This window comes from Impatiens glandulifera, chromosome 4, assembly GCF_907164915.1.
Source record: "Impatiens glandulifera chromosome 4, dImpGla2.1, whole genome shotgun sequence".
Lineage (NCBI taxonomy): Eukaryota > Viridiplantae > Streptophyta > Magnoliopsida > Ericales > Balsaminaceae > Impatiens > Impatiens glandulifera.
This window is the reverse complement of record NC_061865.1, coordinates 41,154,148-41,226,236: the sequence shown is the minus strand read 5'-3', so window position 1 is coordinate 41,226,236 and position 72,089 is coordinate 41,154,148. Positions and strand designations below refer to the sequence as shown.

Below are 72,089 nucleotides of genomic sequence, written 5' to 3'. Positions count from 1 at the left end.
TGACTCTTCCCCAAAAAAACTGAAAATAATTCTAAGTGTTTAGAAGGGGTAATTGCGAAGGTTTTTCAAAAAACCGTCAGTTTTGACTCTTCTCCAAAAAAACTAAAAATAATTCTAAGTGATGGGAAAGACTAATTACGAATGTTTTTAAAAAAAAACCTTAGTTTTGACTCTTTCCCAATAAAACTAAAAATAATTCTAAGTGTTGAGAATGTGGTAATTTTGAAGTTTTTCTAAAACCCTTAGTTTTGACTCTTCTCAAAAAAAATTGAAAATAATTCTAAATGTTGGGAAGGGTAATTGTGAAAGTTTTTCAAAAAACCATCAGTTTTGACTTTTCCCCAAAAAAACTGAAAATAATTCTAAGTGTTGGGAATGAGTAATTGCAAAGGTTTTTCAAAAAAACCCTCGGTTTTGACTCTTCCCCCAAAAAACGAAAATAATTCTAAGTGTTGGGAAAAGGTAATTGCGAAAGTTTTTTTAAAACCCCCCGGTTTTGACTCTTTCCCAAAAAAACTGAAAATAATTATAGTGTTGGGAATGGGTAATTGCGTATGTTTTCAAAAAACCATCAGTTTTGACTCTTCCTCCAAAAAACTGAAAATAATTCTAAGTGTTGGGTAAAGGTATTTGTAAAGGTGTTTTAAAAAAAACCCGGTTTGACTCTTCCCAAAAAAAATTGAAAATAATTTTAAGTATTGGGAAAAGATAATTGTGAAGGTTTTTCAAAAAACCATCGATTTTGACTCTTCCAAAAAAAAAAACTAAAAATAATTCTAAGTGTTGGAATGGGGTAATTGCGAAGGTTTTAAAAAACATCGGTTTTGACTATTCCTAAAAAATTGAAAATAATTTGAAGTGTTGGAAAGCGGTAATTGCGAAAGTTTTAAAAAATCATCGGTTTTGACTATTCCCCCAAAAAACTAAAAATAATTTAAGTGTTGGGAAGGATAATTGCGATGGTTTTTCAAAAAACCCTCGGTTTTGACTCTTCCCCAAAAAAATTAAAAATAATTTTAAGTGTTAGCAATGAGTAATTGCGAAGGTTTTTCAAAAATCCTTGTCTTTGACTCTTTCCCAAAGAAACTGGAAATAATTCTAAGTGTTGGAAAAATGTAATTGCGAAGGTTTTTCAAAATAAACACTGGTTTTGACTCTTCCTCAAAAATACTAAAAATAAATTTAAGTTTTGTGAAGGGTAATTGCGAAGGTTATTCAAAAATTCCTCGGTTTTGACTCTTAAAAAAAACAAAAAATAATTCTAAGTGTTGGGAAGGGTTAATTGCAAATGTTTCTCAAAAAACTCTCGGTTTTGTCTAATCCCCAAAAACACTAAAAATATATCTAAGTGTTGGGAAAGGATAATTGCGAAGGTTTTTCAAAAAACCCTCTGTTTTGACCCTTCCTCAAAAAAACTGAAAATAATTCTAAGTGTTGGGAAGGGTAATTGCAAAGGTTTTTCAAAAAACCCTCGGTTTGAATCTTCTTTAAAAAAACTAAAAATAATTTTAAGTATTGGGAAAGGGTAATTGCGAAGGTTTTTCAAAACCCCTCAATTTTGACTCTTCCCCAAAAAATTTTAAATAATTCTAAATGTTGGGAAATGAGTAAATGCGAAGGTTTTTCAAAAAACCCTCAGTTTTGACTCTTCCCCAAAAAAACTAAAAATAATTTTAACTAATCGGAATAGGTAATTGAGAAGGTTTTTCAAAAAAAACCTCGGTTTTGATACTTCCCTAAAAAAACTGAAAATAATTCTAAGTGTTGAGAAGGGGTAATTGTGAAGTTTTTCAAAACAAACCCTCAATTTTTACTATTCCCCAAAAAAATTTAAAAAATTTTAAGTGTTGGGAAGGGTAATTGCGAAGATTTTTCAAAAAAACCCTCGGTTTTGACTCTTCCCCCCAAAATTGAAAATAATTCTAAGTGTTAGGAAAAGGTAATTTTCGCATTCTGCGGGGGATTTTTTCTGACTACCCGATTGACTTTTTGTTTAGTCACCAATTCTGGTCTTTTACAGCACTAACCGCCATTTGCAAACGATTTTCCACTTCGGGTACCCCCACTTCGAGTACCCCACTTCGGGTATTTTTCATTTATATTTACATCTTCATTTTCTACAGTGGGTGTTCGATCTTTGAAGTATTTGTGCATGGAATCCCTAAAATGCTTATCATTGTCCATGGCTTTGTATAAGATGTGGATCGCGTTGTCATATAATGACGATGTTTCCCAGTTGGCACTTAAATTTTGTGTGGCTTCGTCAATCATCTGTGTACATTTAGAAATGCAAATCAAATTCCGGGTAAAATTCATAAGTGGTGCGTTTAGAGTTGTTGCGTTCAGAGGTGTTGCATTCAGAGGTTCTGCATTATTAGGTGTTATATTCTTACGCGATGCCTTCTTAGGCGCTGCCTTCTTAGGTACCCCGCTATCTTCCACTACTGCCTCATGCTTAGGCACCCCCATCTACATCCTCGTTTTCCCCATCCCTATATTCCTCCTATTTCTCCCCCCATCCCCATTTGTCTCCTTGTTATCCTCGTTTTGAAGAGGTGGAAGTGGAATGCGTCCAACATCGCTTCCACGTCCAAATCCTCCATTTGCCAACTCCGTTTCCAACTTAACCTTCAACTTCATGTCATTCCACATGACAGTATAGAAAATCGGCGTTCATCAACTAGAAGTTCAGGGTTTGTCACTTTATACAAGTAGCATAGCTGAAAACATACATATGTTAAAAACATTTACATTTTCAACCACCAAAATAAATTAGTGATAACTTACCATAAGAAACGTTTGTGGTCCTTAGAAATGTTGTTTTCCATGCGCCTTCTATTTTTCGAATGATTGAACTAATCCTTCAAATACAAATTTGCACCAATTAAACTTTTTGATATTATGAACATCTTAAATAGATTTCATAATTATAAACCTGCAAGTGAAACAGATTTGAGGATTATTAATAATGCATATACCATACCTATATGTAAGTTTTGAGATATACCTGGATAGTTGACCCAGGTGATCACACCAGAGAAAGCAACTGACATTATATAATACGAAGTCTATCTTGAAATTTTTGTCAGTTGTTTTGTTCTCGATGATTTTCTTTGGCATATCGGTCACTATAGGAGCGTCATTAAGTGGGTTACTACATCGAGTCCTAAATGACTTCAACTTTTTATTGGTCTCGTTATCCTCGTATTCTATAATGTCCAGCTCCCCTCTGGGAGACCCAATACGATTTGAATATCATCTTCTTCGATTTTTACTTCCTCGCCACTCTCTAGGATGAATGTAAATTTAGTAGGTTGAAATCTTCTGATGAGATAATGAGAGATCTCGCGGGGGCATTTTGAAAGTGATAGTGTTATAAGAGAGTCAAAGCCTATTGACTTCACAGCCTCTTTTTGTTCATTAGACAGTAGTTGAAGAAGATTGAAAAGGCCAAAAGACAAGGTCCTCGTTAAAAATATGTTGTGGGGGCTGCTTTAGTTTCTTGGGCCGCATTCCTTCTACGTTTATTTGCTCTACAAAAGAAGCAAATGAACAAAAAAAAATTAACCATGTAGCATATAAACATTTAAAAACAATAAAGCAGATAAGCAAATAAATGAACCATGAAGCAGATAAACATTTAAAAATCATGAAGCAGATAAGTAAATAAATGAACCATGAAGTAGATAAGCAAATAAATGAACCATTTCTTGTCCCAAAACCACGACTTCGGGACAAGAAACCATCATATAGTGTCCTAAAACCACCATTTCAAGACAAAAACCATTATTTTCGGGTCCAGAAACCCCCATTTCGGGTCCTGAAACCACCATTTCAGGACGAGAAACCACCATTTTAGGTCCTAAAACCACCATTTCTGGATGAGAAACCATCGTTTCTTCTTTTCAAATGATGGTTTCTCGTCCTGAAATTGTAGTTTCGAGACCTGAAATCATAGTTTCGGGACCTGAAATGGTGGTTTCAAGACACAATATGATGGTTTCTCGTCCTGAAATCGTAGTTTTGGACCCGAAATTGTGGTTTCAGACCCGAAATCGTGGTTTCGGGACAAGAAATGGTGGTTTCGGGACAAGAAATGGTGGTTTCGGGACAAGAAATGGTGGTTTCGGGACAAGAAATTGTAGTTTCGGGACAATATGCAGCTAATAAACCTTTCGGGATAGAATATATGGATATCAAAAACGTTTCTACGCTAAACCCTAATCGTTATATACTTTTCTGTCGTTAAACCCTAAATGGAGCTAAACCCTATCAAATACTAAACAAAATATTGGTATCAAAATCATCTACGTTAAACAGATTCGTTTCTAAAAAGATAAGATTTGTTATTTACCTTGGAGATCTTGGAGTCTTGTCGGGCGATATACCTGGACCTAGGGACGAATCTATGTAGGGCTCGGATGGGCTGAAGCCAACCCCGAAATCTTGGAGTCTTTTCGCTAATATTTTTTTTACGGTAGAAATATGACGTTACCCTTAATTTCATAAAAAAAAATTAATATAATTCATTGTTTTTTTATCTAATTATTAAAAAAATGTTAAAACTTTACTTTTATATACCTGTTTTTTTCAAAATTTTCTCGTTATTATTTTAAGCTTATTCTAAATTTCTTTCAAGCCCACTCCAATTCGAAATCTTGGGTCCGTCCCTGCCTGGACCAACACCAGCCTGAAAAGAAGAGAAATATGAACCTGGACCTACCCTAAATGAAGTGAAGATACACGAAGGAGAGCTTAAAAACTTACCATTTTCGATCGGACGACGATGAAGACAAGAGAAGTCGCGGATGCCGGAAAGCGAAATCACTAGAGAAGAAAGACCGGTCGCCGGAAATGAAAAATGAAAAGAAGAAAGAGAGGGAAGTGAAACGTTTTTTAATATTATTTATATTTTTTAATTTTTTTCTCTCTCCGACACACGTGGCAGGCCACTTAGGATTCGTGGTCTTGCTTTCGCTGATATTTTGTTGAGTTTATCATTTCTCATAAAAAAATCTTTTTGACTTAACCCAATTCTTCGTTTTTGTTTTTGGGAAAAACGACTTAACGTCATTTCATTAAAAATTCCCAAAAATGGGAAAAAAAACCACGAGTTTAAGAGATCATTCTAGATAGGCCTAGAATGATTTTGAAGTCGTAACATTCTGAATAAAAGCTAAAATGTTAAAAACGTAAATGAATTATCTGATTACAATATTTTCAATTCTAGTGAGTTTAAAAAACGGTAAATTCCAATTTCTACAGATATTCCAGTTCTGCTCCGTGCTTGAAATTCTTGTCCACGTTCCCGCAAGGGCGCTGATATCCGATATAATATCTTTCCATACTTCTTCAACGCTCCTGCGGGTTCTGCCATATACCCTTGCATTTTGTTCTTGCCAAATGTTATACACCACTGCTCCAAAGCCACACTTGAACACGCTTGTTGCAAATCTATTTCCCTTGACTTTGAGTAGTGATGCATCTTTGATTTCATTCCATTCGCTCGGGAAACTGATCAGCTTCAGGCTTTTATAGAATCTGTCCCAAAATTCTGAAGCAATACAACAACTCCCGAATAGGTGATCTATGGTTTCTTCATTTCCTCTACATATAAGACAGTTCGTGTCCGGGATACTCATATACTTGTTGATACGATCACGAGTGCTGAGTCTTTCCCAGAAGGCGAGCCATAAGATGAACTGGTGTCTAGGGATAATCTTCGTTGACCATACAAGAGGAGCCCATTCTACTTTCTGTGCTTGAGCCCGTGTTACTTCCCATAATTCTTCGGTTTTAATTTCTTGTAACTTTTTTTTATAATATCCTGTTTTTCAATAAATAAAAAACTATATGCATCAAATAAATAACATGCTAATAATTCTATTCATTTAATAAATGAATGTAAAAGTAAAAACAAAATTAATTGAATATAATAAATATATATATATATATATATATATATATATAATCCAAAAACTAATTAACTTTAATAAATAAAAATTAAAGTATTTCTAATAATTAAAATTAATTTTTCTCTAGTTTTACATTTCTTGTAAGAGCTTGTTTTGATTTTGAATTTCTTTATTTAATAAAAGTAAATTTATTTTAATATAATGAATAATAAAATAAGTAAATAAATAATATTCTTTATTAAATATAATTAAATGGATATAATAAATAAAAGAAACTGAATATAATAAAAAAAAATAAGTTTTATAAAAACTAGTTATAATTTAAATTAAAAATAATAATAAATATAATAAAATATAAAACAAATCAGACCAATTAAAAAAATGCAATGAAAATAAATTTTTTGAATAATAATTTAATATTAAAATATATATTATATAAAATTTAATATTAAAATATAAAGGATATTTTATTAGGAGGATGATTTAAATGATAGTCCAGAAAAATTTATTTTAGGCCGGTTAATAGAATAAAATAATTCATTTTGCTATGTTTAAAGGTCAAAATATATTTTTAGTTACTAACATAAATAATATAATTAAAAATGTCAAACATTCGTGATTACAAAAATAACATTTATTCAATTTATATTAAAGATTGTTTTAAGTTATAGTAGAGAAGGTTGAAAATGAGATATTATATTATTTTTTAAAATCAAAATATTTTAATTATAAATAAAACAAATCTTACAACAATAAAAAGTCTAACTGAAACCATCAATAAAATGCTAAAAGCTATCTGAATGAATAAATATACATGAAATATATTGGAATTATAAATAAATATTAGTTCAACCAATTAACATTACTAGTGTGGCAAAATAGATAAAATTTTCCAAATAAATTTTATCAAGCAATTTACCAACTAGAAAAATTAAGTTACAAATTATGTGGAAATTCTTTACTTCTGTTTTTGTAACAGATTTTAAATAGAATTAAATGTTCATACAACTTACCTATTAATTAATTTAGAAATTAACAATCTAAATTACAAAATTCAAAATTCTTGATAAAATTACAAATATATATTCAAAATTCAGTGTTCTCAATCAAATTTAAATCTTTTTATTATTATTATTATTATAAGACTCTTAACATTTGAATTATATATTTGGAAAAAAATTATTTCTTAAATCTCATTTTGAAGTTTAATTTTTTTATCTAAATTGAAAAACATTAATAAGAGAGTTTAGAGGGACCAAACTCATAACTTATTATCACATAAACTCATGTTCTCAAGATTACTAGTTCATGAGTTTTCATATCCAAAACATTAAAAATAAAAAGTTTCAGAGTGGGAATTCAGAATCATCCCATTGAAGAACTGCAGACCCAATATTTTGCTCCCTCTTCAACTTGTCATTTACAAACCAATCACAAATCCTGCCTGCATTCAGTTCCTCCATTGTGCATTCTTCTTCCTCTGCTATCACTCTCAATAGATTCAAAGATGATATCTGCATTATTATTACAACACAAATATAAATAATAAACAATTGAACAAGAAAGAAATTAAGAATGGTCAGATAGATACAGTTAAGCGGCAGAGGAATCTTTCATGGGTGCTTAGACCAGAGAGTTCAACTAATCCAGCTTCTTCTAAAGTCAAGAAACTTTTCCTCTTATTCTTCTCTTCTTGTTTATCATCATCAATGTAAGCTCTGATAAACATAGTTCGATTACAAACTGTGTTTCTTTCTCTATTAGCAACTGAAACTGTATTGTGTTGTATGAGAAGTGGATGAGGAGAAGAAATATGGAGAAATGGAGATTGATAACAAATGGGCTTGCATAGTTTCAGTGCATTCATTCTAATAATACTAACTAAATAAATCTCTTTTCTCTTAGTTTTGAGGGAAAGGAAAAAACTAAAAGCTTCAAAAGGGTTCCTCTATAACTAGTTTGGCTAAGGTTTCCTTTCATCTTATCATCATTGGCGGGACATGTGGCCCAGAATATGGATGGATAAAAATTCTTTAAGGTGTGAGAATGGGTTGCTTGATTGATTTTTTTTTTAATTAAAAAAAGTAGCAAAATATTATAAAAATAAATGTTTGATTAATAAATTATCTATGTTAGTATGTTATACATACAAACCAATAAATGTAAACGTTTCATCTATGAATGTATATTTTTGTAATTTTATTTTACTTAATTGATAATATTAACTTAGAATTGAGTAGTATATATTTATTTTATTTTGATTTTTAAAAATAATATAGACAAGTAAATGTTACATTCTACTTATAGTTCATGAACTCTAGTTTGACATAAAATGTATGAATGAAGTTACTTAACCCTAATATCTAGTTGAATATTTATTAATTGATTTTGTTGTTACTCTATAAATGGCTAATTTGACAAAATGACCCTATTGATGGAGGTATTTGCCTCTGTGGTCACCGGCTAATTTATATTGCTCTAGTGACCACTTTAATTTTTTTGGACGAAATTATCATTTTCGCGTAACGCGAAGTGGAACAGTGTGAAAAGTCCATAATATCCTTACTATCCTATTTGATAACGAACACTGATGTTCGCTATGCCGATGAGCAGTGCAGATAGACGGATGCTTCTTTAGACGGCTGCTGAAGCAAGGTATCTGCACGCGCTTCTTCATATTGTTGTTGAAGCAAGACATTTTCTCGCGCTTCTTTAGACTGCTGCTGAAGTAAGGCGTCTACTCGCGCTTCTTCAGACTGCTGCTGAAGTAAGGCATCTGATCGCGCTTCTTCAGACCAACACGTTTAATGAAAAGAGACGTATGCTTGTGCTTCTTCAGACCAAGACGTCTGATAAAGAGAGATGTTTGATCGCCCTTCTTCAGCCCAAGACGTCTGATGAAGAGAGATGTCTACTCGCGCTTCTTCAGCCCAAGACGTCTGATGAAGAGAGACGTCTACTCGCGCTTCTTCAGACCAACATGTCTGATGAAGAGAAACGTTTGCTCGCGCTTCTTGAGATGTACCTGCGCATAGACATTTACACAACTTAGTTTTGTTTACGAACACATCATTAAAACTATGTTGTATTGATTAAACTTATTTTTATTCACATAAGTTCATTTTAATCAATTAAATGCATTTTCTTTAATTAATTATTTTTCTTTTAATTAATTTTCTTTTTTTCTTTATTTTACTTAATCTAACCTAATATTTTTCTTCCATTCAACATTTGCTCTTTTTATTTTTAATAAATTAATTTTTACTATCTTTGAATGACATGTTTGTTTGATTATGAAATTAATTGCATATTAGTGAAATTAAAGTATTTTAAAAAATATTCTGTTTTTATCAAAATAAAAAAAATCAACCTAAAATAAAAACGTCCAAATTAATTACAGGGTTTTAATTTTTTTAAATTATGTTCTTGGGTCTTTGGTCTTTGTTCGAGGACAATGGCTCAAGAACATGTGTAATGTTGTATATTAAATGAACTAGCATGGATTCTGTAATGTTGTATATTAAAAGAACTAGCATTGATTTCGTGCGTTTACACGGGTAAAAATATAAATAAAATATTTTAAATAAAAATAATATTATTTAAATATTTGAATTGATTTAAATTTTTAAATTTAATGTTTACTTATATTTTTAAATTTATCGAATATAAAAAGTTTGAAAAACATATAAAAGAAATATATATAACATCTATTAGGTGAGAAGAAAAGTAATTTAAAAAAAATATATCAAACATTAAATTTGAATTAAATTACCAATCAAATTATATAAAATTTACTTAGGTCTAATATTCTTTATTATTATATACTTATTTGAAAAATAAAATATTAAAAATTTATTTAACTATTTTATTTAATATTTTTATATTTATAATAATTTTAATTATTTAATAATCAAATTTAATAAGAATTTGATATTTATAAGAAAAAATAATAATAAATAATTAATATAATAAATAATTAATATAATAAATAATTGGACAAACATACAAAATATTTAAAATTAATTTATATACATATATAAGTAATTTTAAAAAATATGTGATAATAATATAATTATACACATTATCTTTTTTTATAATAATAAATTATTATAATAGATAATTAGATAAATATAAAAAAATTAATAAATAATTAAATAAAAATATGTGTTAATAAAAAAATTATTTATACACTGTCTTAATTTATTTTTTATAATAATAAATTATTAAAAACTATTTAAAATTAATATATAGATATATAAATAATTAAATAAAAAATATATATGTGATAATAAAAAAAATATTCTTTCAATATCTTAATTTGTTTTTTATATAATAAATAAGTGTCAAATCTATTTCTCTAAAATTTAAAACTTAACATATTTAATTAAATATATTTTTTCTTTTTTCATTTAAATAATTTTATTAATATGTTTTACACTTTTTATTTTTATTTTTATCAAACATTTTTTATTTATTTTTTTTATTTCTGTCTTTTTATTTAATAATATATTAAATATATATGTTGATATTTTTCTTTTAAATATTCATTAATTATAAAATATTATTTCAAGTGTATAATGTCTTTTGTTTTTTATAATATTACTAAATTAAAAAATAATTAAATCACTTTAAAAACTTAACTTATATATAACTTATTTAGTTAAATATATTATTAAATTTATTTTCTAATATATATATATTTTTAAAATATACATATAGAAACATTATAAATTAAAATAACAAATATTTATATATATATATATATAATTAATAATTTTAATACTAAAATGAAAAAAAAATATATTAAAATATCTTGCACCTATAACATCTAAATTATCTTTCAATTCTTATCATATTTAAACATTCGACTATGCTTTTTGACTTTGACTCGCCCTTTGTGAAAGAATTTTGTGTTCTTCAAAGGTATACATTTAATTACACTTTCAGTATTATCTTAGGCCTTGAATCATCCTCCGTTGATGAATTCTTAGGTTTTATCATCAATATTTGTTTTACGCAAGACAACATTCCCAACATTCGATTACATTTTTAGGTATAGACCTTAGGCTTTGAATCACCCTGTTCTCTGTAGGAACATATTTAGTTAAATATATTTTTAAATTTCTTTTCTAATTTATATATTTTTTTTAAATATACATGTATAGGGACATTACAAATTAAAATAACAAAAAATTATTATATTGTATGAATTTTTGTATGTATATATAAATAAATAATAATTTTAATGCTAAAAAGAAAAGAAAAATACATTATTAAAATCTCTTGCACCCATATATATTATATAAATTATTTTTCAATGATGCATTATTAACCATAACTATTCTCAATTCTTACCATACTTAAACATTCGACTATGCCTTTTGGCTTTGACTCACCCTCTGTGAAAGAACCTTGCGGTCTTCAAATGTGCGTTCTTAAACATTCGATTACACACCTTTCAGCATGATCTTAGGCCCTGAATCACCCTCCCTTGATAAACCTTTATATTTTCTCACCAATGTTTGCTTAACTCAACCCTCCGTGGACGAACCCATAGGTTTTCCTTACCAATGTTTGTGTTACTCAAATGTTAACACTTTAACCGCTAGACCACTTATGATTGTTAAAATAATTTTATAGTTTTGTGTATATATATATATATTTTGTAAGTTACATTTTAAATAACTATATATATTATATAAATTTTTCATACTCGTACCAAAAAAATATAATAAAATTAATGATATCTCTTATCCTAATATTAAACAAAAATATTTTCGTAAATAATGATATATTTATATATAATATTATATATAACAAAAATAATTAAATTTCTTATCCTAATTTTATTATTAAGTATAAGATATATTTGAATACATATTTTAAAATTATGATAATTTTTTGTTGTTAAATTTATTTTGATTTTGTTATCTTTTTTATGTGTATTCCAAGTGAATTTACCAGTATTTATTATAATGTTTAACTCAAACCGGCATTCTAACATTCAATTATATCTTTCGGTATACATTCTCGCATTCACTTTATCTACCAATGTTCGTGCACCCAAATATAATAATTACTTTTCGAGGTAATCGAACCCTTGTCTTAAATATGAAATGTTAACACTTTAACCGCTGACCACTTATGATTGTTGAAAGAATTTTATAATTTTATGTATGTATACATTTTTATAAGTTACAAATTGAATAACTATATATATTACATAAAAAAAATTATATATGTATATATATTATTATAAATTTCGCACGGTCATTAAATTTGGTGTAAAATTTAAAATATAAAGTCTTATTAGCTTAGTTGGTTAAATATTTTATTTGTTTTGTTAGGTTACAAGTTGAAAACATACATAAAATATGTTTAATTTTATTTTTAACCGTTTCAAGTTTATGAGCGGGTCAACCCACGATCCGACCCAAGTATCAATTTACTCTCACATATATATATATATCTAAATTAATCACAGTTCTCGATCTGACAATTTCAAATTAAACATCAAAATATATATATATATATAACTTATAGTTCCTAAAGACAACGTTTAGATCACAATAAAAAATTTAAAATTGTATTCAAGTGATTTTTATGATCTTCTTTAATTTTAATTAATGATTAATTTTATTTTTAACCGTTTCAAGTTTATGGGCGGGTCAACTCACGATCCGACCCAAGTATCAATTTACTCTCACATATATATCTAAATTAACCACATTTCTCGACCCCTAACAAATTCAAATTAAACATCAATATATAAATATATATATTAGGGGCGGAGCCACACATGGGCTAGGGTGGGCTCCAGCCCCACCTAAATTAAAATCTTAAAATAAAACATTTTATATGTGTGTTTGACATGGGACTTTTAGCCCAGTTGGTTATGTAATTAAACTTTAAATTTGAGGTTAGGTGATCAAACCCTGTCTCATTTTTAATATTATATTTTGAAACTAATATAATTTATCTATAAACTAATTCTTAATTATATTATTTATTTTAAAATTATATTTATATAATAATTATACATTATTTTTATTATTTATATGGGTAAAATATAAAAATTAAAATAATAATAATGTTTTATATATTTCTTAATTTTAAACTATTTTAAAATTTTATAAGAAAAAATAAATTAATATAAATTAACAAGTTAAAATAGTTACATTAGTTTGGTTCGGTATTTAAATAAAGAATTTGATACCCCTGCTTAAGAACCTAACAAATCTCATAGAATTGATGTTGATGTAAGTTTTCTTAAACTTGATACAGCATTACGTATTCCAATATGGAAATATCCTTTTAATCAAAAGGATGAAATTAGACGAGCTTATATCAAGATGGGGTCATATCAACCTATTAAGGATAATTATCCGCCGACCAAATTTGAAAATCAAAATCGACGGTTCCAAAGTCATTGGTTTAAGAAATTTACTTGGTTAGAATACTCTCCTTTGAAAGATGCTGCTTTTTGTTTCCCATGTTTTTTGTTTGAATATAAACAACCCCAAAAACTTACATTTACAATAGATGGATTCAAATATTGAAAGCGAGTTAATGATGGGGATATATGCTCTTTTGTTATGCATATATGATGTAATATTTCACCACATAATAGGGCAGTTGAATATCTTGATAATCTAATGAATATTCTTGTCATATTGACAAAGTACTGAATGCACAGTCTTCAGATGAAAAACAAAATAACAGATTACGGATTACAGCAACTATTGAAAGCACTCGGTGGCTCACTTTGCAAGCGTATGCATTGAGAGGGCATGATGAGTCTCCATCTTCTAATAATCGTGGAAATTTTATTGGGAAAAAAACGGAGCATAAAAAGTTAAATCTGAGATGCAAGTTGGAATCAACCCCAGGTAATTTTTCATCATGGCTCCGCCCATATATATATATATATATATATATATATATATATAATTATATATATATATATAATTGTATTCAAGTGATTTTTATGATCTTCTCTAATTTTAATTAATGATTGGTGTTATAGATGTGGTTTTAATTATGGATTATTTTTACTATAATATAAACTAATGTTTTAATCCAAAAAGTTTGATTTTGAATGCTTTTCTGGGCATTGTGTGTTCTTTGTGTAGTGTGTTTTAGGTATAGGTGGTCTGATCGATCATGGTTTGGTTTTTGACTAATGATTGGAATCTCTAACGTGATTTCCGACTAAGGATTACCCAAGGCCAGAAAACCAACCATCGACCAAGAACTTTGGGTGTGGCCTAGTTTTCGACCGAGAAAACTAACTACGACTTGGTTTCTGACCCACTTTTGTAGCTAGGCAACCATCCAACCAAAAAAAGTAGGTCACGACTGAGAAAAAACAGCCACAACCTAACCATCGACTGATAATATAGACCAACGATCGATAAATTGAACCACCCGACCGAGAAAATTCAGTCAGCCTCGCCTTCAAACGTGTTTTCTACGCTGCGACCGAGGAATCCACGCTTCAAACGAGATTTTAGCCACGTTTGACATCCGATTGCACTCATAGCTTCCAACCGTTTTTCAAGCCATCACCTAGTTTTCGATCGATAGCATCATATACATGGTCAAAAACCAAACCAACGACCGAAAATCGCTTGGCCAATATTCTAGCTTGCCTGAACCCCGGTTTAGACCGATCTGGCTGATCCAGTTTAGCCTTTAGGCCTTGTTTGCTGGCATGCTTTGTATAATTTTGTTTGTTTGGTGTGTTTGCTTGCTTTAATTATTTTCTAAAAATATAAAAAAAATAGAAACACTTGAAAAATATTTTTAACAAAAACATAAAAAAAAAATCGATAATGGCCCGTTTGGTCAAAAACTTAACTTTGTTTCGACTTCACATAGCCATATATTCTAAATCGTTTGTCCAAAATTATGAAATCGATATGTTTACAATCACAAAAATATTTCTAATCTAGATGTTGATTTTCACATTTTTTTGGGCACTTTGATTTTTTCATCTTTTTTTAAAATGACTTTATAAATGTTTTTAGAAATGTTAAGATTTTTATAATGCTGCTTATCTAACACTATTTTTTATTTATTTATTTATTTGTACATGTATAATTTTTTATTTTTTTAATGTTTATCGTAGTTATTTACCTGTATTGTTTGTCACAATCATCATAAGGACCACATAAATGTGGGAAATAATCCTTAGTAGTAATGTAGGAAAATTTAAACAATAAATTAAAAACCCATAAAATGTAAGGTGTAAAAGTATTTTTTTATTTAAATGTAAAAAATATAATAGTAGAGATCATCTAACTAAACAAGCATGTGAGGTATAACGTCGATGCCCTTTTTCACATGTAACTAAGTACGAGCCCACAAAATAGAATCCCTGATTTTTTGTGACTCTTCGTCGTGAAATTTATTCTAAAAATCGAAAAAAACTAAAAGAAAAATATGTCAATATGCTATCTTATATATAAATACATTTTAAGTTTTTTTTAATAAAAAACTCTATTTTCTTAAAATCACCACCAATAATATTTTTAAAACAATCCATAAATCTATATATATATATAATGATGCTTAATTTTTAAAGTGTTCGGATTGTCGGGTCGAGAGTTGTGGTTAATTTGGATATATATGTGAGAGTAAATATTGGATACTTTAGTCGGATTGTGGGTTGACCCACCCATAAACTTAAAAAGGTTAAAAAAATAAATTAAAAATGATATAGGTATGGTTCGAACTTACAACCTAACAAAACAAGTCCAACTCTTTAACCAAATAGATTAATAACACTTTATATTTTAAGTTCAACACCAAATTTGATAAACGCGGGACATTTTAACAATATAAGTTCAACTTTTTAACTAACTAAACTATATATATATAATTATGCTTAATTTTTAAAGTGTCTGGATTGCCGGGTCGAGAGTTGTGGTTAATTTGGATATAAATGTGAGAGTAATATTGGATACTTGAGTCGGATTGTGGGTTGACCCACCCATAAACTTAAAACGGTTAAAAACTTAAATTAAAAATGCTATAGGTATGGTTCGAACTTGCAACCTAACAAAACAAGTTTAACTCTTTAACCAAATAAGCTAATAACACTTTATTTTTTAAATTCAACACCAAATTTGATGAACACGGGACATTTTAACAATATAAGTTTAACTTTTTAACTAACTAATCTATATATATATAATGATTCTTACTTTTTAAAGTGTTCGGATTGTCGGGTCGAGAGTTGTGGTTAATTTGGATATATATGTGAGAGTAAATGGATATTTGGGTCGAATTGTGGGTTGACCCGCCCATAAATTTGAAACGGTTAAAAAATAAAATTAAAAATGATATAGGTATTGTTCGAACTTGCAACCTAACAAAACAAGTTCAACCATTTAATCAACTAGGCTAATAACACTTTATATTTTAAATTCAACACCAAATTTGATAAACGCGGGACATTTTAATAATATAAGTTCAACTTTTTAACTAACTAATCTATATATATATATATATATATATATATATATAATGATGCTTAATTTTTAAAGTGTCTGGATTGCTGGGTCGAGAGATGTGGTTAATTTGCATATATATGTGAGAGTAAATCGATATTTGAGTCGGATTGTGGGTTGACCCGTCCATAAACTTAAAACGGTTAAAAATAAAATTAAAAATGCTATAGGTATGGTTCGAACTTGCAACCTAACAAAATAAGTACAACTTTTTAACCAACTAAACTAATAACACTTTATATTTTAAATTCAACACCAAATTTGATGAACGCGATGGTTCATCAATAGTTTTAAACAATCATAATTCTCTTTTGACTATGTGTTATAGATTTCACTATTATTAGTGAGCAATAATAGAAGAATTACGTCATATTTATAGAGATAGGGGACATAATTCATATGGATATAGTAAGTCTCGCCCGGCTACTTTAATGGTAGTCTTTATATTTTCCCTTTCACTCATAGTATGGGGAAGAAGTGGACTCTAGAGGTCAAACTAATTGAGTTGAGGAATCAAACTGTATCAATTGTTTTAGAGATCGTTCTGCAATGTAAGAGTAAATAGATACTTGAATCTGATTGTGGGTTGACCCGCCCATAAACTTAAAACAGTTAAAAATAAAATTAAAAATGCTATCAAATTTTTACCGTAATATTTTTTCACGACTTTTTATATTATTACTCGTACAAATGCACGGGATATATGCTAATTATTTTAAAAATCCTTCACTATACAAGATATAAAAAGATATAAAATGAATTTTAAATAACAGATAAAAGAAAAAGAAAGAAATATGGGAAATATACATATACATAGGCCTGTAAGCAAACCGACCGGACCATTGGGAACCGACCGAACCGAAGCTAACCGAACCGACTGTCAAACCGAACCGGTCAAACCATTTATGCATATAACTAAGTTGTTTGAACAAAAATTGTTAATGGTTTTGAAATTCAAATGGTTCAACCTTTTATGCCATAACCATTTCGAGTCATTCTTGGCAATCATGCACATAGGATCAGAAGATTCTTTTTGCCAATTCATTTTATATGAATTTCCTACTCTACTACCAGTTAACAGAGTATTTACATCTTGGTCCTTAACCAGACATGCATGAGTTTGTAAATCAACTGACAAACTATTATCACATAACTGATTGATATTAATCAAGTTATAGCACATATTGTCTACAAGTAGCACGTCATTAATGGTTAAGTTACCATGGATAATCTTACCCTTACCCATGGTCTTACCCTTCTTGTTGTCACCAAAGGTAATCTTAGGTCCAGAGCAATCTACTATGTCAGTAAAAAGTTGTCTGTTTCCTGTCATATGCTTGGAACAGACGCTATCAAGATACCATACAGATTCCTCCAGCCCATCGTTTATTTGTACCTACACAAAAGAATATTTACAATCTTTTGGTACCCACTTTTAATTGGGTCCTCGGTCAATCAGTCCCTTATGAATCCATATTTGACATATTCTAATGGATTTCCCATTTTGTACTGTGATTAATGCGTATGATTTTGACTTAGCAGACGACTTTCTGCTAGTCACTGATCCCTTAGCTTTTGAAGACGATTTTCTCTTAAAACTCCTTGACTTTGAGTCAGGTTTTAGATTGCCAGACCTGCTGGCTGCTTCTAACTTATTTTTCAGTCAGCTAACAGTCGGCGGAACATAAGTTATTTCATTTTTGAAAGCTACTTCTTCGTGAATAGGATCAGATTCACTATCAGTCACACTCCCTTTAACAAAACTTATTGGCTTACGCTTGTTATTTGCTGAGTTTGACATTTTGCATGACAGGTTAGGGTCATTGCTGTCAAATCCTAGATCGGATCTAGATCCAGTAGGTTTTAACATACTGATTTGATGTTTGACAACATCTCCGGACCTTGTTCATGAACTGACAACATAGTTTAACCTCTTGTTTTTAGATGAAAGATTTTGAATCTGTTTTTTGAGCATCTCATTCTTAGATGAGATCTATGTTATATTTTCGTCAAAAATATTTGATTCAGAATTTTTGTGAGAAGAGGAGACAGTTGCTTCATATTACACTTTCATTTCGTAAAAAGAATCAGTTAACTTTTTGTACTCAATGGTCATTTCACTGAGTGCATTAGTTAACTCTTCGTTTATAAATTTTGGTGTAGAAGCACCATTTACCTTGGATTGGTCGTCTGCCATCAAGCATGTAATAACTTCAGTCTCTCTTTCAACAGGAGACTCCTCTGAGTCGCTATCAGCCCATTTGGATTTGTTTTCAACACACATGAAAACTTTCTGATCCTTCTTTGCTTGAACGTTTCTACCATAGATTTGAGTAAGTTTATTCCATATTTCTTTAGCAGAACAACATGACTTGATTTCATAGAATACCTTCATGTTGATCGACTGATACAGAATATTCCTGGCCACATTATCCAGGTTGTTAGTCATCTTGTCTTCAGTAGTCCATTCACTTCTTGGCTTCGAAATCTTTATGGGACCATCAGTAATGACGCTCCACATATCACAATCAAGAGTAGCCAAGTGAGCTTGCATTCTCATCATCCAATATTCACAGTTGTCTCTTGACAGAATAGGGATCTCGTTGATGGTAGACATGATTCAGGTTCTGAAAGCTTGAGAATAGAAACAGAGCTCTGATACCAATTGATAGGATCGGCTTTATCAATAGAGACGGGGGTCTAACGATTAATGAAGACTTATGAAAAACGATTTGAAAGAAATCTTGTTAGGGATTTAATTCACTTTCTATTCTACGCAAACCCTTGCAAACACTTGAAATAGAATCAAGTGCGGAAATGTTTACTTAAGTTTGAAGCTTAGAATCAAGAATGAGAAGATGACAGCAAGTAACAACACAGAAGTTTGTTTATGGATGTTCAGAGCAAACTCTCCTACGTCACCCCTTCTTCCAACCACCAGAAGGATTCACTATAATATGTTTTAAATCAAATACAGTTTGCACAAATAACTCATTATTGAACAGAACAGACTTTGTTCAACTTACAATATGATGAAGAATATCACTTAGCTAAAATGATGCTTTGATTCTAACTCTCTCTTGATTAACACACAGTAAAAGCAAGAAAGCAGCTAACAGATTGAATATTCAAAGGCTTGATTTCTCAGTAATTCGGAGATTCTTCTTAAAATGAAAATGGGAAATCCAGAGATTGAGAGCCCAGAGATTGTCTATTGTCCTTTAGATTCTTTAAGTAATGAACGGGTACCAACGATCGAATCTTCATAATGACATGTGGCGAGCTTCCATTGGAACGCCTCCATAGTACACAGCATACTCTGAATACAAGGATCGTGGTCGTACACAACAGGTAGTGCGCCGAATATTCTTCAAAAATGTACCTACAAAAAATATTGTGAATGATATTCGCTTATGTGGCATTAGTTGATTGGTTGCAGCTAACTATCGTACTAATCTTCACTAGAAAGTGGAGCAGGAGTAGCGTACAGCTATAGCACGTGGGTAGGTGGGTGCTAGCTTCAAGCAACTACTTAAGCATGGCATTAGACGTATTTCAATTAGACGACCTCGTCTAATGAAATCAAACGTCCCCGTCTAATAACAGAATCCATTAGACCACCTGGTCTAATGGGATTAGACTTCACGTCTAATTACAATCACTTTAGACTAATCTGAAGGAGTTAGACTGCACGTCAAACTTTCACATTCCATTAGACTACACGTCTAACTCCACGAGTTAGACTGCACGTCTAATTACGGTTCTACTTCAGATTAGTCTTAAGGAGTTAGACTACACGTCTAACCTTCACCAGTTAGACTACACGTCTAACTCTTTTCATTAAATTGCACGTCTAATTACGAATCCTTTCAGACTAATCTGAAGGAGTTAGACTGCACGTCTAACATTCACATTCATTAGACTTGCACGTCTAACTCCACGAGTTAGATTGCATGTCTAATTACGAGTTCATTAGACTGTATGTCTAACTCCACGAGTTAGACTGTACGTCTAATTACAAGTTCATTAGACTGCACGTCTAACTCCACGAGTTAGACTACACGTCTAATTACGAGCTCATTAGACTACACGTCTAACTCCACGAGTTAGACTACACGTCTAACACCGCTTAGTTAGACTACAAGTCTAACTTCACTAGTTAGATTGCACGTCTAACTTTCTCTAGTTAGACTGCACGTCTAACTCCGTGCATCTAAACCCAAATCGGTCTAATGAACCTTATTAGAACCAAGTCTAATAAAGACTGATTTCGATACACCTGCATCAAAATCAATTAGACGCATAGATAATCCATTCATCATCAAAATTACAATAGTCAAACTATTTCAACACTTAGTCAAAATAATTTGACCCAACACATTTATTATTATATTTATAATACTCCCCCTCGGATGTCATTTTCATACTGGCTCATTAAAAACCTTACCAAAAAACCCAGAGAGATAAAACCATGGTGAAGGAAAAAAGAGTGCAGTACGTATGCTTAGTGGGATTATACTCCACCTCTTTGTAACATCACTTTATACTCTTGAACCTTCGCATGCCAATTTTATACACTAGCTTTTCAAAGGTCGTAGTAAGCAATGCCTTTGTAAATAGATCTGCTAGATTATCTAATTAACGAATTTGATGAACATCAATATCACCTTTCTTTTGGAGATCATGAGTGAAAAATAATTTTGGTGATATGTGTTTCATTCTATCGCCTTAAATATATCATTAATTTAATTGTGCAATACAAGCGCATTATCCTCGTATAAAAGTGTTGGAGAATTTTTATTTACTGATAAACCACATGATTCTCGAATGTGATGCATAATTGATCTCAACCATACATATTCTCGACTTGCTTCATGAATAGTTATGATCTTTGAATGATTTGTAGATGTTGCGATAATTGTTTGTTTCATAGATCTCCATGATATAGTTGTACCACCATATGTGAATACATAACCCGTTTGAGACCTACCATTATGAGGATCAGATAAATATCATGAATCTGCGTACCCAATCAATTCAGTTTCACATACATATGGATAATATAATCCCATGTCCATAGTTCCTTTAAGGTACCGAAAAATATGTTTAACTCCATTTCAATATCTCTTTGTCGGTGAAGAACTATATTTCGCTTGTAAATTTACTACAAATGATATATTGGGTCTATTATGACTAGTTAGATACATTAACGCTCCTATAGCACTGAGATATGGTATTTCAGGACCAATTAATTCTTCATCACTCATACGAGGTCGAAATGGATCTTTATTTATATTAAGCGATCTCACAATCATTGTAATACTCAAGGGATGTGCTTTATCCATAAAAAATATTTTTAGTACTTTTGTTGTATAAGCAGATTGATGGACAAAAATTTCATTCTCTAAATGATCAAGTTGCAAACCAATACATAACTTTGTTTTCCCGAGATCTTTCATTTCAAATTCTTTCTTGAGATAATCAATTGTTTTAGATAGTTCATATGTTATTCCACAAATATTCAGATCGTCCACCTAAATTGCATATATTACAAATTATGATCCAGATCTCTTGATAAAAACACATGAACATATTTGATCATTTTGAAATCCATTCTTTAACAAATATTCACTAAGACGTTTATACCACATACGTCCAGATTGTTTCAATCCATATGGAGATCTGCATTATTTAACCGAGTAAAGGTCTCGACGATCTAAACTACATGCTTCAGGCATTTTAAATCCTTCAGAGAGTTTCATGTATATGTTGTTCTCAAGGGAGACATATAAATATGCCGTAACAACATCCATTAATCTTATCTGCAATTTCTCGTGTATTGATAAACTTATCAAATATCTAAATGTTGTTGCATCCACCACAGGAGAATATGTCTCCTCATAATCAATGGCAGGTCTTTATGAGAATCCCCAGGCTACAAGTTGTGTCTTATATCTGACCATTTCTTTTTTCTCATTTCTTTTTCTTATAAATGGATACCCATTTATAACCGATCGGTTTAATACATTCGGGGGTATGTACGACAGGTCCAAAAACTTTATGTTTTGTGAGCGATTTTAATTCAACTTTAATCACATCTTTCCATTTTGGCCAATCATTTCTCCGTCTACATTCTTCTATAGACTTTGGTTCAAGATTCTCATCTTCATTAACAATATCGCATGCTATAATATATGAAAATTTTTCATCGCTGTCAATTTCATCTCGATTCCATATTTTCCTAGTCAAAACATAGTTTATAGAGATCTCTTCATTTTTAGGTACATGTGATTCCTCCAAAATCATTTTTTCTATGACTGGGTACTCTTTTAGAGTAATTATTTCCTCAATTTGAGCTTCTTTTCTTTTTTGAGGATTTTTATCTTTGAAACCGACTGGTCTACCACGCTTCACTTGCATTTTAGGCTCGTTAGTAGTAATGGGTTGTCCTTCAAGGACATTAATCCTAATTGGCGCATTTGCAGTTGAAATATATGACTTTGTAACTTTCTTAGGGTTAGTAAAAGCATCTAGCAATTGATTTGCTAAATTTTGCAAGTGAATAATTTTCTAAACTTTAAGTTCAGATTGCTTTGTACGAGGATCATAATGAGCTAATGATAACTCATGCCAGATTATTTCATTTTCCAATTGCTTATTTCCCCTTTTAATGTTGGAAATATCATTTCATCGAAATGACAATCGAAAATTTGTGCCGTGAATAAATCACTTGTCAATGGATCAAAATATTTAATTATAGACGGTGATTCATATTCAACATATATCCCCAATCTCCTTTGAGGTCCCATCCTTGTGCGTTGTGGTGAAGCAATTGGCACATACTGCACATCCGAAAATTCTTAGATGAGAAATATTTGATTCCCAACCATAAACCATTTCTAAAGGGCCGGGAGACCTCATTATAATTTATGGGTCTGATACGAATTAATGTTGCCGCATGTAAAATAGCATGTCCCCAAGCTTGTATTGGAAGTTTCGTTATAAGTAATGGTCTTGCAATTAATTGAAGACGTTTTATCAATGACTCCACAAGGCCATTTTGTGTGTAAACATGTGCTACTATATGTTCAATACTTATCCCAATTGACATACAATAATTATTAAAATCTTGGGAGGTGAATTCTCCAGCATTATCAAGACGAATAAATTTAATTAAATAGTCTAGGAAGTGAGCTCATAATTTGATAATTTGAGTAAGCAATCTTGCAAATTCTTGATTACGGGTTGATAATAAACACACATGTGACCATCTTGTTGATGCGTCAATTAATACTATAAAATATCTAAATGGTCCACATGGTGGGTGGATAGTCCCACATATATCACCTTGTATTCTTTCAAGAAATTGTAAGGGTTCAACCCTGATTTTAGATGGTGATGGCCTTATTATTAACCTCCATTGTGAAGAAGCAGCACAAGAAAATTCATTGGGTAGAAAAATCTTTGGTTTTTCAGTGAATGCCCAAATGAATGATTAATTATTTTTCGCATCATAATAGCTCTAGGATGTCCCAATCTATCATGCCATGTAATAAAATTATTTTGATTGACAAACTTTTGATTTTTAACCACATGTACTTCGCCAACACTTATATTTATGAGATGTAGTCTAGAAGAAACTGTAGGTAATTTTTCTAAAAAATATTTTTTACTCGAAATGATACTCATGATAGATAAATATTCTTTATTACTTTCATTTGAAGTCTCAATGCGATATCCATTTTTGCAGATATCTTTAAAACTCAACAAGTTTATTTGAGACTTTGACAAATATAAAAACATTATCAACACAAATATTTGTTCCTCTAGGTAATATAATATTTGCTCTTCCGACCGAGACAGCGCTATTGCCACTGATACCCGGACTGGGAGACATCCTCCTAATAGTAATATCCTATATAATATAATAATATATAATTAAATAACATCATGTTTTATTATTTCTGTATAATTAGCCCGAGGCCACCAATATAATATATTTATTATCTAAATAATTTGTAATTTATCATTCTAATATATTATATAAATATTTATTCATAACTAAACAAATTCTAATTTATCATAGTAATTTATTATACTATATAATATATTTATTTATAATAAAACAATATTTTAATTTATTAATTCCCAAATAAATAATTCAACTCAATAATATACTATTTATCTATTCCTAATTAAAAAACCATAACTTAATCATCTTTAATTAAACTCAGTTACTTACCATTAATCTATATATAATTTATTCTGCTTAATTAAAAAAATATGTCCCTAACAATAATAGTTTGTACTAGTTTGAAAGATTGAAGTTTTTCTTTTTCCTTATAACTTTTAAGGCTAAATCGAAAAATCGTATTCGGCTTAGATTTAAATTCATTCTCTCAATAGGTTTGTATAATTTCAATTTTATAGTTATTTTTGTCTATGTGAATCGTTTTTATATTATTAAAGTTCCGATGTTATTTTTCTTAGTATCTAATCTATATGCAGGTTGAGAATCTTGAAATTCAAAAACTTTTTTAAGGTAAAATTCAGAGAGAGAAAAAATATTTTATCTTTTTTTAAGCCAAGAATTGATAATTCTTCATTATTTGAGCCAATTACACCAAAATTAGTAATTTCTGATGAGAATTTAAAATCTTCTTCTAAATCTCAAATAGGTTAGTTTGATGAAACTACTCTTGAACGAGATTCTGGATTACGTATTTATATGTGGCAACATTCTATATATCATAATGGTGAAATTAGACGAACTTATATTAAAATGAGGTCATATCAACCTATGTTGTCAAAGTATCCGATATTTGAATTTGGAAAAACAACGTCGATTTCAATACGTACTCTTGATTTTTAAAAAAATCATGGTTAGAGTACTCTCCTTCGAAGGATAATGTATTTTATTTTCCATGTTATCACAATCTACATTACTGTTAAAGGTTTTAGAAATTGGAAACATGCTAATGATGGAGATGGAGGTAAGGTTATCAACCTTCTTGAAGACCTTTATACATCTTAATTTTATTTTATTTTGTATATTTGGCCTAAGATCTTTATTTTTTTCTCTTCGGTATTTTTCTTTTTTTGATATCATGCTTTATTTCGTTGTGTTTAAAAGATTCATATTTTTTAATATTTCATAGACTATTTATAAAAATTTATGTTATATTAGTTTGTATCAAAAATATTTTAGCCTGGGTAGATTGTAAATCCTGGTTCCGCCCTTGCTTCCTGAACTTTCAATAATTTTTTAACTACCCGATATAAAGAAGTAAAAAATCTCTTGCTTTTCAAAATAGTATGTGTTGATGCACTGTCTACGAGACAACTGCATTTATCATTCATCAAGTATTCGCTTCCAGGAAACTTTATTTTCTTTTGTCAACCTTGATCGATTTGGCTTTCGCAAATGAGGTGCGAAATTTGGTTATCACGGAAGAGGAGGGAGTCTTAACCGTTGCTTCGGAAACGAGAGACTCGTGCTGATAACGTATTATTTATAAATGAATAATACAAAGAACAAGAGAGAGTTAAGAGAGAGATATTCTTATTACTTATGGAATGGGTCACCTTACAACATACCATACATGTCATATTTATATGACTAAAAACAAAGAGTAATAAATGAAATGTCTTTATTAATGATAAAATATGAAAGATCAAAGGTCATATATAATAGTGACTCTTCATTGTGAGATTTATTCTAAAAATCTAAAAAATCTAAAAAGAAACCTATATAATCTACTCTATTAGCTATTAATACATTTGAAGTTTTTTTTCAAAAAAAAAACTTTATTTTCTTAAAATAACCACCAATAATATTTTTAAAATAATCCATATATTATTTATAAAAAAAACCTCCACCAAACAATGTACTCTAAAAATGAATTTTAAATAAAAGATAAAAGAAAAAGAAAGAAATATGGGAAATATACATGTGACCTAAACCCTTACTTTTTTTAGGCTGCAATCAAATTATTGGCTAGTTTGTCTCTTGATTCATATCCTAATTAATGAAACGCTGTCGTTTTATCACATGGCGGCCGCATAACAAGAGAATAAAGAAGAAACACAGGAATGGGAATTGGGTGCTTCATTTTCGGTTTTTGCCAGAAAAAGCGGTTTTCTTCGAAGAGGAAGATCAAGCCGGAGCTTGGAGCTGCTGTTTGTCTGCAAATTCCTCTTCTTTTAAAGGTTAGTGTTGTAGTTTATTTTCAATTTTGTTTTGTGGCTTGAATGATGTTATCTAACAGTCAATATTTATTGTGATCATCTAGTTTGAAATAAACATAGGTATTATCAAGAAGAACATAGCTAAAATTATATGCTATTTGCTTTTTGAAAAACTGAAAACAGTAGCTATGTTTAGATGGAAATTTGAACTGAAATTTGACATTTCTATGAACAGTGAATTTGGTTCTTATCTGTTATAAGTTGTGTTAGGAAGGTTTGAGAATGATTAAGTTGAGTTAATTTGAAATTTTGATGATGTTTTGAATTGAAATGCTTGAAGGGGAGCAGAAACTCAACTCATAAACTATTCTAATTAGAAACTTGCTGAAATTTGGTGCATAGCTTGTGATCTACTAGATCACAAGGTTTAAGAATGATTAAGTTTAATTAATTTGAAATTTTGATGATGTTTTGAATTGAAATTCTTGAAGGGGAGTAGAAACTCAACTCAGAAACTATTCTAATTAGAAACTTGCTGAAATTTGGTGCATAGCTTGTGATCTACTAGATCACAAGGTTTGAGAATGATTAAGTTTAATTAATTTGAAATTTTGATGATGTTTTGAATTGAAATGCTTGAAGGGGAGTAGAAACTCAACTCAGAAACTATTCTAATTAGAAACTTGCTGAAATTTGGTGCATAGCTTGTGATCTACTAGATCAAATTATATGTTGAATATTGGTCAAGGTATTGTTCAATAGGTTTCCTAGGTTTGTGCACACCTGATTGGAGTTGATTTACACGAATTGAGTGTCGTTTTGTAAAAGGCACAAAGTGTGACAGATTATGGAATTCAAAATTCCAGAATCTGTCCACTAAATTTAAAATATTTTAAATCAATTGTTTCTCTTCATTAAATGAGCTCAAACTTAGCCAAATTGCAGTTCAATAGTTTAAAATAATTTTTGCATTTATGGAAGAAAACCTAACTTAATTGAACATTAATTTGATGGAAGAAAACCTAGCTTGAATTGAACATGTTATGGAGCAGATTCAGATTCAAAAGCTCACTGTAATTTGAGGTTTTCTCTCAGATGAAAAATGAGTTTAGACATAAAAAGAGTTTTCAGGAAAAACTGTTCTGAACATGTTTCATGTTTTAAGCTTTTGCATTTGAAGTCATTTAAAGGCTCAAATCCCTGATTTCCAAACTGCTGTAGGGCTGAAATAAAATCTGTAGTGACAAATGGTTCACTATTCGAAATTCATGATGATGTTTAACTGATTTTATATGCTCAGATTTGAATGGTGAAGTTATTTGAAACGGTAATCAAAATCAATAAAACAGTAAGCTGCCTTTTGCTGAAGTTCTATGCAGGGGCAGCTTAATGTCACATTTTTCTAAAGACAAAAACCAAACAAGCTTTTTAATTGAAGCTGATAATCTTCCATGTTGTAGAAAACATCAATGAAGGCTGTGTAAAATATTTAGGGTCACTTATTAAGGCCAAATTGAAGAAAATGAATTACAAAGTTGGAGAGAATTCTGAAATTTCAGAAAATTGATTTTTGGTTTCTTTTTAAAATGAAATGAAGCCTTAAACAACGTGATTGCCTAAAAATCAAAATAAATGAATTTGTTGAGCTATTTGATTATCCTTGAGTTTCATTTCTATTGAAATGAATTGGGGATTAAATTTTTGAAATGATTTCTAAAATGAGCAATGATTTAGATGAAGAGAAAATAGATTTCAAATAATGATTTGAATCAGAAAAGGAAAGCTTGAGTTAGAATGATATGCCTTTGCTTGAATGAGTTGAATGATGAGAGGCTAACGTGAACATTTCCATTAGGAATGATGCTTCATTGATTGAACACAAGGTGTTTTAAATAAGTCTTGCTTTGATGAATTGATCACTTGATGATTGAGGCACTTGTTAAATGTTTTGAGCTCAATTGATTGCCATTGCTATTTCAATGCTCTATCATGAATTATGATGATTGTTCACTAAAGCCATTGATAGATGAACTAGACTTAAGAATGTAAATGAATGAAAAATGCGTTTAAGACTTGTGTGCCTAGATAACTTGAGAAAACCCTAAGTCTAGCCATATTCCAAAGTTTTGAAGAGCATCATGTGAATAGCTTGCAATGCTAAGAAGACATCATTCAAAGGAACTTGAAGAAAGGATCATCATCTGAAGAAGTCATTGAAGATTCCCATAAAAAATTATTCACTCACTTGGAGTTTGATAATTATGCCTTGTTCTTGAGGGCTAATCAATATCAAAATTGGGCCTATTCCATTTCAAAATTGGGGATTATCTTAACACAATTCATATCCCTTCTCTTTTCCAATCCCAATTTATTAAGGGTATTGATTGCAGAACACAAAGGAATCCATACTTTAACTTATCTCCTGTCTGCAGATGATACTCTATGCATGTTAGAAGCTTCTCGATTAGGCCTGAAGATACTGAGCGTGTGTGGGAATGAGAATCATTATTGATAAATTGCAGAAATTCTTTTCCATTCTTGTACTCACCCGGCATGATTATCAACAATTTTGGGATTTAAACTTCATTCCCTCCTGTCAGTCTATCTTGGATTACTGTTGGGAGCAAGCGCCAGATGTAAGGAAATATGGAACCCCATCCTAGCTAAGATTGAAATCAGGTTATCCAATTGGAAGAGTAAGATCTTATCTAAGGGAGTAACTATGGTTCTTATTAAAAATGTTCAGCACAACCCACATACATGATGTCACTATTTAGAAAAGTGACAGTGTAGGAACACATGGTAGGCTGATTCATTTTCATTTCTGCAACGGCAGAGTGGTTGGAATTGGTATGATGTTGTGAGTGGAAATTCCCCAATCAAGATCCTCCAAATAAGGATAAGTATCTTTTGTATTGTGTGCTACCAAATGTTGTCCTATTTACAGGGCTTTTTTGTACTATGTTTTTTCAATTTGTTTAGAAAAGAAATATGTGGTCGAGTTCCTGCTGTGATACCAGACTTATTTCATATTGGTCTTCTATTCGAATCCTCCTATTTTGTCCAAATTCCTGGACTGAATTCTCCCTCAATTCATTTGCATTCACTTATCTTCCTTTCCCCTTTCCTTATTCTGGCTCTGTACCAGGTTCAAATTACTCATATCTGTTGAATCTTCAAATTCCATGACAGATTCTTATAAGCTCGATAAACTGATTTGTTTTCTTTTTACTTACTTGTAAGTATCTTTTTTTGGTGGATTCTCAGAACTATTAATCATTTTTGCTGTATTCTCTGAAATATTAATCTCTTGTTTCGGGTTTTTGCTCATTTGGAGACATGATTTAGATTGGCCTCATGTTTTAGTGTTGATGCTGTGAATGAGCTGCAATATAATATGAAGAAGGTGACGAGAAAGGCTGGAAAGTATGAGATTGGCCGCACAATTGGCGAAGGAACTTTCGCTAAGGTCAAATTTGCTGTTAACACGGAAACTGGAGAAAGTGTTGCGATTAAGGTTTTGGCAAAAATCACCATACTCAAGCATAAAATGGTCGATCAGGTGCTTAATCTCATTTTCTGCCAAAAGAAGAACATGACTGATAAATGTACTTGGTCGAGTGTGACTCACACGATCCATATGTTACGAGGGAAATCATATGAATGAGGACTTGCATTACTGTGTAGAAAGACTCAACTTTCTTTCTCATTGTCCAAATTTTGTATTGTAGATCAGAAGAGAGATATCAATTATGAAGATAGTCAGACATCCTAATATAGTTAGACTACATGAGGTATGCTCAAATGTTCTATATGTCTAAGATAATATCTCTTGTACATTTCATTTGTTGACTTTCCTTTTCTATTAACATACAGTCAACTACTTCAATGTTTCATTTTTGCATTGTAGGTCTTATCTAGCCGGGAAAAGATATATATCGTATTGGAGCTTGTAACTGGAGGAGAACTGTTTGATCAAATAGTGAGTCTTCTGTTCTTTGATTATGTACCTTCTCATATTTGTTTTCTGATTTTCCTGTTAGGATAACATGAAAAATAACACTTATTTGAAATTGTGAAGAATACAACAGAAATGTCTCACAAAAGCCAACTATTCCTACGATGGAAAGAAGCTGTATAAATCAATATGAAAAATAAACTGATTTGCTGGTTGTATAGTGATTGCAATTTAAGATATTATATTATTTCCTTGTAAATCATTTCCCTTCCTGTATAGGCAATTATTATATTTAATCACTACTATTTAATCAGAGTTCCTTTCCAATGAAACTGAAACAGCTCATCAGTTCTCTTCTTTTATTGTAGCTATCATTTCTTATTTTTTCCCTCATTTGATGTCGTGTAGGACTATCCCTCCTTCAACAAGCCAAAAAAAACAACTTATTAACACCAACCTCTTCTCTCGTCCTGAAAAAATTCCAGCAACACCTTCTTTGTCTATGGCTCCCCGTTGCTCATTTCTCTTCCTTTTTTTTTATCCAGTGCTTAACTTGAAAAAAAAAATCTTGAAAACGGATAGCCACACCCTTTTCTCGATCGAAAGGATATTTGATTTGGAGTAGATGTTCGATAGATGCGGCTAGGAAGTAGAAATGGAGGTCCAGTGGTTTTGCCAACGCCTTTGTCCCCAAATTCAATTACCATGTAGATCTGCACATTTAAGTTCGTAAGTTTGGCAGGAAACTCGGTATATTCTTCAAGTGCTAGCAGGCCTTTATGAATATCTAAGAGACAATCTATCTTAGCTATGTACAGTGGTGTTTTCGACGGTCTCGCGTGATCCTTTCATTTTAGTTCAATCTAGCCATAAGGTCTTACAAGTTTGCGATAAGTTTCAGATATTCTCCTTGATCGAACATTCCTTGAACATTCAATAGAGATTGCCTTGAACATCATATAACCTGTGAAAATTATCTTCTTGTAGAATATTGAGCTCTTGAGAGTAAAATTGAGAATAAGAAGTGATAATATTATTCACATATGACTTATGATTTACATGACAGATGTGTGATATATAATATTATGCACATGTTGTATTATTGCACCAATTCCAAGAAAGATGGAGAAATAAGTCTACACTTCTTCTATATTCCCTAATGAATGAGTTTTTAGCAAGAAGAAATATATAACTTCAGCTTACCTCCTCGTTTTCGCATTTCAGTATCTGTTCCGTTTCTGTTCCATTTCTTGTTCTTCATCTTGCAGACCAATGACATTGTCTTCTTCTTATAGAATTTTTGATTTATCATTCGTTTGGAAAGTTTGGAAAGCCACGTCCTGAAGATTTTCTGTTATTTATTTCTTTACTGATATCGCAACTTCTTAATCGAATCTTGGACTTTTCCATGTCTTTGTTCCAAAAAATTTCAAGATCGCTATCTTGAATTCTTCCCGGTGATATCGTAATTGTACCAAGAACGTGCTCCTCCATAGAAGTGAACTGATGCAATTTCCGACTTGTCTTGGCCTTGTTGTGTTATGATAACTGAAAAAAGATTTGGCCAAACAGTACCCATCCTTCCGCATTTCTTCTTCGAATCTCGGGAAGTTGACCTTTAAATCCATCAATCCAGTCATTATGAACGTCCAATCGCATTATTAAAGCTGTGTAGCACAATTATTGGTGATTGTTGATTGGAACACAGGTGCGGAAATTAAGCTCTGATACCAATGTTTTTTTTTTTGGGAAAAGCTCTGATACCAATGTTAGGGTACCAAACGAAAGGATGTGAGAATAAGACTGTAATTGACTCAAGAAATGAGATGAGATACATAGAAGAACTAGAGGGAATTCCAATAATTCTTGTTATATGTTTGTTATGGACTTCTTAGTTCTCTATCTGCTTCTACTCCCCTCATTGTATTGAAATAGTACGGTTCAAAAAGAGAAACAGTATTTCTAAACTTAGAATACTTTTAACTGATGATATATATTTTTATTTTGCTACCCCGGTTTAACTTTCATGTTGCTGGAAAATATTTAATGTTATCGTTCTGTCTCGATAGGTTTACAAAGGAAAGCTCTCTGAGAAGCAGTCGAGAAGATTCTTTCAGCAGCTAATAGATGCTGTGGCTCATTGCCACAGTAAGGGTGTTTATCACAGAGACCTTAAGGTGCACAGCAATTAGTTATACATGACACTTCATGTATATTGTCATCTAGCAAACATTACCTTTGATTAGATTTCTATCTAAAGGTCTTCTCTTCTTCCTTTCTAATATGCAGCCAGAGAATCTTCTTCTTGATTCTCATGGAAATCTCAAGGTTTCTGATTTTGGACTTAGTGCATTGCAACCACAAGTAAGTACAATCTGTGTCTCTAACCATGCAAGATACATCTTTCAACCTCTTTGTTATTTATGTCCATTTCTAGATTTTGTTTTTGTCTCTATCCATGCAAGATACATCTTTCAACCTCTTTGTTATTTATGTCCATTTCTATATTTTGTTTTTAGGGGATAGAACTCCTCCATACCACCTGTGGGACACCAAATTATCTTGCACCTGAGGTTTGTAATGCTGCTCCATTTATTTTGTCAAGTTATGGTTCAATTGCCAGTCACATGTTCTTGCTAATTACACTTATATGTAAATCCCATAAGCATTTGTTATTGGGGATATTCTACAAGATTATGTTTACTTGTCATATGGTCTGAAGCTCAAGAGTGAATAATCCAACTACTGGCAAACAGATTACTTGTGTGCTATTAATCCAACATTGGGTTGATTTGGGAGTACGGTTAAGGAACTGTTGGAGGTGGTTAATTTCTCTTTGCTGAAACCTCCTTGGGCTTTATCTTCCAGAACGATGTTTGTCTTTAAGGCTTTACCTTAAGTTTCCAATCAGCTAACCCACCAGGTAGTTCAAGTGGCAAGGGTTTTACCTAAGGGACCAAAGCTCTCATGTTCAATTCTAACTAGAACGCTCTTATTTGTCTTGATTGTTAGGGTTCGTGCTAACCACCCTGGGAATAAACTCGATCACAAAAGAAAAGAAAAAAGTTTCCAATCAGCTTTCCTTTTGGTGCTCTCTGAGTCTTAAATTTTGGATATTGGGCTATTATTAGGTCATTGGATTAGTATTAGTGTTCCTTGAATAGCCTTATAGTTACCTCCTCATTTTTTACTTGAAGCTCCACTTCTCAAAGACTAGTAAGAGCTTGGTAACCATTATCCTTCCTTTTACTATGTCATATTTTGTGTTGAGCCCTTTTAAGAATTTAAAAAGTATTTTTTGTTCAACTTCTTTCTTGTATATTGCCGCATCATCTCTATACTTCCATACAAAGATCTTGATCACGTGAAGTTGGATTCAGCATGTAGTATAATTTAGTAACAATCATATCTCCTTGTTTTAACTCATGGAGGGTTGCTTCAATCTGAAACACTTTTGTTGTGTTATCAAATTCGGAATGGGCATATTGAGCTCTTTAGAATGAAGATTGAGAGCAAAGTGTAATTATAGTTTACATGATGAGATGTGTGATATACAAAGGATATTGAGTGTGATTATAGAATTATCTCTCCATCTTCTTTGAAATTGGTGCAATTACTTGTATTCAACATGTTGATTTGTTTACACTCAAAATATTGATTTGTTTACATTCAACATGTTGATTGTTGTCAGTCCTTACTTTTATTACACTCAATATTCTTTAAATATCTTTATTTCTCATGTAAACAATAACTCAACATCTGAATAATATTATCCTTCTCTCAAAATTCTACATGGTATCAAAGCAGGTTTTTCTATCTTGAAGAACCGATTCACAATTTTCCGCTGCCTCCTCCAATGGTGGAATTTGTCATTGGAGAAAAACTCAAATGATTCTATTATCACAAATCCTAGAGCGTTCTTGAGCTCTTTCTTAGCAGTTTCTTCATTTCAAAAACTGCATTTTTTTCTCGGCCGAATCTGCATCGAAAATCGTTTTCGTGTCTCGACAGATTTTTTTTCCCAACATAATCTGTCCAAAATTGATCAATTTTCACTTTCTCAAGCAATACTTTGACAATTCAATGTAACTCGCTCAAGTGAAAAATGTCATCAACATTCAACAACATTCCGGCGGTTCAATGTCACTCGCTGTCATCAACATTTCATCTCCTCACATTCTCTCTGCTCTTATAGGTGGCTGACATACTCATCAAAGTTCTTCTCAAGTCGATTTTTTAGGAAACATGTGGCAAGTTATGCACTATCAATATTTATTACCCAACTTAAGGGGAATGTAGAATTATCTCTACATCTTCTTTGAAATTGGTGCAATTATTTGCACTCAAAATATTGCTTTGTTTACATTCAACATATTGTTTGTTGTCAGTCGTTACTTTTGAGTGTAAGAACTGACAACAAACAATGTGTAGAGTATAAACAAAGCAACATGTTGAGTGTAAATTGTACCAATTCTAAAGGGGAAATTTGACGAAATGACCCCAATAAGAGGTCAAATTTGAAAAATAGCTTAGGGCTGATAATGTTTGTCAAAATGACATTTTGAGCATGTGAAATGTCTTTATTATCCTTCATCGTCACGAACCTATTTGTAGTTCGTGACGATTAGAAGCTTATGACGATTTGATGTAGGTTCGTGACAATTTGATATTGTACGACGATTCAGATTCAAGCTGAACTAACGTTTTTTGAGTATTAAATAGCAAGTTGTCTTAGCTTAGCTGGTAGAGCGCGTGGCTTTTAACCATGTGGTCGTGGGTTTGATTTCCACAGACAGTGTGAGAACTTTTTTTGTTAAATCCTTTATTAGAGAAATTCTCATTTTGCATTCTCAAAGGATCGAATCTCATAGTTGATTTCTTTATATAATTTATACATTTTTTATTCTTGAACTTGATTATTTCCATTTGAGATTCGATGAGCATGCAAAAAAAGAATTTCCCTAATAAAAGTTCTCACCTACTTGTAGTTCGTGACGATTTGATATTGTAAGACGATTCAGATTCAAGCTGAACTAACGTCTTTTGAGTACTAAATAGCAAGCCGTCTTAACTCAGCTCGTAGAGCGCATGGCTTTTAACCATGTGGTCTCTTGCTCATCGAATTTCAAATGGAGATAACCAAGTTCAGGAATAAAAGATGTATAAATTATATAAGGAAATCAACTATATGAGATTCGATCCTTTGAGGATGCAAAGAGATAATTTCTCCAGTAAAAGAAATTCTCACGCCGTCTGTGGGAATCGAACCCACGACCACATGGTTAAAAGCCATGCGCTCTACCAGCTGAGCTAAGACGGCTTATCATTTAATACTCAAAAGACATTATTTCAGCTTGAAACTGAATTGTCGTAGATAATAAAGACATTTCACAGGCTCAAAATGTCTTTTTTCCAAACATTATCAACGCTGAGTTATTTTTCAAATTTGACCTCTTATTGTGGTCATTTCGTCAAATTTCCCTTCTAAAGAAGATTGAGAGATAATTCTACCAATCATCATGTCAAGTTGGATTCAACTTGTAGTATAATTTTGGTGACAATCATATCTCCTTGTTTTAACTCATGGAGGGTTGCTTCAATCTGAAATGTTGTGTTATCAAATTTGGAATGGGCCTCTTTGACAACATCTCAACTACGTCCATATTCAAAAGTTGTTTTTTATAACATTAACTGTTGGTTTTTATAGCATTGTTGATGCTATATTATTAATGACGGGATGTTCAAATTTAGGCGTTAATGTTGTAATACTACATTTTAGCTGTTGCATACATGTTTATCTTCATTACCCTTTTATCCTAGAACTGCTTTCTGGTATATATTTTGACCCCAATCAAAAAGTAAAAGAGCATGAAAAACTAGTATATTGGCAGAGCTCAATGCGAGAACAATTGGTTGGTATAAGAGAATTGCGAGAACAATTGGTTGTTATAAGAGAATTTTGGAGAGTTCGTAGTTTTTAAGAGCCACCAAAGCTTGGTTGTATTGACACAATTTTCTAGTTGTCCATTTTTCCTCTTTCCTGGACCATGTAAATTAGCCAATATACAATATAAGCACTTCAGATGTGTTTTTCTCACTCCTTCCCCGCTGATGACGAAAAAAATCATAATATTCATTTTATTATACTAAACCTTGGTTGTTGTGTACATGGTTAGGTCTTGAGTAGCCAAGGCTATGATGGAGCTGCAGCTGATTTATGGTCATGCGGAGTAATTCTGTATGTTCTAATGGCAGGATTTCTGCCATTTGATGAGACAGACCTTCCTACTTTATACAAAAAGGTGACTAGTTCCAACTGCTAAATTCTTTTAATTTATTGCTCAAGAAGCTCTCTTAATCCAGTCTTGAAAGAACTGCAAGTATCTATTAGGTTCTACTTTTTTCATTTCTAACATGGACTATGAAGTTTATTGTCTGGAAGTTGCATAGTTATATCCCATGCAGTTAATTGAGCTTTTAGTGAAAGGAGATTTCCATCGTCCAGACTTAGGACGAAAGAAGATGTTTAGGTCAATCAATATGGTAATCCATTCTCTTGGATTGTATGCAGATCAAGGCTGCGGAGTTTACATGTCCTTGTGGATTTTCTTCTGACGCAAAGTCGTTAATACATAAGATACTAGATCCGAATCCTGAAACTGTAAGTATATGGACACTAGTGCTTTTTGACTACATAAATTATGTATCTTATTTATTTCAATTTTTATGTTTGTGATGGATTACAATTCCACTCAGATATCTCCTTCTCATGCCAGGCTTACCAGAGCATTTCTTCATTAATATATGCTTCACATGTAAAATGATGATGGTATTTTTATCGAGCATGTAAATGAAAGTAATTTGTAGATTAATCATATTCTGATAAATTCCAAACAATAAGCAATGTGTTGCTAATAATTTGATTTATTGACATGACCTAAATCATTAACAGCCACTAAGATGCTTTCTCCAATAACTTGTTATTGTTGTTCTTATGAATGTATATTTAGAGTGACCCATCTAATTGAAAGAATTGGAACCTAATGCAAAATCTATGTTTTTATCAGCTGTAGTTATTTTGTTTATTTCTTTTGCTTGTCATATTTGCAGCGTATAAAAATAGAAGGGATTAAGAATCACCCTTGGTTTCAACAACATTATGTGCCTTTGAAACATGGAGAAGATGAAGAAATAAATTTGGATGATGTTGGTGCAGTTTCTGATGATATTGAGGTTAGATATCATAAATTCTTGTATGATAATGTTAAGTGGTTAGGGCATAAAAGAGTAAAAAAAGCCTTGAAGTTAATATATTAGTCATTTTTACCTAAGTTTATTAGATAGTTATTAGATTGTTGCTAAATAATGAATGTGTGGCATTTCTCTAATTATCAATAGAGATGCTCGGCTGTAGGTAAAAATTAATCAATTGAATGAAGTTAAATCACTTCTCAACTATGAATTTTTCCATGGTTTCTCATCTAAGGGCTTAGATCAATCATTTCTCATCTTAATCATTCTATAAACCCTACAAAGTGTTACAACTACTGATTCTGCTCTTAAATACAACAATGGAAGATAAACAAGCCAAAAAAGAAAGTGATTCATTTGTGGAATATATGGAAGATAAGCTGCATCACATTTCTCAAATGATGGTCCAGCATTCCTAGGGTTCTCAACGCATGGATCGACTGGACCATGCGAACGGATGCTCTATCTCTGAGACATGATAGAACCTCCCTAAGAGCCCGAGGTAATGTTACTGAATTATCATGTACAAAATCATTTTGTTCACTTTGGAAAAAGTGAACTCAGTAAAAAACATATTGAACAACTAATAGAGAATTCAAAAGAGCATCCAATTTCTCTAAAGTGTCGGATTTGTATTTGGTCTTTACCATTTTTGTCACAAAAGAAATGTTCTTGATATATCTTACATGTGCCCGGAAAACTTCTTGTGGAAGATTGCGATGATGGTAAAAAAATGGATCTTGGCTATTTTTCTTGATATTCTTGAAGAAACAGAAAAGTCTATCAATTTCAAGAAAATATCGATGTTTGCGGAAGGTGCTGATGATGGAGGAATTAATTTAATTTTTATGTCAATTCTGCACTCCACACAATCAGAGAATCGACCTCTCTAATACCAATGTTACGATCCGATTGAGTAACTGATTATAATACGATGAATGAACTGTTATGATCCAATTTGAAGAGAGAAGCCTAAGGAAGAATCAGATGAGAAATCCAATTGAAGAATGATAGAGGATTGAGATAAACTCTAGAATAATTTCTTATTCAATCAATAATTTTCTTCTCAACTATTACATACTACTATTTATAGAATGCTAAAACAAAAGAGTAAATGTGTTTAAAATACAAATTGAGGTAATTTAATATGAAATGTTAGAAATAGTTTGGGGGCCTCTGTGCGTATTTTTGTTCCTTCTATTATTCTGGGGCTACCGTCACACTTTCTGATCTCAATGTTTCTATACACACTAGAAAAAGTGTTCCAGACAGCTAGTTGTTGTTGGGAGCCGATCGAAACCTCAAATGTATTCAATGTATTTGATAATGAGTTGTAGTTAGACAATTTTCTATTAACAATATGTATTAAGTACACCTAATGATATTAGAAACATGATAGAGTTCATATTATAGTATTATACTAAATAATAATTGGGGAAGATTAGTTCATCCCTAATTCTCGCAGTTGCTGCAACATTAAATATTGTTGATATGGCTGATCACCATCCCCTGTTATGATGTAGGATTAAGATTCATTGTGTACAACTGATGAATGTTTTAAAATTCTGCAGGATGAGTCTGTTACTGAACAATCAGACAGTGGTAAAAATGGTCCTCTAATAATGAATGCCTTTGAGATGATAACTCATTCTCAAGGATTGAACCTTTCAGCACTGTTTGACAGAGGCCAGGTTTAGTTACTTTTTTTATTATTCCAAGTTAACTTACACAACTAAAGAGAAGTAAAAAAAATCTTGGTTTTGGAACTATAACAGCTAAATCCTTTGTAGAATGTGACTAGTGTTGTATTCTTGTATTGTCATGTTTGTCCAAGAAACTATAGTCAACAACATACTGAATATTGAAGACTCGGATATGAGTTTTCATGACTGAACCATTAACAAAAATATGGCAACCTACTGAATATTAAGTGCAATCAATTTATCTCTGGCAGGATTATGTGAAGCGGCAGACCCGATTTGTGTCGCGCGAACCTGCTAAAGTTATAATGTCAACAATTGAAGCTGTAGGAGAATCAATGAATTTCAAAGTCCATACACGTTGTTATAAGGTGAGGATTCACTTAATTTCTACTTTACTCAAGGGACAAGCAAAACTCTGCATCCATGAGGATCCATCTTACATACACCAAATATTATGCTCTTCTTTTTATCCATGAAGAAATGTTTACAAGCTGAGCTTCTTTCTAAGGTGCAATGACCTGACAGGCCTCAACTCTTATTGAATAAATCACACATATGAGATATTTTAACCTAAAGTTTCTCTATCATATAATTCACATTCTTTCTATCCAAAAAAGCATACATATACAAGCAGAAATTTCATTACAGTGCCGGTTAAAGTTCCAATTTTAAAGTAGTTATTTTACTAAGTAAACCTATTTAAATTATGGATTTATTGAAATAAAGAGTGGTATTCAGGAAAATAAAACGCATTGTTCAAACTGTGGTCCCGACATTACCTTATTTCCTTTCTGTAACCTTTTATTTAAACAGACAAGACTTGAAGGAATATCAGCAAACAAGACTGGACAGTTTGTTGTTGTATTGGAGGTAACTCTGTTTGTTTGTTTGGAAGGACTGACTGACCGACAGAGTTTAGTAGATTGTTTTTAAAATGGTTAATTATGACCTAAATAAATACAGGTTTATGAAGTTGCTCCGTCCCTTTACATGGTTGACGTTCGAAAGGCTGCTGGTGATACCCTTGAATATCACAGGGTTAGTAACCTGCACTACTCTTTGTTTTTACTATTTCAAGCATTGATTGACCATATAATAATAATAATATATAGTAATTTGGTTGAGAAATTGATAAAATGTGATAGATTTGAGGAAGAGGCTAAGTATTATGGTGTATTAAACTATTATATTGGTTAGATAGTTATTACATAAGGATGATAAAAACAGGGTGGAATCAGTGATTAATTACTTGATTTATGTGATTTGCTCATAATCTCTAGCCCAAGTCCAAATAATCTTGAATTGTGTATTTTTCTTTCATTTATCAATTTTTTTAATAATAATATTGTGATTTGATGGAGGTTGCAGTTCTACAAGAACTTATGTGCTAGACTTGAGAATATAATCTGGAAAGCGAAGGATGGCGCGCCCAACAGTCATGCACTGCTTAGGACGATGACTCGCTGATTGCTGCAAGGTTTGTAATTTGGTTTTGAAGCAGGAAGGGAGATTCATAAAGCATATTTATTCATATAGGCAATTTTTCTTCTGCTGCTTCAGGTGTATGTAAATCCTGATGGAATCCCATTTCTTATCTCTTTCTTTTGAGATCCCCTCTTTTAGTCTAATAGCAATAAGAGGTGGATATCCCCAGCCTCTTTGAGAGGTCCTAGGGTTGAGTCCGTCAAGTCAACGCCTGGTTAAATGATTAATTGTGTTTACGGGGTATGTGTTTACTCCTCTTGGCCACATTTTTTTCTTTCGAGGTTGATTTTTATGAACTATGATATGGATTCTGGATTCTGAGTGAATGTTTCATAGTGTATGATATGGATATACATGAATTTATAAAAATAAATATGCACTATCAACAAAAAAAATATATAAAATAAAATAAAAAAACTTTTGTAATTGAAAATTAAATAATACAAAATTTGAAAAGCAACTTAAATACTAAACTACAATTTTTCAACCAAATGATTATTAATAAAAAAAAAATTTAGAAATAGTGTTAGTTAAAATAGTCATTACAATTTTGTAATGTAATTTAACATTTTATAAGAAAGTAAATATTACAATTTATAAAGCAACAATAGTACATTAAAATGTTGCAATTAGTGGTGATGAATAATAACATAGAAGTAACTATAAAAATTGAAAAACTCTAATTCTAGTTTATAGTGTAATTAATTTCTAGTAAATATAGTTGGTGTAAAATTGTAACTTGTTTCACAATATTAAAATAAATTAATGTTGTAAATACAATCTTATTAAAAAGTTAGTGTGCATTGTACATATTTGGTGATACTTCTGGACTTATTTGGATTTTACTGAGAAATCATAAAATAATTTATAGATGTAATTTTGGTTATGTTTATATGTAGTTGTATAAGATAAAATTAAGCATTTTTATTATAAATGTATGGATGCTTGAAATAAATTATAATTTAATTATATATTTTAATTTTAATTTGTATATATATTATTTTTTAATTTATTCTTTTATTTTATTTTAAACGTTTAATTTTTATTTTTATCTATTTTTTAATTGATCAATTTTTTTTAAAAAAATAATTAATCTCCCATCAAACAATATTTTAATACATAATCAATCAACCCTAAATTATATTTATTTTCAAGCAATTATTTATGCATTACAGATATTTAGTGCAATATTGCTAACTTCTTATAAATTTTGAAATATATCAATACAAAAGGTGTGTTATTTAGCATGAACAATAAGGAATTTGTTTTGTACTAAATAATAAATTTAAGGCAACATTATAATTTTAGTTGCATGTTTATGTAATAATTTTAAAAAATTGAAAAAATATTGTACATTATATATATTTATCGTAACATAGCATCATGTTTCACAATTTTATAATATTGAAAAGTTACAATAAATGTTTTTTTTTCAATTTTCATAACTTTTTGAATATAAAACTCTAAATTTAGACAAATTGGACCAAACTTTTACACGATGTACGCAAATTCAATTCTGAAAAAAAATTCAAAAAATCACAAACATAATCTAAACAGAATTTTGACAATCTACTTTATTCATGATTAGGTTATATTTCAAATAATTTTAAATTATTTGATTGAATTGTAACATTTAAATTATTTGAAATTATGCCAAAATGACATTAAGATGGTGGATGTGCTAAATTTAGTCTCTTTAGATGAACAACAAAAGATCCAATAAAGAAGGTCAATTTTCACACCCTCTTTGTTTGATTTAAAAATAGACGTATACTAGAATATTCATACTTAGTAAGATTTTACTAAAACTCAAGCCTATACTCTTACATTATTTGGAAACTAAAACTAAAACTGAGTTTGAACTAAAATAAATATATATATTAAATTTGCTAATATATACATAATTAAATAATATTTTATATTATTATTTTATCTAAATTAATATCCCAACAAAAGATTTAAAAGATTATTTTTAAATAAATTATTTATTTTCCTAAATACAGTTTCAGTTCCGAATCTAAGCGTTTTAAAAAACAACATAATTGTCCATAAAATTTTTATGGGCATCCTAATTCAAACTCAAGGTTTCCACTATTCTCAATCTAAAATATTAATGTTAAGAAATCATTTCTTTTATCTGTATATTATTTGTAAAACAAAAATTCGAATAAAAATTTAAAATAAAATTTAAGATAAAATTCTATAAAGAAAAACTTAGAGATATTTTTATTACATAATAAAGAAAAGAGAAAAATATTACACAAATTAATGGTAGGTTACAATGGTTGCAAGTGTATGCTTTTATTTTCTTGCAAATAGAATCTGTGTTTAGGACCCTATTAAGAAAGTGATACATAACGTTTTATAATGACTATTCTCCTATAAATACTCTATCCGCATTCATAAAAAACTATTTCTTTTACTTTGCATGTTAGAATAAATCTTACGTTTAAACTCGATGAGACTAGATCACGTCGACGGAACAGTCTCATCACGTCGACGGAACAGGACATCGTGACCAGCAATATTTGGCCCAATAAAAATTTGGACCCATTTATATTATTTTTGTATTTATGTGATAAATTGCTTAAATGAGGAGCTTTTTGTAAAGCCCATTAAATTTTGAGTCTAAACAATTTAGGCATAATATTTTGATACATGCTTTATAATTATTTTTGGGATAAATACACTTGAATAATATTTTATCTTTCGTATTTAAAAAATACCTAAAAAAATATATGTATTTATTTCCGACAAAAATTTTGGTGACCAACGTTGATATTATAATATGACGTGTCAATATTAAGTGACAATTTTAAGTTAAAAGTGATTAAAAAATTGTAAACTGTTTTTTCAGTTCCAAAATAAATAATCCTTTAACAATAAAAGTTTGCAATCCATCAAAAGGGATAATATTGTCCTCGTTTTTTCCATAATTTTCTCTTTATTTTTAAGAACAGAAAAAGAGGATGAGACAAAATACATAGCTGGAATATTATCCTGGGAAAAATGTCAGGGATTGATTAAGTTAGACATTGGTCTAATAAAGCCCAATAATTGTGGCCTATGGTAAACATGAAAAATAGTTTAATTAAATAGACAAAATCCTTATTGGCCCATTAACTTAATTAGCCTACTTTGATGAAAAAGGTTTTTATGCCAGGGGTCATCTCTCTTTCCACAAATACACATATGATAGTTATCTTTTCTCATTAAGAAGAAAGTGGAAGAAAGAGGAAAAAGAGAGAAACACTATTCTCGCTTTATAACGATCATTTATTCCGCAACTCTCATTATAGATTAATATACGCTCTCTATTATTTAATTTATGTCCACGAAAACACATTGTTCAAAATTTTTGACTAATAATGATATATGTGACATTAGAGTTTTGGAATTACATAATTACGAGTTTATTACGATTACAAGCTAACATGTGGTACCAGAGCCTTGGTTATTGAACCTGCAATTTTCCGATTATAATTGATCATGTTATTTTATTCCTTATTATATGATACTAAAGACTATTAGAGTTTCAAAGCAAACAGAAATCTGAAATTAAGAATATATAAATTTGTTTTTAAGTTATCTATTGTCAAAAGGTTTGAATGTGAGGATGAATTAGGATTTGAAAGATTAATTATTATTTTCAAATAATATGTTATATGTAAACAATCAATAAATTGATATTATAAAGAAGTCAGCCAGCCTTATACTTCTCATTTCTCTTCTCCTACCTCTCTCTTCCATTATAGCCTACGTTAAAGAAAAAAAAGATAAGAAATGAATTTCCGTTTAAATGGTTAATAAGCACCTTAAGGTTCTTGTTTGATTGTAATGTAAAATAAAGAATTCATATTATGACTGGTTGATAATAAAAAAAAATTATAAAGTTTTTAAACATGATTGATGAATAATAAAAATATATATCATATATGTATATACAATCATGATGTTAAATCAGAAAGTTTTATTATAAGAAATATTAAAAATCATTATGATGATGAAAAACAACTAATGGGTTTATTAATCACCAAAGTGACAAATTATATATAATTTGTCAGTCACTAAAGTGACCAAATTTGAAAAGTTTTATAGATATCAAATTAAAATAAATTCAATCAATTAATAAATTTTTTAATCACCATAGTGATTAAGCCATAAAGTTTATGCTCCTATTTAGATTGATATCTATATTATGTGTAATTTGTTAATCGCCAAAGTAGCAAATTAGAAAGGTTTAATAGATATCCAATTAAGTTAATTCAATTACTCATGCTTATGTGATTCTTATTAACGAGATGACATTTAGGTGTTTGCTTATTTTTATTTTATCATTAGTATATTGAAGTTTATTGTTATAAAATATTATGAATCGTCCAAATGCTAACTAGTTATTTTATTATGATGAACATTATCGTGGTGAATTAATATACTTAGTTAGGTATGTTTAGTGTTAAATTAAGTAAATTAGGAAGAAAAAAAACGAAATTGTTAAATTAAGTTAAAGGAGAAATCATTAAATTAAGTTGAATTATGAAAAACTTTTTAATTGATTAAAATGAACTTAGGTTAATTAAAATCAACACACATGGTTTTAATGATGATTTTGATGAAGAAATAAAATTAAGTTCAGTAATGTGTTAATGCGCAGGTAAAATTGAAGACTCGATGACAGTAGAGTTGCACAATCAACAAAGTTCGTTAACAGCAAAGTTGTCATTAACAGATTTGTTGTCAACTGAAGATGCGCCAACAACTGAGTTCGCTATCAGTAGAGTAGCTCAACAACTGAGTTCGCTATTAGTAGAGTAGCTCAACATCTGACTTTCCAACAGTTGAGTTCGTCATCAGTAGACATCAGTAGAGTAGCTCAGCAGCTGACTTGCCAACAGTAGAGTAGCTCAACAGCTGACTTGCCAATAGTTGAGTTCGTCAACAACAGAGTTGTTCAACAATTGAGTCCGCCAGCAGCAGAGTAACTCATCAGTAGAGCTCGCTATCAGCTGAGTTCCACATCAACTAAATACGTATTAGCTAAGTCAAACAGCTGAGCTATGCAATACGATAAAATGTACAACTAGCTCTCTGCTCTGACATTCAAAACAATAAACGAATATTTCATTCTCATGCGCACTAAACCACGTACGACCATGTACGCCAAGCATACGACAAATGTATCGTTGCCACGTATCGACAGAATGGATTCAACTTTTGTCATGCTTCAAACATAAAAAAGCATTAGAAAACAACGGTGAATCTTTTTCGTGCTCTCGGTTCTTTTGCAAACTCTCGTTCGTTCTTCAATTTTACACATACACGAGACGATATACATTGAGAGGTAGTCTTTTGTATTATTCGATAATTATTTTACTGGTGTAAGTTGAATAAAGAGTAGTGTTCAACAAGATAGTGTGAGAGATAGGAGTTCAGACATGTAAGTGATAAGACTTGTGATCTGAGTGAGTTTGTGTAAAAGTTATACAAATCAAAATTTTCTAGTGGAATCATTCTGAAAACAGAAGAAGGATTGACGTAATAGCTTTATCTCCGAACATCCATAAAATCTTGTGTTGTCTTTTCATTACGTCATTCATTCTTATATTTGCCGATTCAAATATCGCAAGCATTTTCCGCACTTAAAACCGTTCAAGAACTTGTCACGATTTGTCCAAGACTAGAAACAGATTTTAATCCTTAACAAGATTAAAATCGCATTTAAGCGAAAAATAGAACAATAGTCTTCAACCCTTTTTACTATTGTCTTCGATCCTAACATTTAGTATATCCAAAGATTACAAACATATTTGATTGGATTATGTTAATCACAAATTATGTTAATGAATTTGAGCATCAATTATGTTTATGTTGTATATTGTTGTGTCACCTAAAGGAGACCTTTAATATGCGTTAATGTTCACTTGTTTAAATAATTCTGAATATTTAGTCAAGTTTTTACTCAAGCATTAATGTGTGGGTACCTTCTATATGTATTGCAGTATCAGTTCCAATTTCTCTTCATTCGTAAGCTACGTCAGTTGTTTTATTTTGGGCTTAATTTCTCTAAATGGTGTGAGCAAGTTCAGTTTCACCTTGGTGCTTTGGATCTTGACATTGCACTTGTAAGTGAGAAACCTACTGATCTTATTGATACAAGTAGTGTTGAACTGAGATCTTTCTATAATGCTTGGGAAATATCAAACAGACTGAGCCTAATGTTTATGCGGAGGACTGTAGTAAACAACATTAAGTCCACACTTCGCAAAACTGAAGGTGCTCAGTTTGTTTGATTTTTCCAAACATTATAGAAATATCATTGTTCAACATTGCTTATATCAAGAAGAGCAATAGGTTTCTCACTTACAAGTGCAATGTCAAGATCCATAACACCAAGGTGAAATTGAATTTGCTCACACCATTAAGAGAAATTAAGTAGGGTGATCATTTCACCTTTCAAATCAGCCAAATAGGTTGAGAAATGGTCGAGTTCCATCTTTGAAAAATCAAAGATGCCGGTTGTTCTTATCCTTCCAGCGATCGCGAGGAAGAAGACAACCAAGGTTCAAAACGACGTTATTTTGGGTGTAAACGCGGACGCGGAGCGTTCCATCCGTTATGTCCAATGTTGAACGTTCTGTGGCGATTCATCTAACGGAGCGTTAGCTGATCAGGTGCGGCGTAGACGCGCGTCCTCTCCGTTGTAGCGGGCGCTTCTAAGGCATTGGATAAAAATACAATGCTTATCTAATGCCTACGGTTTCAGCTGTAGCATTCTCACAGAATTTCGACTACACCCAATGACGAATTTTATTTTTTGTTTAAAACCTCAGGGGTTTGTTTGAAACTAATTTTTTTTATCCTCTTGGCTTTAGTTTTGATCTTTTAAAATACACAAAATATTAAAATAAATATGACAAATATTTTATCAATTTATTTTAATATATATATATATATTTTTATATTTTGGAGTTAAATAAATAATTTTGAGGTTCCTAAATTATTTATTTTAATCTCTTGATTTTTCTAAAATTATTTTAAGTTAAAATGAGTACAATATTTATCTCAAATAATTTTATTTTTTTGTTTGGCCAATTTCCTTAATTAATTAGATTTTAAATATTATAATAAATAATTTAATTAATTATTTTAATTAGGTTTTTGAATTGGGGTTAATTATTTTGATTTTATTTATTTGAAAATACATTAAAATAATTATTTTAATTTTATAAATTGGTTATTTAAATTTTTAGTGTTTACAAATTTTTTGGTTTCTACATTTTTTTTTTGGGATTGGATTATTCATTATTATGAAACTGATTTAATATTTACATGTATTTAAATAAATTTTCAATGTATCTCAATTATTATGAAATTGTTTTTGATTCTTTAGGCATGTTTTTGAACAACATTTTTTCCATTTTCATTTTGTTTCACAGTGGTTGTCCTTGATCATCTTAATTTTGTTTTACCTAGTTTTTGAATTTATTGATATTATAGACAATAAATGAAAGCAAAACCTAAATATGCAAAAATATGAATGAATTGATTGTGATATCCATTGTCCATTATTCATTGATAAAAATTCAAGTAAATATGATTTGATATTTTTAAGGAAAACATCTTTTCTATCCTTTTCTGATCCGATAAATATCATTATCTAAATTTTAGATATATTATTGAATAAAGATGAACACGATTATATTTATGAATTCATTAGAAAAAGACAAAATCATTCCTATCTAAAATAATGACCAAAATAAAGATTATTCGTGAACTGCTTGATATTGGAACATTATAAATTTTACTTCAAAATAATAAAAAAAGAACAAAGAGAGCCCTAATCTAAATCCTAAATTAAACCAAACAATATTAAATTAAAATAAAATCAAAATACCTGAATTGCCATCTATAGAGAATTTTTTTGAATTGGAGATGAAACTAAGAAAGAGATTAGAGATGAGAGAAGAAGAGGGGATGGAAGAAGAAAAGAAATCTGTAGAGGAAGAGAGACCCGTTGAAAATGTGAAAGATATTATGTATTTTAGTGTCAATTAAATTAAAACAATGTATTTTCGCGTCAATTAAAATAGACGAAATAAACTTCTATTTCAGAAAAAAGCCTAATGGTTGAGCTTCATTTATTAAAATAGAAGTTCAGTCCAAATAGTAATTGAGTCGAATTAAAATAAAAATGAAAATCACATCTTCGCACTATTCAGACAAAGCTTCAACAATCATAGACTGAAGGAAAATCGGTTGGTTTCAGTTAAGTGAAGAAGGAATGTGATGATGTTGTACGTCTCTCCATTTTTTTGTTTGAATTCAACAAATAATTTGTTGCTTTGAACTTCGATTATGACTATTTTAGATATTATCTATCTTTAGTTTACTTTTATATGAGTACAAATGATTATTGTTAGTATTTTTAAAGAAAGATACCGTTACATACCTAATTTAAAAACTTGTAACTTTATCTTTTTTTTATTCTAAATTTTTATTAAACTGAATTATATATATCCCATTCTCTTTCAAAAATTGAATTCAAAAAAATTAAAAATTAAACAGAACTCATTAAATATCTCTTGTCCAAAAAATAGTGTCTTAAAATACCTTGTCCAAACATATAGACATCTTAAAATAATAGATTGTCTTATACTTGTCCAAAAATATAAACATCTTAAAATAATAGATTGACCACTATTTTCAATAGATGTACTTTTAATTACTATTTTTTAATATCTTCTTTGACTATTTTCTATCACTATCTTATTTTAATTGATGGTGTCAATTGATAACTTATTTAATTTACAGTAAATACACGTTTTTTTTAATAAAATTAAAATATATTAGCCACTTACATAAAAAAAAATATTAATAAAATAAAAAACAATCTTAAAATGAATAAAATTAAGGAAAATAATTAAAGTTTATATTTCCTAAATATAGCCTCCACACCAAAATGACAGACAATACTGAAAAGTGTAAACCCCACTAAAATGACAGTGACAGTGATCGCTGTGTGTTTGTGTGTGAGAGAGAAAAGAGAGATCAGGTAGAGAGACGATTCGCCATGGCCCCGTAGGCCAGCTTTCTTCTTCTCTTCTACTACTACTACCACGTGTTTCTGAAGTTATATATACTTGAGTTGAGAGAATGAAAACTTTTTTGTGTAGATGATTCTATCTATCTGTCTTTTACGTCCGTTTTCTCTTCCATTTCCCCTTCAAAAAACCCTCAAGAACGTCTACCCATTCCACCTCGTGTCTGTGATCGGCAAAGGGTAGCCATTGATGTTACATTTCTCTCTTTTAAGCCTAAAAAGCTAGGGCTTTTTGATGGGTCAGACTTCTTTTTTTGTTTTGTTACAGGTGTCTGTCTGTTCGTGGCTGTTCTGATTATTTTTGAATTATAAACGGGCGAATATCGTTCTTGTCGTCTTTCTTGGTTCTTTATAGTATTTATTCTCTTAGGGCTTATGTTCAGCACGTTCTGTTGCTTTTGAACATCTCGATGTCGTCTCCTTCGACGACGGTTACGAGGGTTTGTTTCAATTCCATCTGTAATAATGTTTTATCGCCGCCGAGGAGAGGGTGGCGCCGCCGGACGGGGGAGTTCGCTGACCTGTGTGATCGATGCGCGTAAGTATTTCATCTGTTTCAGTTGGGGCTTAATTCTATTAACATGCCTTTTTCTTGTTCTGTTTTTCTATGTTTGAAGAGATTTATTGTTTTTCTTGTTCTTACTATGGTCTAGACCAAAATGATGAATGCATGCATTAGTTTCTTAGAATCAAGCTTGATCTCCCAGGAAGTTATTGGGAACTCCAAATGGATGATTAATCTTTGTTTTTTTTCACTGGAAATCTCACTCAACATCAACAACTATGCAATTGATTATGTTTATTGAAGTGATTGAGCCAGAGAATTTGACCGATGTTATCTTTCTGTTAGCAAATTCTTTCTTGAACAGAGTTTGTTTTGAGTGGGTAGCATGTTTACTTCTTCTGGTTACTGGCCTGTTATTTTTCAAATAATGGAATTTATGTTTTCGATCATATTTATTGCTGTAAACTATGGAGTCCTGCCTTGTTCACTTTTTTTTCATAGATTCATTTGTTCTATGTAAGACTTTATCATAATTTTGAAAGATATCTTCTATTTCACCTAATTGCTCCAAACTGGGATTATCTTTTTCAAATTTTGGCTTATGCTAGACTTTAACCTTAGGTTTATCGTTTGACTGTAGATCTGCATATGAAGAAGGAAAATTCTGCGAGACTTTCCATTTGAGTGCTTCAGGTTGGAGGTGTTGTGAGTCTTGCGCAAAGGTGGGTTTAATATCTATTCTTTGATTAGGTTAATTTAAATGTCCCACTTCTGAATAAAATATTTTGTTGCAGCAAATTCACTGTGGGTGCATAGTCTCCTTCCATTTGTTTGTATTGTTGGATGGCGGGGGAATAGAATGTATAACTTGTACAAGGAAGAGTTTCATTCTGGTGAGTTACATGATTGTTTCATCATCTGGTTGGTTTTCAACTTGTCATATGCCATTTTCTAGTTCTTTTGTGGGATGTTCCAAATTTGGCTGATGTGAATTGTGGTTCGTTTATGTTTTCCCTTATACATGGCAATTAATAATGTTTATAAAAGATTGATATAAAAATTACAAGAATGGTCTTTAAAAAACAATGAGCCAAATCATCAACAAAACGACAAAAATACGGAGACAACGATGGAAAATTATCAAAATTGATTGAACTTGCATCTCATTCTTATCTGAATTTAACCCTAGGAGCAAAAGTATGAGGCCAGTTAATTCATAAAGATTTTGGAATTGGGTTATGTCTTTATCATTAAAGGAAGAGAAGTATTTATAAAAATGTGTTAACTCTGACTTTTGTTGTTTTCTTGCATGCTGTAAGTTTTTAACCTCATATTACTTATGTTTATAAACTAGACAGCTGTGGCTTGTAGGTGAATTTGTGGTTGACATGGCTGATTTGAATTTCAAACTCACTTCATTTACTGCAGTGCCTTAAAACCCTCAGTGTGGATTTTTCTCTGAAAAGAATTGCAGATGTGCTTTAGGACTAACTAATTGTGCTTCCTTTTCCATTTGTTAGTCATATTTCTATTTTAGGGTGCCCTATTCATATGATCTCTTTTTACTGCAATTACGAGATTCCTAAACATTCATTCAATTTGCATGAAGAGCTGGACTAATATATAGTGATGGCGTGAAACACCGTGCATTTCATTATTGTTGTGTCTGGAAAAGTTCCTTGCCTTTTAACTTTCTCGCTAAGGGTGTTTGATAAAATTAAAAATTAGGTGTTGAATACAAATGCTGAATATAAAGTGCCAAATAAGTGTGAAAAATAAATGTTGAATAAAACAAATGAAAAAACTGAATTTTAAGTATGGAAATTGATTTGAGGAAATGTGAAACTAATGTCAGAAAAGTATTTAAAGATTATTTTACCCTTAGAGTGACGTTATTTAATTATTTTTTGTATCTCATACCGTACACTATCAATTTAAGTCATTCATAACTTACCGAATTAAGCTAAGTATTCTAGTTTCTTTTTACCTAATTTGAGTTGAATTTAAAGAATAAAGTGGTTTTAAGTAACCCTTATAAAATGGACTTATTTCAAATAAGCACTTAATTTTTCCGATTAAGTGATAAGCCGTGTAAACATTGCCTAAATCTTAATTTTCAGACACCAAATCCTGCATGGCCACCACCTTCTCTTTTCCTCCCCGCGCAGCCTGAAAGAAACAAAGACCACTCTGCGAAAAACTGGAGTCACCTTGCTGGATCAGGTCCAGTGCCATGGCGACAAGCACCCAATTTATTCAGTTCAATCGTTCAGCCTGAATTGCAACAACGAGTTCCTGTTGAAGCTAGCAATAAGCATCACACAAATCTTGTTTTAGATAACAAAAAGCTGTCTGATTTTTCTGGTAGGTTTCTGAATGGAGCTTTGAAACTTCGTTCAGCAGAATCACTTGAGAAAGGGAAAGCTGGTATGATCCTTCCTACTCCAATTGATTCTACCTTTATAAAAGTACTATCTTACCATGCCTTCAGAGAATTTTGGTTGATCCGGTATCTGTTTTGGAGGACTCGATGTAATGCTTATTTTTCTTCTCTTTTAGGGATGGACGAATTGGAGCAATCTAATCACTGTATAAACCAGAAGGGAAATTTCTCGAAGAATGATGAATCTATGCTGAAATATGGTTTGGCTATGCCATCTGTTTCACCATATGAAGTAAATGACCTAACAAAGCTTTCTAAAACTCATCTGCCTCTCTCAACTCCTCCAGAACTAGAATTTGGTGGGAATTGTGTTTTTGATCCATCCAATGAAGCTCAGTTACGAAATGGAATGGGACGAGGTGATAATCGGCCAAAAGGACAGTTACTTTCTAGGTATTCACCCAGGCTAACAGCGCCTGAGTTGCAACATATATCTGCAGAGTATCCTATTTCTCTAGTAATTCACTACCTTCCATTTTACCTGCTTAGGTAATTTCAGAGTATTTGTGGTAAAAAAATGTTTGATGGTACGTGTTTGCTGTGGAAAATTGATGGATGATTTTGCTTTTAGTATGATTTTAATCAAAAATTCATTTTTTTTCTAAAAAGAAAAAATGAAATCATCCCAAAACAAGCCCTAAGATATTTCCTATTAAAGCCAGTAAGAATCAATCTTTCCAGATATTAATTATCATTTCTGTCTTATTAACTTATTCATTAAGATTCCAATAGGTGATGATGCTTATGTCGTTATCCTTAACATTGTGTAAAGTCCAAATTATGTGATCACTCCTTTATTTGAGAAGATGTTAAGTGCAAGTGATGCTGGGAGAATTGGTCGATTGGTACTTCCTAAAAAGTGTGCCGAGGTATGCTTCCTAATCTGCTTATTATTTATTGAAAGTTTGAAACGAACAATTATGTGCATGTTTAGATAATTGTTTTTGTCAAATCCAGAGCATAGTTGTCAATAGCGTCAAAGCTGCTCATGGCTATAGCGTAAAACGAATAGCGTAGCGAGGGTTATTTGAAAATAAAGCGTAGAAAACATATAAATATCAAAATTTAAAAATATAACAAAAATAAAAGTTGAAAACATAAAAACCATCAATTCTTAAACTAGAAAAAGTTCAAAACATAATCTAAAATTCATTGTCATCATTTTCTTCATCAAGATCGAGATCATCTTCATCATTTGAAATTGCATAATGCTCAACATCATTCTCTTCTTAACTTTTTCATCGAAATCAAATTCACTTTCTTCATCTAAAAGATCAAATGTGTTAGATGTTCTTATTAATCTTTTCCCCCTAGACTTAGATGTGATTGCCTTCGAGCATCTTAAAGGTGTAGATGAAGTTGTATTTGATTGTCTCAATGTATAAGGAGCTTTATTAACTCCAACAATATCGGCTACATCTTGCCAAGTCAAATCACAATAAGGAAAGAGGATTGAGAAAAGTAATATGAGAAGAAATGTGGATAGAAGATTAGAGGAAAGAAGAGAAGAATTGGAAGAGGGATAGGAAAAAGCTAGAGAGAAAAGTAATATGAGAAGAAAAGAAGGAAAAAGAAGTGTGCAAAGAAGAGGAAAAGTCCAAATTTTTATTTGAAATTTATATAAGTGAGAAAAATTTGGGAAGATGAAAAGTCTAACAATTAATATTAATTTTTTTTTAAAAAGTGTTTTTTTGGGGCAATAGTTTTCGGCGCTATATGAGCTATAGCGACAAAAGTGGGGGCTATTTGAAAGTGCTTAGCCTATTGCGCCTTATAGCTACATATGGTCGCTACGCTATTCGCTATGGCCGCTATTACAACTATGATCCAGATAGTGCTGACAATCAGTTTTTACTTTTCATTTTCTTCATGAAATTTTGACAAGTTTACACATCAGTTTTGATTTTTGTTTCTAATGGAAAATAATTTCGATCCAAAATTTGCTCCTAAATGTGTTACTTCAGCTGTGGACATTTCTATATTGTCTATCTTCCCAACATATTAGAAAGAGGTCCCTTTTATTGTTCCAAATCTTGCTGCATTGATTCCATCTTAATCTTGAAAGTCTGGATGTCTGTAAACTATGGTGCAGGCCTACTTTCCACCAATTTCTCATCCGGAAGGTTTACCACTCAAAGTCCAAGACTTGCAAGGAAAAGAATGGGTATTTCAGTTTCGATTTTGGCCTAATAACAGCAGCAGAATGTATGTTTTAGAGGGTGTCACTCCTTGTATACAGGCAATGCAATTGCAAGCTGGTGATATAGGTAAAGTTAAAACCTCAATAATTTTTTTCTCATCTACATAATTCTTATGGTACTTTTGGTATGACTTCTGAATTCACTTGGTACAATATATGTCAAACGCCTTAATTTTCATGTATGAATTGAACTTCAACTAATTAAAGTGATAAATTGAACCTTACATTTTGTAAAGTTTGTTGTTTTGACTCAAAACACACTCTGTTCGGAAACCAAAAATTATTAGTTACGTTTGATATGAACAGTGTAGTTGGATTAGTTACATATACGTTTTTATTTTTTATTTATTTTGGAATTAAGCATTTCAAGGTAGTGTCAACTGTCAATTTGAAGCTCGAACGCTAGGAATATTGCTTGCAGTAGTATCGCTTTCACAACATCATGCATGAGAAGCTCAAACCCTGGATTCCCAAAATGGTGCATAAGTTCATATTTCTCTTTCTTCAAATTGTCAATTGATCACGATTACATTATCCATTGTTGTGATCAACTTACCCACCAACGAATTCCCCTACAACAACAATCCTAAGTTGTTGCAGGCCAATTCCCATAGGAACTCTACCTCCAACCTGTCTACTGAATCCGTACGAGTTCGAGGGTAATGATTCGCGGACAGAGAAAACAAGATCTGCTAATTGAGGAGTGTTGCTCGGAGGAGGCGATGCAGGCGAGACTAGGTTGGAGGAAGAAGAAAGTTGAACGAATGAGAATGCCAACTAGAACAAAGAGAAGAGACACCGCTCTTTGAGGAGGTAGTTAATGGATCTAGGGAGAGACCTTGGATGATTTGATCTTTGTTGAGTACGTTAGTGTGAGGGTCGACTACGGTGACTCCTCGTTGCTGACTGATACCTCGATTGCTTGTACAGTTATTTCGTGATTCTCAGCAGTTCTGATTTGGGAATCGACAATATAAAGAAATCCAAGTCCAAAAATGTGAATTACACATGAAAGGAGATATGAAGGGGAATGTAGTTGGATGTGGTATGGAGTTGGGCCCAGTAGCTCTGGCCACACTAGTATAAAATTAGTTTCCAAACATGGTTAGGCCCAAACGATTAATCTAGCTCTGGGGTTTAGGGGTTTCCAAACAAAGCCTATTGAAAATTTGTCAAAGTATGTCAAATAATTTTTGTAAAGAAATGAAATTTGATAAATGGAAAAATATTATTTAGATAGTTAGTTAAAGTTTACATGGAAAATCCATATATTTAAAGTACATTGAGTGTGATAAAGGTAAAGATTGATAACACTCATGTAAACAAAAAACATGTTGAGTGCAAGCAAAATTGCACATCATCCAAGATGAAGAGATAATTCAACACTCCCCCCTCAAGTTGGGTAATAGATGTTGAGATTACCCAACTTGCCACATACTTCCTCAAATCAACTTGGGAAGAGTTTTAATGAGAATGTTAGCCACCTAATAGGAAAAGACTATGTTAGCCACCTAATAGGAAAGTCTTGGACAACTATGAGAGTGGAGAGGGAGATGATAATGTTGATGACATTCTTTCAATTTGACTAATTTTAATTCATGCCTCACTTCGTTAGAGGAGTGACTCTTGGCTCCTGGCTCCCGGCTCCCGGCTCCCGACTCCCGACTCCTGCTCTGGCTCGTGCAACTCTTGAAGTGAAAAGTGATAATTTTTAGACAGATAAAATGTGGAAGAAATCTGTCAAGACGCGAAGATGTACAGAGTGCAGTTTTGAAATGACGTCCTACTTGTTTAACATAGTGGGTGATACAATAAAGATAAAAAATACTTAAGAAATATGAGATAATATAATCATTTGAGTTCTCCTCCAATGGCTATTTCCACCATTGGAGGAGGCAGCGGAAAGTTGTGAACATGTTTCTTCAAAATGGAAAAACCTGTTCTGATACTATGTAGAAATTTGAGAGGGAAAAATGTTATTTAGATAGTTAGTTAAAGTTTACATGGGAAATTCATATATTTAAAGGATATTGAGTCTGATAAAGTTAAGACTGACAACACTCAACATGTTGAGTGTAAACAAAGCACATGCTTTTTTGGGAAATCAAAAATGGGACAACGGATTAAGTATGTATCCCGCAAACACACTTAATTATTTAACCAGGCGCAGAACTTGCTGCCTTACGGGCCCGAACCCAGGATCGTAGGGTGAATATCCACCTCTTATTGCCGCTAGGCTAGAAGAGGGGATAACAAAGCAACATGTTGAGTGCAAGCAAAATCACACAATCTTTGAAGAAATAATTCAACAAAATGTTAAATAATACACCTTACAAAGCTTACAAAACCAATTGGAAACAATGTTCATTCCCACTCAAAAATTGTTTAATTATTTCTGGGAGTCATAAACAATTTATTTAAAATAAAAAATTCTTGAAATCATACAAGTTAATAATAGAATTCCATAATTCTGGTAATAAATTTATTAAAATCAAGAATAATAAAACACACATCTACACAGAAAAACAGATTTGAAATGTATTCTTTGTATCTGTTGTTTGTAGGCTATTTTCTTTCCATAGTTTTGATTTCAATTTTAATGCTCTTGATGTTTTATTTGCTCAACAAAAATTTGGTTTTAGGACTTTTATCTTAATCTGCAGTGACATTCAGTCGACTTGGAAGAGAAGGGAAGTTGATCATGGGTTTCAGGAAAGCTTCTAATGCTCCAAACAAGGTATATTTTACAAATACATTAGTAATCACTTCTATTTTAATGTATTCATATACTTTTATTTCTGTCTGCAGGGAAACGAGACTGACAATGCTATTAACGGAGATGCTAAAAAATGTAAGGCTGGTGAAATTGTATCAATGGTCAATGCTGATTTAGTCAATCCAGCTAGTCCAGGTTCAAAGAATGATAAATCTGAACAAGCTGGGGATAAATCTTCTTCGCGCATCAGGAGGAAGAAAAATGCTCTTGGTCCGAAGATCAAACGGAAAAAGACTGGAGATGGAGACCTAATAGAGCTGAAGCTGACTTGGGAAGACGCTCAAGCTTTAATACGCCCACCTACTAATCATATCCCATCTATGGTTATTATTCAAGGCATTGAATTTGAAGAATATGAGGTATCTGGTGTCACATACTGTTTTGGTATAGCATTTTGTCAACTTGCTAAGAATACAATAAATTCTACATTTGGCTGATCAAGAAAATATTTTGGATCACAATCCAAATTTTGACTAACCTTTTGTCCTTGTGATCCAAACGTTTGTAAGTAAAAAGCTTTCATCGTAAAGGGATTCAGTCATACATATGTATATATATGTTTAGTAAGGGTAAAATGGTAAAATCCAAATATAAAAAGTTGATGAAGCTTGATTATTCTGTATGTCATGCGTTTGCATTAATTTGGAAACGGGGGCATGCATGGGATGATTATTCTTTGATCTTATTGGCATCTAACTTGATGAATCTGTTTTTCTGCATTTCTGTTTTACTTCCCCATTCCCATTTCCATATAATTTGAACGCATTTCTTTGTTTTTAATATAAGTTGACATTTAAAAAAAAAGTTGATAAAATGTAGCAACTTTTTGTATATCAAATAAAGTTTGATCTAAATCAATCTCACTTCACATATCAAATGCAAAGAAAATCAATTTAATTTTGATTTTTCAATGTGATTGTGACAAATTAACAGTGTCTAAATAGGCTCTATTACCTGGTGTAGTGTTCAATTTGTTTGTTGTAAGCTAGTCAGTTTCATTTGTGATAATTATGTTCAAAGTTTGTCTGGACTCCGGAGAAGTTATTTTTGGAAAATGATTAAAACAAGTATTTATTTAATAGAATTGGGAAATATATATGCAACAAAGAACATAATTGCTAGTGTATTTTCAATTATTGCGCTTTAATTGTACTTATTGACAATATATTACGATTCTCATAATATCTTGTTTATTAATAGAAGTTTCAGTTTTGTTTTTTAAAAAAGGACATTATTGTTTCCATTACTTGCCAAATTAAGTTAACAACATATAATTTTTTTCTTTAAACTGCTTGTTTGATTTCTGTTTCTGACATCATGTGCTTCAGCAGGTTGAACCAGTTATTGGGAGGCCAACATTTTTTGTTAAAAATGGCATCAGGTGATTATCTCTCTATGAATGCTCAGGCTTCTCATATTTCCTTGTTTTTGTCGTTCTCTTTTATTGTTTCATGCACATAACATGAGGTGCTTTTTTTCGCTAAGATTATAAGCTCATTTAAGGTGATCTAACTTATTCAGCCTTCTTGTTTAGTTTTCATCTTGTTTTCATGAGAAAGTTTATCAATCACTTTAGCTCTTGCCATGGCACATCCCACGATCTTGTATGGTTGGCGTGGTTATTGATTTGAATATTTTGGACCCAAATGAATCATTGATGATGTCCTACTTTTGTCAGTGAAAATGTCCAATGGGCTCAATGTGACGAGTGTTTCAAGTGGCGTAAAATTCCCATTGACGCTCTATTACCTTCTAGATGGACTTGTTCAGAGAACTTATGGTATCCACAGAGGTATATCATGCAATCACTTTTCCATTTGATATACGCAAAACTATTAAGGGCTTGTTTGATGTGGTTTAATTGAATATCCCATTGTCAATATCTCCATCAAATCATTTAAATCATCAACAAAAGTAATCTTACGATATGATATTTTAAAATATTAAATGTCTAGGATATTTTGGTCATTTGACCCAAATAACCCAAACAAATCATTTTTTCATCAAACAATATTGTAAAATAAAAACAGTTTATTTTCAAATAATCCCTAATCAAACAATCTCTAATTCATAGATGATGTGTCACAATTTGTTTCGATATTGAAGGTTTAGATGATGAATTAGAGTATTATGGGATGAGAGAAGAAAAATTTAGGTGAGCATCCATGAGAGAAAAAGTAGTAGGCCAAGACCATTCTTCATTGATAATATTCTCCGAAAGCTAACACCTATTTTTATAGCTCACAAGTGACACGAGTACATTATTCTAACGAACTAATGAGCTGTCAAAAGTCAAAACTAACGAATTAAAAATAAATAATAAACTTTAAGAGCCTCTTTACTATTTCGTGCCATATCTACTAACCCAACTAAACTAACCTTAACATACTTATATTTCCTCTATAATGAAATTCAATCTTCAGAAAGAAGTAGTGCCCCCCTGATTTCATATGAACAAGTTTGTCATTTTATATTTGTTATGACATTGTCTTTACAAAGAGTGGGATAAAGATGTATTTCCTTGGGAATTCTAATGTAATAAGTAATTGCTTTTGGTAAACTGTTTTGAAGCTTGCTTGATGCGGATTATTTTGGTGGGGGGTTATTTCAAAATTATAAATCACTCTATCATCAACCCTCACTTCTTCAATCTTATCATTCAAATCAATAACCAAAATACAAAATTATCCTTCCTTTATTTTCTATAACATTTTAAAATATTTAAAGATATGTTGGTAATTTTTCCCAAATAAACCACTTTTTACATTAAACAAGTTTTTTCCCCAATAAACCGGATTATTTCCAATTAATCCAAACAAGCCCCAAGGTGAACTGTGTGAGATAATTATTTTAACTCTTGAGATCATTTGGATGTATAAAATGATAGTGTTCTCTCGCCAACAGCAAAAAAGGAGGAAATACTTCATAGCTAGGCTAGCTATAGATTTAGATAATCTGATAGCATTCTTATAAACTTATTAGCTGGTTAGTATGAATGGGATCACTTTTTGTAGATGGAAGACTTCATACAGTTGCCACCTTACCAATCCTATGGAATTTTGATCTCTTTGTTATTTTTGTCTCCAGATCTTTGTGTTCAGCACCACAAGAATTGGAAACAAAACATCTTGAAGAGTTGTTATCAAGAAATATCAATGGTAAGTGTAACTTTAAAATCAAAATGGGTGTAAGAACTAAATTTTTATTACCCATTCCAATTCCAATGAACTGTCTGCATTATAAGTTTAGGATTCATATATTTTTTTCTTTTCAAATTGTGTGTAAAATGTAAGGCTGTGACCATATTCTTCTTTCTGATAAAATCAACATTGATTAAGCAGCTGCTTCCAAGAAAATGAAGGGTGCCAAACAGGACCCAAATGGAATCCAAGTTGTGGATGGGCTTGACAGACTTCCTAACCTAGCCATCCTAGAAGAAGGTGAGATGATGGTTCCAGCAACAACCACCCAAGAGACCACAAAGCATCCGCGTCATAAAGTTGGGTGTACTTGTATTGTCTGCTCTCAACCGCCCAGTGGAGGGCCAAGACACAAGCAGAACTGCGAATGCACTGTTTGCCAAACAGTAAAGCGTCGCTTCCAAACATTTATGCTGAGGCGCGAGAAAAACAAATCAGATACAGAGGTGGAAACCGATACAAGGACAGACCAGCAGCAGAGTATAGATGAAGATATAAATGATAAATCAGGTGATAAAGTAGCAACGGAAGAGGAAGAGATAGGCAAAATGATCTGTCACATTTCACCACTAAAAGGGCAGATTGACCTGAATAGCCAGCCAGATAAGGACGAAGAGCTATCTCCTGGTTCGGAATTTGGAAACTCGAGAAAGACAATTGAAGATGGTTTTGGCTTCGACCCTAACATGAAAGTTAATGATAATAATAATAGTAGAAACAGGAATATGAATAGGGAAAAAATGGGTAGTGTAGAAGAAGCTGTAGGGAACGAAACAACTAACAGGAGGATGAGTTTTGGTACTTTTCCTGAGAATGCATCATCGGCCACCTCTACACCACAATGAATGGATAGGAAGGATAAGATAAGATTAAACTTGGTAACAGAATTTTTTCTTTCTTTCTAACTTTTGTACATTCGAGGATATTGACCGACAGAAGAACACCACAGGTGCCTGAAGCAGATGTGTTGTACATAAAGAGGTAAAAAGGAAGCCCCAAACCATTGAATTTTGCTGAGTATGGTGTATACCATATGGTTTGCATTTAGGGGAGGAGAAAGATAAAGAAATGATTATGGGTAGTAGAGAGGTTGCTGAATGTTGTTATAGAATTGGGCTGTTCCTTTTTGCTAGCTCTGTTGCTAGTGCCTAGTAGAATTAACTATATGGATAAATATGTTATGTCCAGGTTCAGGTTCAAATTCTCTCCAGTTTATGTTTTTCTTTTGGTAACAAAAAACAAGATCCTTATGGGTTTGGGTCTGGATCCAAATACTTTTTTTTTTGAACGTGAACTCATCTGTAATTGTTTTTACAGATTCTTTTGAAACACTTTTTTTTCCCTTTCAAAGTATAACTATTGGAAACAAGACTTAATTACATCTAGAATTTGTTATTGAGCTTTTTGTTTCAGATCCAATTCTGAATTCAGTCTTAAAAAGTGTTTTCAAATAGTGTATATTTAGGAGTTTAGTTAGACATTCCTGTGAACAATTGACAACTGGTCTATACAAAATACTAGTTATATATATATATATATATATATATATATATATATATATATATATATATATATATATATATATATATATATATATATATATATATATATATATATATATTATAATATTATTAAGAATATTTTTTTTACAAGAAATTAAATTTCAATCAATTTATTTAAAAATTTCATATAAGAAATTATTTAATAAATAACTGTTTGGAAAAACTGTGGGTTTGAACTTAAAAATAAGTATGAGTTTGAAGTTGGAGTTGGTTTTGACTTAAAAATAGATAAGTATTTTTTAAATGTATTTCTAGCTAGATCATATATTTTAATTTATGAATATGATACATGAATATTATTTTTACTTATATTTTTAATTAATTAGCTGATAAGTTATTAAATTTAATATTATTTAATTAATTTGTTTCTTTTAATATAATTTTTCTCACAATATTAAAATCTTGTAATGTTAATGAGTAATGCTTAAGTAGAATATTGTCAATAATTTCATTATCTATGTCGTCTAATTTCGATGATATTCAATTTAAATATATTTATTTTCTCTATTATTATCCTAAATACTCTCTTATAAGATATTATCTAGATATTGTCGTCATTATTATTGTCATTTTTATATTGATTAATGTCACCCCTTCTAATACGTCCTCTCACAAAACCATAAAACCATGTAAATTCAAAGTTGTTGGAAAGATACATGTACAAGTTTTTATCAAAAATTTCAATTTAATTCAAATATAACTTCTATAATACTTAAAATAAGTGTGTCATCTATCTCTCCATTTTCTTTATTTAAAGTGAACGTATTTGATTATTTTTTCTTTCTTTATTATCAATTTAAGACCATATTATTAGAACATATTTTATCCACATTAATTCAGTAAATGTGAAAGAGTTCTTTTATAAGTAATTTTATTTATTATATATAGAAATGAATCAAATGATAAGGCAGCGACTAACACATGCAGCGAATCTAGATAATCCGATGTGCCATGCCACGTCGGATGGAGAGAAATAAATAAAATTGAAAAATTATTCCTGCACATTAAAAAAGGGTTTGTCTCTCTCTACTCTTTCGCGTCTGTTTGTTTGATCTACACGTCTGTTTGTTTGATCTACCCGTTCGTGTCTCTTCTTCTTCGAATTATAAATGCTCGTTTTTTTTCTTCTTCTCACATTTCAAAAAATGGTTTATGAAGCTTTGGACTTGTGCAACCAAAATGGTAAGAAAAAAGTTTCTAAACCTAGTTTTATTTCTCATATCAGTTTTTCTAGCTTTACATTTTATTTCTTATTTGTTTTGAAGTTTTACGTTTATCTCTCATTTCATATCAGAATTCACATAAATAAATCGTTTAATTTACTGTATCAACGAAGAAATTGGAAAAAATAGATAAAACTAGGAGGTAATCATTTAAAGTAGATAATGTACATATTTGCTTATTTTTAATATTATAGTTAGTTTTATTGTAAAAACGCAGACTGATTAATATTGAAGTTGGTGTATATGAACAAGTTTATAATTCGACTTATAATGCTTAAGTTGATTTTATATGAACAAATGTATATTGAACAAGTTGATTGGTAAAACGCAGACTGAGTAGGTTAAAAGTTGCTCTAATCACCTAAATACGTCTTGAAATGCATGGAAAAATTGATTAATATTGTAAAAATGAAATATGACTAATCAATATTGTAGTTGATTTATATGAACAAGTTTATAATTCGATTAATATTTGAAAATTGAAATAAATACAGGAAATACTATTTGAAATCCTTGAAAACTGAAATATATCCATGTAATTTTCATGTAAAACCATTTACACATTCATGTAAAACTATTTATACCTTCATGTAAATTGTAATAAAGATCTGTAATGCGATTTACTAAAGTTCTTAAAAAATAAAAGATGATTACAAAACTTGTTAAAATCATTTATAACGCTTACCTCGATTTCTTATCGCGCGTTGAGGCATCCTCCAACATGTTTTTGTCTTCCTCGATAGAGCCCCTACAAAACAAAGGAAAAAAGTCGTCATTAAGTATTTCAGAAGAAGACAACTTCTCTCACAAGCGATGAAATTCGACGTTTTCAAAAGAAAAATCGAAGCACCGACGCTCAAGATCATGTTACGCTAAATAACTGTTGATAACAAGATGCCAAAATATATCTTTCTTATTATCTCAAATAGATTTTTACAACTCTTTATAGGAAAGCATAGACTCTTCATATGCTTGACTCTTCAAATTACAAAACAAAATTATTCTGCATATTAAATAGCTCCCACCCAAATCTCTTGGTTATCCCACTCACCCCTAGTTATTACTCTAGGATTATTAAACATCAAAAAACTAAATACCTTATTAATTAAAGTTTATTCAACAAATTTCCCCCTTAAACTTAAATATTCTTCCCATCTCTCATTCCAATCAGCCTTTTACAACTCTCCAGCAGTGTGGTCGGTAATGGCTTGGTGAATATGTCAGCGGCTTGAGCTCGACTTTCAACATGCTCTAACTCAACATTTCCTTCTTTGACTTGTTCTCGAATGAAATGAAATCGGACGTCAATGTGCTTGCTCCTTCCGTGATTAACTGGATTCTTTGCCAACTCGATCGCCGACTTGTTATCAACTCGAATCATAGTCCCTTCGTCTCGGATCACTCCCAAATTGATGCGGTGCGAGTCGAAGAGGCGTTTATGCGAAAGTTGCAGCATCCGAAAATATCTCGCAAGTGTCAGATTTCGACGATTGCCTAGTGTTTTTCGGGCGGAAACGTTTAGGGGCTCAAAATCGCATTTTTATTAGTTTCGGGTGTTTTTTTGCAATTTATTAAAAGTTGTTTATTTCTTTTGCAAGCTAGGGTTTGAGTATTTAAAAGAATCTTAAAACACTTTATTAGGGAAGATTATTAATTAGAAAACGAGGTTTCCTCAATATCTATCAACTTTCGGTATTCGTAAGAATCAACGAATCTTGATAAAGGTTCATCCTAGCCACGCACGCTGCATCAGTTGGTATCAGTTTCCAGTCGACCCTGAGGTATGCCGCCCCGAAGACAGCCGCGCAACCCTACCCCTGGTGCTGATGATGGTGACCTTGCTGAGTTGCGACGTGAAAACGCTGAGTTTCGCCGTGATAACGACGATTTGAGGCGGCAGGTTGAATGGTTGACGCAACGGATGGATGCATCTATGCACATGCACCACCCTGAAGATGATGTTACGATGACAGATGAAAACCCTCTCGGTGGTCTTCGGAATCGATCCCCTGAACGCCCCAATCATCGCTGGGAGCAGGCTTTCAGGGTGGACATCCCTAAGTTCGATGGTAGTCTATCACCGGAAGAGTTTATTGATTGGCTTTCTCAGGTTGAAGAGATTCTGGATTTCAAGGAAGTTCCTGCAGATCGTCGTGTACCCCTTGTTACGATCCGCTTACATGGTCGTGCACAAGCATGGTGGCAACAGTTGAAACAGACACGTGTTCGTCATGGTAAGGCAAAGCTCACGAATTGGGACAAATTCAGGAAGCATATTAGGGCTGCGTTTCTACCATATAATTACGAACGTAACTTGTACCAGCGGTTCCAGAATCTTCGTCAGGGTTCTCGTTCTGTGGATGACTATTCCACTGAGTTTTACACATTTGTGGCTCGTGTTGACCTGTCTGAGTCCCCTCTCCAGTTGGTTTCTCGCTATATTGGTGGCCTTCGCCTCCAGTTGCAGGATAGTTTGAATATGTTTGATCCCTTGACTGTTTCTGAGGCACATCAGCGTGCTTCACAGGCTGAGAAACAGCTAGCCAGGCGCGGTTCGGGTAGCTTTGGAAAACAGGTTGTCCCCACCAGTGGCATTGGTTCTTCTTCCCAGCCGCCCCATCCCACCCCAGCCCCCCCTCGCAGCACTACAGCCCCCCCGTAGGGACGTCCCGGTGGCTTGCGTTGTTTCAATTGTGGTGAAGTTGGCCATCGCCAAGCAGAGTGTCGCAACCCAAAGTCCACCAATCGTGGTCTTTTTACTGAGGTGGATGATCCTGACTCTGCTCTTCCTTCAGATTCAGCCCCAGTGTATGATGTTTATGATGATGAGGCAGCGGAGGAGTATGTTTCTGGTGATGTTGGCCCCCTTTTGGTGATTCGTCGATCATGTTTAACCCCTCGTGCTCCTGACAACGAGTGGTTACGTAATAATCTGTTCCATTCCACTTGTACCATCGGTGGCAAAGTTTGCACCTTCATCATTGATGCTGGGAGTTGTGAGAATGTGATTTCTGAGGTTGCAGTTTCGAAACTGGGTCTGTCCACTGAACCTCACCCCAAGCCTTATCGCCTGTCCTGGCTGAGTCAAGGTACGGATGTTACAGTTTCCAAGCGCGTACTTGTTAATTTTTCCATTGGTTCCCATTATCGTGATGCTGTATATTGTGATGTGGTTCCTATGGATGCTTGTCACCTTTTACTTGGTCGCCCTTGGCAGTTTGATCATTCTGTTATACATGATGGGCGTGCTAATACCTACACGTTCTTATTTCATGGTACCAAGATTGTGTTGATGCCAAATCAGCCCAAGAAGGGTGCTGCCCCCACTCATCATGCGTCCCCCCTACCACCTTGTTGTCTCGGGGTCCTTTTCAGACCGCCATGGTCGAATCGGGCATGGTGTTTGCTCTATTTTGTTCGCTGATTACCTGTGGTGCTAGTTCTGAGGTGCCTATTCCAGTGCAGCCGCTGTTACAGGAGTTTGCAGATGTTTTTCCTGAGAATCTGCCTTGTGCCTTGCCTCCTTTGCGTGATATCCAGCATCACATTGACTTGGTTCCAGGTGCTGCCCTACCCAACCGTCCTCATTACCGCATGAGTCCCAAAGAACATGAAGAGTTGCGTAGACAGGTGGAGGACTTGCTGGCTAAGGGACACATTCGAGAAAGCCTTAGTCCCTGTGCTGTCCCGGCCCTTCTTACCCCAAAAAAGGATGGGTCTTGGCGTATGTGCATTGATAGTCGTGCTATCAACAAGATTACAGTGCGTTATCGGTTTCCTATTCCCCGGTTGGATGACTTGTTGGATCAGTTGGGTGGTGCTTCTGTGTTTAGCAAACTGGATCTCAAGAGTGGATACCATCAGATTCGTATTCGCATGGGTGATGAGTGGAAGACTGCCTTTAAGACTCGTGAGGGCTTATATGAGTGGCTGGTTATGCCGTTTGGTCTGTCGAATGCTCCTAGCACCTTTATGCGTGTGATGAACCAGGCTCTTCGCCCTTTCATTGGAAAGTTTGTAGTCGTTTACTTCGACGACATCTTGATTTACAGTGACAGCGAGGTAGCACACCTCTCCCATCTTCGTGAGGTGTTATCTGTTCTCCGGCGTGACAAGTTCTATGCTGCTTCCTCGAAGTGCACATTTCTTACTGATTCTACCCAGTTCCTCGGTTATGTGGTGTCTCGGGAGGGCCTGAAAGTGGACCCGAGTAAGGTACTGGCTGTCAATCAGTGGCCCCGCCCCTCTTCGATCACTGAAGTTCGCAGTTTTCATGGCTTGGCTTCCTTCTATCGGCGTTTTATTCCTCACTTCAGTAGTGTTACGGCTCCTATCACTGATTGTATGAAGGGGGTTAAGTTCTTCTGGACGGATGATGCCGAGGCTGCCTTTGTTGAGATCAAGCACCGACTCACTTCAGCCCCTATTTTGGTTCTTCCTGATTTTTCCCAGCCATTTGAACTACATTGTGATGCTTCGAAATTGGGTATTGAGGCTGTACTTAGCCAATCTGGGCGTCCTGTTGCTTATTTTAGTGAGAAATTGTCTAGCGCTAAACTTTGTTTCAGTACCTATGATATTGAGTTCTATGCTATTGTTCAGGCAGTCAAACACTGGCGTCATTATTTATTTCAGCGGGAGTTTGTCTTATATACGGATCATGATTCCCTCAAGCATCTTGGTGGTCAGGACAAGATTTCTCATCGTCATGCTTCGTGGGTCTCTTATTTACAGCAGTTTACTTTTGTGATTAAACACAAGGCTGGTGTGTCTAATCGCGTGGCTGATGCTTTGAGTCGTCGTCATGGGCTGTTGGCGGAGATGCGTGTCCATGTACCCGGCTTTGATTCGTTTGTGGACCTCTATCGTGATGATCCTTTCTTTTCTCAGGTCCTCATTCGCATCCAACAAGGGGATTCGAGGGACTTTGTCTTGGAGGATGGGTTCCTTTTCCGCGGTGTGCAGCTGTGCATTCCAGATTGCAGCCTGCGTTTGAGGATGATTCAGGAACTCCACAAAGAAGGCCATGTTGGGCGTGATCGTACCTTCCAGCTTCTTGCAGCTTCTTATTTCTGGCCTTCGATGCGCAAAGAGGTGGGGCGTTTTGTTGCTCGTTGTCGTGTTTGTCAGTTGGCTAAGGGCGCTTCGACTAATGCCGGGTTATACTTGCCTCTGCCTATTCCCACTCAACCATGGTCTGATGTCAGTATGGATTTTGTCCTTGGGCTGCCACGTACCCAGCGTGGTTCTGATTCGATTTTTGTGGTGGTTGACCGATTCTCGAAGATGGTTCATTTCATTCCCTGCAAGAAAACCTCTGATGCTGTGGCTGTTGCACAGCTTTATTTCAGGGATGTGTATCGCCTTCATGGACTTCCTGCCTCCATAGTTTCTGATCGGGACACTCGCTTTGTGAGTCACTTTTGGAGGAGTCTTTGGCGTTTGGTTAATACTCAACTGAATTTTAGCAGTGCCTATCACCCGCAAACTGATGGCCAAACTGAAGTTGTTAATAGGTCTTTGGGGAACCTTCTGCGCAGTTTAGTTGGGGATCATTCTAAGGCTTGGGATCTGAAGCTACCTTAGGCCGAGTTTGCTCACAATCATGCTGTTAATCGCTCCACTGGTTTCAGTCCTTTCCATGTGATTTACGGGCTGTCTCCGCGTGCTCCTCTTGATTTGTTAGCGCTGTCCAGCAAGGTGCGTCCTCATTCCACTGCTGCGGATTTTGTTGGTCAGTTGGCTCAGGTTCATCAGACCACTCATGACCGCTTGGTTGCTGCTACTGCCAAGTACAAGGAGAAGGCTGATTCGAGAAGGAGTGCTGTTGATTTTGAAGTTGGTGACTTTGTGTGGGCTATTCTGACTAAGGATCGTTTTCCAGCTCATGAATATAGCAAGCTTGCTGCTAAGAAGATTGGTCCTGTTGAGATTGTGGAGAAGATCAACCCCAATGCTTATCGTTTACGCCTTCCCAGCCATGTGCGTACCTCTGATGTGTTCAATGTGAAGCATCTTGTTCCTTTTGTGGGTGAGTCTTCTTCTGATGAGGATGATGCGGTTCCAGATTCGAGGACGAATCTTTTCTACCCTGGGGGGAATGATGCGGTGCGAGTCGAAGAGGCGTTTATGCGAAAATTGCAGCATCCGAAAATATCTCGCAAGTGTCAGATTTCGACGATTGCCTAGTGTTTTTCGGGCGGAAACGTTTAGGGGCTCAAAATCGCATTTTTATTAGTTTCGGGTGTTTTTTTGCAATTTATTAAAAGTTGTTTATTTCTTTTGCAAGCTAGGGTTTGAGTATTTAAAAGAATCATAAAACACTTTGTTAGGGAAGATTATTAATTAGAAAACGAGGTTTCCTCAATATCTATCAACTTTCGGTATTCGTAAGAATCAACGAATCTTGATAAAGGTTCATCCTAGCCACGCACGCTGCATCACAAATGCTTTAGTAAATTTGAAAGCCATACTGCATGACACACACTCCAAGAGGCCGCCACATACTCTGCCTCGCAGGTCGACAAAGTTACAATAGGCTGTTTCTTTGACAACCAAGTAAAAGCTGAATTTCCGAGTAGGAATACATAACCCGAAGTACTTTTCCGATCATCAACATCACCACACCAATCACTATCAGAGTAACCCACTAATCGGTAGTTATCTGATTTTGAATAGAAGATACCAAGTGAAAGAGTTCCTCGAACATATCTCAGAATTCTCTTCAAGGCCTTCCAATGTGTATAGCTTGGATCTTCCATGAATCTGCTTGTTATCCCAACACTCAACATTAGGTCGGGTCTCGTGCTTGTAAGATACCTTAGACTTCCGATTAAGCTTCGATATCTCCCAGCATCAGCCCGTTCTCCTCCATCAAACTTTGAGAGTTTAGTGCCTGGTTCCATTGGAGTTGAAACTGGGTTGCAGTCCTCCATTTTAAACTTCTTTAAAATTTCAAGCGCATACCTCTCTTGGGATATAAAAATCCCTTCCTCTGACTGCTTCACTTCTAGGCCGAGAAAATATTTCATCAAACCTAAGTCTGTCATCTCGAACTCCTTCTTCATTACCTCTTTGAACTCCTCAATCAGTTTTGTGTTGCTTCCGGTGAATATGAGGTCGTCGACATAGAGAGCGACTACCATCATATCATTTTCTGATTTCTTTGTGTACAAGGCATGCTCGTACGGACATTGCTGGTACCCATTTTTCTTGAAATACTCGTCAATTCTCTCATTCCAAGCACGAGGAGCCTGCTTCAGCCCATAGAGGGCTTTTCTCAATCTCAGCACCTTCTTCTCATCACCTCTCTTCATATACCCAAGTGGTTGCTCGACGTACACCTCCTCTTTCAACACTCCATTTAGAAATGCTGATTTCACATCCATCTGTAGAATTGGCCATTGGTTTTGAGCAGCTAACGAGATCAGAAGTCGGATTGACTCCATTCTCGTGACAGGAGCAAAAACTTCATCATAATCGATTCCCTCCTTTTGTCTATAGCCCTTCACCACAAGTCGAGCCTTATAACGCTCAACCTCTCCTTCGACATTCATCTTTTTTTTGTACACCCATTTTACTCCAATGGGTCGAGTTCCTTCAGGAAGGTCGGTTAGCTCCCAGGTTTTATTGCGTTCAATTGCCCCAATTTCTTCATCCATAGCCGATCTCCATTTCTCGTCTTGTACAACTTTCTCAAAATTCAAATCTTCTGAGTCGGCGAGAAGACATACAATGTGGACTTCATTTGTAGTGTCATATATCTCCCGTAGACTTCTCATTCTGGGCTGTAGAGGCTCAGATTCATCTTCTGAAAGCTCGGTGGTTGTTGATATCGGAGGCATAACAGTCTCTGAACTAGTTTCTTCCTCAATCGGGTTACTCCAGTTCCATGTCATTGATTCCTCCACGTGAACATCTCGACTCACCACCAATTTCTTATTAATAGGATCAAACAATTTATATGCCTTAGATTTTTCATCATACCCGATAAATATGTACTTCTTGCTTCGATCTTCTAACTTTGTCCTGTGCTGACTTGGTACTTGCCCATAAGCCACACTACC

The 72,089-nt window shown here is 32.5% G+C and overlaps 3 protein-coding genes and 2 non-coding genes across 9 annotated transcripts; 3 read left to right on the top strand and 2 right to left on the bottom strand.

Moving 5' to 3' along the window:
* Positions 1 to 7,160: 7,160 nt before the first annotated feature.
* On the bottom strand, positions 7,161 to 7,843 carry LOC124936667. The gene is made up of 2 exons (XM_047477184.1): positions 7,507 to 7,843; positions 7,161 to 7,429 (listed from the first exon to the last, which is right to left on the bottom strand). Exons 1-2 carry the CDS (start codon positions 7,780 to 7,782, stop codon positions 7,262 to 7,264), a joined length of 444 nt encoding a protein of 147 aa, XP_047333140.1. The 5' UTR covers positions 7,783 to 7,843; the 3' UTR covers positions 7,161 to 7,261.
* An 18,650-nt stretch (positions 7,844 to 26,493) lies between these two features.
* LOC124935820 (CBL-interacting serine/threonine-protein kinase 24) lies at positions 26,494 to 41,340 on the top strand. 5 transcript variants are annotated; one of them, XM_047476251.1, is made up of 15 exons: positions 26,494 to 26,638; positions 29,984 to 30,086; positions 30,349 to 30,411; positions 30,528 to 30,599; positions 32,645 to 32,752; positions 32,865 to 32,939; positions 33,095 to 33,148; positions 36,752 to 36,877; positions 37,147 to 37,236; positions 37,686 to 37,808; positions 39,398 to 39,517; positions 39,781 to 39,897; positions 40,343 to 40,399; positions 40,493 to 40,567; positions 40,898 to 41,340. In XM_047476251.1, exons 2-15 carry the CDS (start codon positions 30,015 to 30,017, stop codon positions 40,994 to 40,996), a joined length of 1,251 nt encoding a protein of 416 aa, XP_047332207.1. In that variant the 5' UTR covers positions 26,494 to 26,638; positions 29,984 to 30,014; the 3' UTR covers positions 40,997 to 41,340. The 5 variants fall into 5 exon arrangements, with proteins under 5 accessions (XP_047332207.1, XP_047332204.1, XP_047332206.1 ...); XM_047476248.1 differs by having other exon boundaries at positions 29,984 to 30,179; XM_047476250.1 differs by lacking the exon at positions 37,147 to 37,236 and having other exon boundaries at positions 29,984 to 30,179.
* TRNAK-UUU lies at positions 35,301 to 35,373 on the top strand. Its single transcript has one exon. It is a non-coding gene; the product is annotated as a tRNA-Lys (tRNA).
* Positions 35,823 to 35,895, bottom strand: TRNAK-UUU. The gene has a single exon. It is a non-coding gene; the product is annotated as a tRNA-Lys (tRNA).
* Positions 41,341 to 50,080: 8,740 nt separating the features above from the next.
* LOC124935137 (B3 domain-containing protein Os07g0563300-like) lies at positions 50,081 to 62,619 on the top strand. Its single transcript, XM_047475594.1, has 13 exons — positions 50,081 to 50,652; positions 51,260 to 51,341; positions 51,414 to 51,512; positions 52,740 to 53,046; positions 53,179 to 53,503; positions 53,835 to 53,931; positions 55,155 to 55,329; positions 57,926 to 57,999; positions 58,071 to 58,397; positions 59,370 to 59,419; positions 59,717 to 59,830; positions 61,126 to 61,196; positions 61,380 to 62,619. Exons 1-13 carry the CDS (start codon positions 50,525 to 50,527, stop codon positions 62,081 to 62,083), a joined length of 2,553 nt encoding a protein of 850 aa, XP_047331550.1. The 5' UTR covers positions 50,081 to 50,524; the 3' UTR covers positions 62,084 to 62,619.
* The last annotated feature ends 9,470 nt before the right edge of the window (positions 62,620 to 72,089 follow it).

Coding starts and splice junctions, on each gene's coding strand:
- LOC124935137 (XM_047475594.1), top strand. CDS start 50,525: ATGTCGTCTCCTTCGACGACGGTTACGAGGGTTTGTTTCAATTCCATC. Junction 51,342..51,413: donor GTTGTGAGTCTTGCGCAAAG/GTGGGTTTAATA, acceptor ATTTTGTTGCAG/CAAATTCACTGTGGGTGCAT. Junction 61,197..61,379: donor GTTATCAAGAAATATCAATG/GTAAGTGTAACT, acceptor TTGATTAAGCAG/CTGCTTCCAAGAAAATGAAG.
- LOC124936667 (XM_047477184.1), bottom strand. CDS start 7,782: ATGAATGCACTGAAACTATGCAAGCCCATTTGTTATCAATCTCCATTT. Junction 7,430..7,506: donor GATTCCTCTGCCGCTTAACT/GTATCTATCTGA, acceptor ATAATAATGCAG/ATATCATCTTTGAATCTATT.
- LOC124935820 (XM_047476248.1), top strand. CDS start 30,015: ATGAAGAAGGTGACGAGAAAGGCTGGAAAGTATGAGATTGGCCGCACA. Junction 37,809..39,397: donor CAGTTTCTGATGATATTGAG/GTTAGATATCAT, acceptor AAAATTCTGCAG/GATGAGTCTGTTACTGAACA. Junction 40,400..40,492: donor AGTTTGTTGTTGTATTGGAG/GTAACTCTGTTT, acceptor AAATAAATACAG/GTTTATGAAGTTGCTCCGTC.